The 60,948-nt window shown below is 39.8% G+C and overlaps 2 protein-coding genes across 2 annotated transcripts in view; both read right to left on the bottom strand.

Moving 5' to 3' along the window:
* Positions 1–386: 386 nt before the first annotated feature.
* Positions 387–45,087, bottom strand: STPG4 (sperm-tail PG-rich repeat containing 4). Its single transcript, XM_036750023.1, has 7 exons — positions 44,998–45,087; positions 37,723–37,782; positions 34,637–34,897; positions 27,879–27,943; positions 27,580–27,634; positions 3,146–3,250; positions 387–503 (listed from the first exon to the last, which is right to left on the bottom strand). Exons 1-7 carry the CDS (start codon positions 45,085–45,087, stop codon positions 387–389), a joined length of 753 nt encoding a protein of 250 aa, XP_036605918.1.
* Positions 45,088–53,909: 8,822 nt separating this feature from the next.
* CALM2 (calmodulin 2) overlaps positions 53,910–60,948 on the bottom strand; it is a 16,709-nt gene continuing 9,670 nt past the window's right edge. The window contains exons 3-6 of the mRNA XM_036750288.1: positions 58,335–58,478; positions 58,119–58,225; positions 57,795–57,930; positions 53,910–54,568 (exon numbers count right to left, since the gene is read on the bottom strand). Coding sequence (XP_036606183.1) covers positions 54,540–54,568; positions 57,795–57,930; positions 58,119–58,225; positions 58,335–58,478 — 416 coding nt within the window. The 3' untranslated portion in view covers positions 53,910–54,539. The remainder of the gene's footprint in view (positions 54,569–57,794; positions 57,931–58,118; positions 58,226–58,334; positions 58,479–60,948) is intronic.

Here is a 60,948-nt window from a genome sequence, read left to right as displayed (position 1 = left end):
TCCTGAATTGGATTGGTGTTGTTTGGTAGGATCCTTGCCTTTCTGGATCCAAGCTTAGCATGGCTTAAGTTTATCTTCAAATCAGGGCAGACTCCCCAATGACAGCTCTGTATAGCACACAGCAAATAATATAACAAAGTCTGGATGCTAAGTGGGTCCCTTTACAATTTATTTCTCACTGCTCTTAAGTATTGTAACACCAGCACACCTCTGTAAAAAGGCATTGGATAATGTTATACGGCAAAAAAAAAGTCATCACCATCATCCTAATAGTTTCTCCCTATCCCAACACCTACGCTGACCCCAAAAGGATGAACAAGATCTTTCTTTTTCATGTAAGGCTTTACTTAAACTCAACAAGTTGTCACAGACCAAAACCACTTTACTCAAAACCCAACTGTATTGTTGAACAAAAGGTTATGTTCTCGGCCTATCTTGTCAACACTCCGTGGGTGCTTAGGTAACTGTGGGGGACCTGCGTATGCTCCAGGGCCTGGTGTTTTCTGAAAAAATAAAAATAAAAATAAAAACCACAGCTGATTGTCTATACAATTATAATGAAAGCTAACCTACCTTGAAGTGACGCAGTAGCAGTTGAGTTATTAACTTTTAAAGTCTACACATGAGATCATCTTCAACCACCCCAACCCCCTTGACAAAATGTGTCAGCAAATGCCCTGGAGCAACAAAGCATAGTTTAACAAACACGATGTGTGCTATTTCTGACCCCTAATCTAGTAATGTATTTTAGTTTGGGAACAGAGCCATATGTTCTGAGATGAGGAAATCACCCTTCCATCCCTAACCTATCTTATACCTCCCCAGCCTTGGAGAGAGAGGGAAAGAGAGAGAGAGCTCAATTTGTTGTTATCTAAAAAAAATTAGCTTCAGGTAATCAAAATTGTCTTTTATCAATAAAAAAAATTACATTTATAAATACCATAGCCACTGGAGTTCTTTGTGTTTTCCTCTAGGCTCTGATACTTAACGACCTTCCATTTACGCTGTATATATCATGCACGGGTAATGTTTTGCATGTTTTCTCCCCAGTTAAAATTTGAGGACTGTCTTTGCTTTTCTTTATATCCCCAGTACTTAGCATTGTGCCTGGCACATTTTAAGTTCCTAATAAATACTTCTCAACAGACTGACATTCATCTGAATATTTTAGCTTCTAGTTTCTTGACCTCTCACCCTAGGCTACTAGCCCTATCCCTATCTCTCTCTTTTATTCTTTTGTAGTAAATTTGAACTCAGGTCTTCCTGACTAGAGGCAGCGAGGTGGCACAGTGGATAGAGTGCTGAGTCAGACTCATCTTCCTTTGTTCAAATCTGGCCTCAGACACTTGACTATCCGTGTGACCCTGGGCAAGTCACTTAGCCCTGTGTTTGCCTCTGTTTCCCCTTCTGTAAAATGAGCTGGAGAAGGAAATGGAAAATCACTCCAGTATCTTTGCCACATGGGGTCACAGAGAGTCAGAGGTGACTGAAAAATGACCAAACAGCTTCCTGACTCCAGGCCCAAAGCTCCATCCACAGTGTGTCACTTTGCTCCCTTGAAAGAAAGACTGAAACTCAATTGAGTGCTTATGAAACATGCAAGACAGTATCTTATCTTATGGAAAAAAAAAAAAAACAATGTAGGTGGTTGATCCCACCAACCTGCAAAGTGGAATCCATTCCCCAAGCCCACCAAAAAGTGTGAGCCTCAAGTCTTCTGATACATGTATGTATATTTGTATAATATTTGTGACTTAGTACAGTGCCAGGCACACAGGAAATGCTTAATAAATGCTTGCTCCCTCCTCCCCATCCACTTTCCCCTTATTTTCTTGCGAATGAACCACAACTGCAGATTCTCAGTAGGACACAAAGCAGCAAGTGGAAGATTCATTGGAATTTGAATAGGCAGAGGGTAGGAGAAAAGCTGAATAAAGCCTATTATTTTTCTCCTGAAATACCAAGTTGAGGTCTAAGTGGAGAAAGAGAAGAATTCAGGTCTCCTGACCCACATCCTAGAACCAGCTCTGCCATAACTATGGGCCTCTCTGGGCCTTTGTACCTAACTCTTGAAAGGGGTTTGTACTAGACGGTCTGAGGCTCTAAGGTCCATTCCCACTCTAAGGTTCTGTGTTTTAAAGGTATATTAAAAAAAAACCAGCCTATTTTCAAATCCATAAAGTGATATCACAGATTTCAAAGCATTTAGAAAGTTTAAAGAGCTGACTGACACATATATCAGCTGATCAATTGTAAGGTAATAAATGTTTGTCGAACTAAATCAAATCCAAGGTGGAATTCAGATTGGCATTGCTAAGAAATGTGAAACATTACCTTTTTTTTCTTTTTTGGGAGGCAATCAGGGGTAAGTGACTTGCCCAGGGTTACACAGTTATTCGAGGTAGTATTTGAACTCAGGTCCTCCTGACTCCAGGGCCCGTGCTCTACCCTCTGTACCACCTAGCTGCCCTGAAACATTACCTTTTGAACGCTCTGGCTGGGAATATTTTGGGGAAATGGAAACATAGCATGTCTGGATTCAGGGCCATTCCTGAGTCTATGTAGGGTTGACATACCTAACCCTGATAACCAACTTTGCTTCCTCTCTGTTCCTCCTCTCTCAACCTTTGCACTGACTGTCCCCTATCCCTGGAAGGCACTTCCTCTTCACGTCTACCTCAAAGAGTCCCCCTTTTCCTTTAAGGTGCATCTCCTGTCTTCTACCTGAAGCCTTTCCTGATTCCCCCAGGTCCTGGTGTCCTCCCTCCCAAACTGCCTTGTATTTAACTACTTTGTGTATATTTATATTTATTAACTCCATATTTATGCTGTACATACTTTTATATGGACTTGTCATGTGCCCTGTTAAACTGCAAGCTCGTTAAAAGTAGATATTATTTCATTCTTTGTACTTCCACCCCCCAGTACCTGGCACGGTGCCTGGCATATAGGAGGGATGTAAGAAATTCTTCCTGGTTAATTGATTATTTGATTGGAAGTCATCTAGTCCTATATCCTCATCAAACCACTCAGGGCAGGGTGAATCGCTGTTCTTTGAACTTCTCACACTACGTTGGTCACTAAAGCTGCCTCTTTGGGAGTGACCTGTCTTTTCTAACTGGTCTTTATTTTCTAGAATACTCACTGAACGAATTGGCAAGAATCTAGGCACTTTTGACTGGAAACAGGATGTAATAGGATTTATCTTTGATCCCTTCACATCATAATAAGCCGGTCCTGGGCCTTCTTTCTAAAGAAAAAATGAGTTTTTCATTATTGTGAATATTGAGAATTTTTCAATCTTCTTGTAGATAATTAGGTTATATGTAACACATTCAATTAACGTAGACATGTCTCTTTCTAAAATGTTTTATTGATACTTTTTACACATGGCACACTAATCACAACTCAAGGCAGAACCCTTGAGAACTGTAAGAAGAAAGTCTTTGCCATGTCACCGATTGGGAGTTGGTTTGGCTTTGAGCATGCATATCTGGACACTTGAGATGATAAAACCGGGTCATGTGTACATACCACCACTGGGTGTACACAACCAACACACAAGCCAACTGCAAATCTATGTCCTCAGATAATCATGCACCCCCACCCACAGAAGAGTGAACGATGCATCACTCTCATAAGCTCCCTCAGAAGTTCAAAGGACTATAGATTGAAAGCTGAAAGAGACCTTAGAGGCCATCAAGGCCAACCCTCCCCGCTTTTTATGAATGAGGAAACTGAGGCTGAAAGAAATTAAGTGATTGTTCTAGGGTCACATAGCTAGGTAGGGTGTCAACTCCTACATCCTCTTAAATTTTGTCTCCCAAACAAACCAACCACAGGGACCAGTCGTCTCCTTTCAAGTTATTTAAGAACAAAGCAGGAAAACAAAACAATGAGAATTAACCTTAAGGACAAAGAAAAGGAAGTTCTCTACCCATCCTTCAAGGCTTGTCTCACCTTATTGATGGATCTTTCGTTCTGTCCATTCATACTGATCAAGTCATCTTTCCCTTTTCTGGACTTGTTGTACACTCACTACCCAGGCTTATGTTTCTTACTTTCTATGTGGGAATACTCTCTTCGGTATTGTGAATTCACACTATGCCTGAATGCTCTCTTCAGTCTCTTTCCCCTCCTTGGGGATGACAGCTGTTGTTTTATACCATTTTTGTATCCCTCCAAAGGTCTCATACATAGTGGGGGCTCAGTAAGTATGGATTGATTGAGGATAAAAATCAACTTTCAATCCATCCAGCAGTTGGCCCACACTGGCCACACACCTGAATCTGGAGCTGGAAGGTACTCCTTGAGGTCCTCCAGTTCAACTCACCACACTGTTCAGGAATAAACAACAGAATATATCTGAAAGTAACTGTCAACCTCTCCTTGATATCCACTGTGATTACCAAGTAATCAGACCAGAAAAACAAGTCACAATGCAGTTGACTGGCCCCAGTCAGGGACCAAAAATCATATAATGGAGACTAGTTCTAACAGTAAGATGTTCCCTTACTTTCACAGAACACTCATCAGTGGGGCCATCTCCAATGGTCCTTACCTATATCTGGCCACTGGACCCCGATGGCTCCAGATGATAGTGAGGTTTGTGACTTTGCACAGCCCTCCCAATTCACTTGGAAGTCATGGCATCATCTTCTTGATGTCATGGTCCTCTTCGAGAATGAAGGACAAACAACAACAATATAGATGTGGCCATAGGTTGAAAGCTTTAGGTCTTGCTACACTCCGTGGGAAAATGATGGACATTAATTATGCTATGGCCCAGATCCTGTGCTTTGACATCTAGGGATTTTTGTGTTTTGTTTGTTCTGGTCATGGCTTTCAGGAAGGTCAATGATTGTTAACTGATCTGTTTTCCAGGCCAGTTTTTATATGAGACACTTTATACTTTCTTCTATTTTTCTATCTTTTGATTTCGTTTTACTATTTGTTGTCTCATAGTTATTAACTTCTGTTTAGTCCATTTTAATTTTTAATTTTCAGGGATTTTGTTACTTGGGCAAGGTTTTATACCTCTGGTTCTCAGCTGTTGATTCGCCTTCCAAGTCTCTCCTCCAATTCTTCCTTTCATCATTCTCATTTCATTTATATAATTTAAAACATCATTTCAAAACTCTTACATCATTTTTTCTAAGAATACTAGTTGATCTTGACAGCAAGCTGTGTTTTTTCTTTGAGGCTTTCCTTGTAGGTGTTTTGGTCTTCTCTTCCTTTTCTGGGTTTGTGTTTTGGGCCTCTCTGGCCTCACGAGAGCTCTTTACCTTTTTTTTTTGTTTAGTTTTTCTTTCAAACATCTGCTCTGGGCAGCCATGATGTTGCTGATCTAGTTGAGAGCTCTGGGGTGGGGATAGGGGGGCGGGGCTGAGTCTGTGAGCTTTCCTTTCTGGAAAGACTACCCCTCTGCATTGTCCTGGCAACTTGAGGCTCTGGGTACTAAGTCTGAGTTCTTGGGTCCCTGGGGAGACCCTGCGCTACTGGTCGCGGTAGAGTACTAATTTTATAATATGCTCAGGGTGTCCCCACCTGATGAACTAATTCAGAGTTCTTAGCTGAGTCCATGTCCCTGGGCCTCTCCAGTGCTACCTGTTTTAACAATCCAGCTAGCAGCTTCTGTGGGGGTGTAAGATCCACCCACAGCCAGCACCCAGAAAGCTGCCGGCACACTGGGAAAGCATAGGTTCTTTTGATCTGCTTAACCAAGGAAAGCAAGGTGAAGGGGTTGACAAGCTTACTTTAATCCAGCATACAGCCAGCATTCAGTTAATTCAGGGGAGCATACAGACAGCATTCGGTTAGTTCAAGGGAGCATACAGACAGCATTCAGTTAGTTCAGGGGAAAAAACCAGCACCCTGAACTTCAGAACAAATACAAACAAATTACAAGCATCAACAGACAGACCAAATACAGATTCATTCACTTACTTCAGGGGAAAAGACCAGCACCCTGAACTTCAGAACATTCATTTAGTTCAGGGGAAAAAACCAGCATCCTGAACTTCAGAACAAAATACAAATAAATTACAAACATCAACAGACAGACCCAATACAATTCATAGTTACCAACATCTAGGTTCAGCCCGAGCGCTCGGAACAAGGGCTGGCCCAGAGTCACACTCGCCACCACTGCTGCTCCAACAGAAAAGGGATCTTCAAGCTGTCTTCTCTCCTCTTATAGGGTTTTTGACATCATCAAGCGTCGTCTGAATGACCAGAGCCAATTGGTTCTTGAGTTGGCCCCTCCCTTTAGGACTCTGGGAGGTTCACATTCACTTAGATTAGGTTAACACCCAATAGGGCATGGCTCTGGAGTTAACACCTCCCCTCAGCCAGCCCCATGAATCGTCACAAAGAGGCGGACTTAAACCCACGTGGTCTAAAAGCCTCTGCTGTCCTAGACATGTAAACTAGGCCCTCCCTGGAGTTAGCCCTACCTCGGGCCCCAAGGGCCCAGCACCTAGTAAGGCTTAATGAAATAAACTGAGTTACTCAAAGAAAACAAAGGCCATTTTGCTTACCGGACACGCTCCACCCATTGTGTTCTAGGATACATGACTGATTAGATTATATATCCTAGAACACACATTATGATCCAATTACGAAGGAAACTAAAACATATCATTCACAATAAAGTAAAATATATCATTCAGTGACATTCCCAAATGTTGGTTTACAATTCAAATGTGACCCACCCCTAGGTCCCAGCAAGATAATCTCTTCAATCAATCATTCCCAAGATACTTGTTAATAATTCCAATGTCCACCCCTAGATCTTTGTATCCATTACATAGGATCAATAATATCATAACAATAAAACAATACCGCAAGGATAATACAAAATAAGTACACAGAACAGTATCATCATTCACCGCCCCCCCACCTCGAACAATTGGGGCTCAAAATCTTGGGGTAAGGGGTGAAGGTCTCATTTTCCATAGCTTCTTCTTGCTGAAATTGGACGTAGAGCTGTCCCTGCCCCAAGAGTCCCATTCCAGAGGTCAGTTCTTTAGCGAGCTGGCAGGAATTCCAAGAATGCTACGTGCTTAGGCAGTCACCTGAAAGTGCAGGGTGCTTAAGCCTAAAGGAGACAGAACTAACAACAAGGTTAACCAAAACAAAGAACAAATAGAGTAGGCAAGTATGGGCTATTATCCTTCAAATAAAATCATCTCCAGTTTGGTTGAAAGCCATTTTGCTTACCGACACACTACCCTTGTCCCCTACCCCATGCTGCTGTTCCCCATTTCCTGCCCTGGTCATTTGCCTATACGTTGAATTTATGATCTTCATCAGGAAAAATGATCCACTGTAGTTTCTCCCTCAATTTCCCAATCACTTCTCAGTTCAGCATTCGTATTAGATCATTATTGGAGTAGCTGTCAGAGGAGCTAGGCTGTATTCCTTCCTCAAACTCCACCATCCCACCATATGACCACAATAATTTAATACTCTTTGGCTAGATTAATCAATATGTCAAATGAATCATGCTAGGTATTTTTAGCATTGCTTAGGATAACACATTCCACATGCTTATTTCTTACTGTGTTGTAACCAGAATGGCCTTTGTTTTCTTTGAATGACTCAGCTTACCTCATTGAGCCTCTGGACACTGTGGCTTGCTCTTCCGGGGCAGGAGGCCCGGGGAGCATGCCGGGAAGCAGACAACTTCCTGTGTGATGAGTCATGGGGCTGGCTGAGGGGAGGTGTTAACCTCTACCCTAGGGGGAGGGGCCAACTCAGGAACCAATCGGCCCTGGTCATTCGGGCGGTGCTTGATGATGTCAAAAACTCTATAAGAGGGGAGAGGACAGCTTGAAGATCTTCTCTCTTCCTTTTCCGGTTGGAGCCAGCGACAGTTACAACGACAGTTACGTCAGTTACAGCCACAGCTATAGCTGAAGCAGGAGCTGCCAGTAGCAGAGCTAACCTACGGGAGAAAGCTGAACAAAGACTTCAGGCCATTACAACGGCAGTTACAGAGGCAGTTACGACAGTTACGTCAGTTACAGTTACAGCCACAGACACAGCTGAAGCAGGAGCTGCCAGTAGCAGAGCTGATCTACGGGAGGAAGCTGAACAAAGACTTCAGTCCAGTGGGTAATCTTATTACCATAAAAGGGGGAAACATGATTTTGCTTTACGCAATCATGTTTCTCTGTAGCCTCCTGGTTACTCTTGCAAGGCGTACTTATTGGGCCTGGAAGATTTGGATCAACATATCAAAATGGGGCTTCTGGTTCATGGGTTGGTTACTGTGGAGCCTAAATAAATGTTTTGATTCTTCTGCCTTCTACTTTGAGAGTTTCTTATATCCGGCGGTTCCGAACCTTTCAGACATGTTTATGATCCTCTTTGAGATTATAAACTCTGCCCTCCTGATACATTTGGCGTCACGAACAGGATCGCTAGGTATAAGATCTCTATTTAGAAGCAGAACAATTTCAGAGGAAGAGATGAATATCCCAGGATGGGAGGATCCATTTATTCCTCCCTAGCAAAAGAATTGGCTAAAAAAGCTGGACCCTGTGAAAACTGGGAACCAAGGCTACGGAGAGGAGATCCTAGGGATTTGGAAAAGTGTTTACGAGAAGTTGGGATTCAGTCAGGGGCATCACTATCTAGGCAAAGCTGGATAGTGTTATCAGCCTACCGGCTAGTATACGAAAGATTGAGATTAAGTGAAAGACATGGGGGCACTCCTACCCCACAGGAAGAAGAGGAATCTCAGATAGCAGGAGACCAAACTGACTCAAATGAGAACTTTTCTATTAATGTGGCTAAGAGCAACAGGAGACCAAAAAGCCCAGAGTGCATTTCAACCCAGCCCAGAAAGAGCCTGACTGCCTGCTTCGTCCTAGCCATGGTGGCAGAGGAAGTGAGTGGGGAGAGAATGAGACAATGTTAGGGGTTGAGGCACAAAACACTACTGGGGTTCAGGATGTGCCTCACACAGAGAATAGGAGATGGTTAAATGATCAGACAAGGGCTCGACCCATACAAAGGAGGAAGACAGAAACCCGAGGTGAAGATTCAGTTACAAGGGAAATTCAGGAAGATTTCTCACCGCAAGAGGTCACAGATATTTTGAGTAGATTCAGCCAAAGAATAGGAGAACCATTGATATCTTGGATGGTAAGACTCAGTGATCAAGGGGCCAGTGGAATATCAGTAGATGGGACAGACTGCATGAGATTCATAGGTATCAGCCATGATCCTCTAGTTCAACAAGCTTTTAGGGAACATCATCAGCAAGGAGATGGTGATAGCAGGACTACTCTGTTGGCATTAGCCGCTGTGGGATGCAATAAGAGATATGATACTGATTCTATGTGGCCCACTGAGCACAGACCCTGGTATTCACTTAGAGATTGTATCATGAGACTAAAGGAGGAGGTAATGAAGACTGCCATTATGACAGGAACTGCAGACAAATATTACAATGATTCAATGGAACTGCCTCATAGGAATTTAATAATTAGGACAGCTCCCCCTGCTTATAAACAACTAATTTTGAATTTATTACTTGGAGAAGTAGGGAGCCGTCTTACAACAGTGATAAATAAGATTTTACAGTTACATGACTTAGGTGACTGGGGAGGGGATAGATCTCCTCGAGAGAGAAGGGTGAATAACCAGCAAACTTGGCGCCAAAGGAGAGTAACAAGGAAAGAAATGTTTACTGCTTTATTGAGAGCAGGAGTAGGTTTTGAAATGATAGATGGAATTCCAACCAATGAATTATACAGAATGTATAGAGGACTTGATAACACGAGAAATAGGGAAATAAGAACTGCTCCTGCAAGCCTACAAGCCACTCAGACTGAAGGTGACCTTGTGTGATTAACGGATGAAAACTTGTACATTTGGGGAAAGGCTGGGAGGACAATCTTAGTCTATATCTAGGGTGGGATCCTCTTGGCTTCCTCATTATGTTCCTTTTGAAAAGAAACATTTCCCACCTGAGTTTGGCTCTGATGTTGGATCTTTGCATAACTGAAATCTCAACCAAACTTGAGATGATTTTATTTGAAGAATTATAGTCCATACTTGTCTATTCTTTTTGTCCTTTGTTTTGGCTAACCTTGTTGCTAGTTTTGTTTCCTTCAGGCTTAAGCACCCTGCACTTTCCGGTGACTGCCTAAGCATGTAGCATTCTTGGAATTCCTGCCAGCTCGTTAAAGAAATGACCTCTGGAATGGGACTTTTTGGGGGCAGGGCCATCTCTACATCCAATTTCAGCATGAAGAAGCTATGGAAAATGAGACCTTCACCCCTCACCCAAGATTTTGAGCCCCAATCGTTCAAGGGGGGTGGAAATGATGATAGTGTTCTGTTTACTTATTTTGTGTTATCCTTGCTGTGTTGTTTTATTGTTATGATATTATTGATCCTATGTAATGGATACAAGGATTTAGGGGTGGACATTTGAATTATTAATAATTATTTTGGGGATGATTGATTGAAGAGATTATTTTGCTGGGATCTAGGGGTGGATCGCATTTGAATCGTTAACCAATGTTTGGGAATGTCACTGAATGATATGTTTTGCTTTATAATGAATGATATGTTTTAGTTTCCTTTGTAATTGGATCACAATGTATGTTCTAGGATACATGGCTGATTAGATTATGTATCCTATAACAAGGGGTGGAGTGTAACCAGAATGGCCTTTGTTTTCTTTGAATGACTCAGCTTACCTCATTGAGCCTCTGGACACTGTGGCTTGCTCTTCCGGGGCAGGAGGCCCGGGGAGCATGCCGGGAAGCAGACAACTTCCTGTGTGATGAGTCATGGGGCTGGCTGAGGGGAGGTGTTAACCTCTACCCTAGGGGGAGGGGCCAACTCAGGAACCAATCGGCCCTGGTCATTCGGGCGGTGCTTGATGATGTCAAAAACTCTATAAGAGGGGAGAGGACAGCTTGAAGATCTTCTCTCTTCCTTTTCCGGTTGGAGCCAGCGACAGTTACAACGACAGTTACGTCAGTTACAGCCACAGCTATAGCTGAAGCAGGAGCTGCCAGTAGCAGAGCTAACCTACGGGAGAAAGCTGAACAAAGACTTCAGGCCATTACAACGGCAGTTACAGAGGCAGTTACGACAGTTACGTCAGTTACAGTTACAGCCACAGACACAGCTGAAGCAGGAGCTGCCAGTAGCAGAGCTGATCTACGGGAGGAAGCTGAACAAAGACTTCAGTCCAGTGGGTAATCTTATTACCATAAAAGGGGGAAACATGATTTTGCTTTACGCAATCATGTTTCTCTGTAGCCTCCTGGTTACTCTTGCAAGGCGTACTTATTGGGCCTGGAAGATTTGGATCAACATATCAAAATGGGGCTTCTGGTTCATGGGTTGGTTACTGTGGAGCCTAAATAAATGTTTTGATTCTTCTGCCTTCTACTTTGAGAGTTTCTTATATCCGGCGGTTCCGAACCTTTCAGACATGTTTATGATCCTCTTTGAGATTATAAACTCGGCCCTCCTGTTACATGTGTAAAGTAGATCATCTTTTTATGGGTCCTAAATCTACTCCTTTCAAACTTTAAAATGTGATTCCTGGTGTTATGGGATTGGTCAGAGTTGTCTATGGTTGTCTCCTTTTTACGTACAGACTTCAGTCACACTCACTTTTGGCTCTTGTCCTTCCAAATGGAAAAGTCCTCATTCTCTTCCCATAAGAAGCCTTCCCACATCCTTGAGAATTCCAGTTCCCTTTCGAGAGCGTCTCCATGTTCCATTAGGTCTTTCGTGCACCCTGGCATCTAGAACTTCAGTGATTTATAAATCACACCGCAGAAGTCAAAAGGATTCATGGCACTTCCTAAGACGCCTCACATCTATCCAGAGCACAGCTAGCTTCTGAGGGATAGATATTTTAAGCAATTTGCCTAAGGTCATAGTTCAATTCAGTCGCTGAGCTAGGGAGGGAGTCTGGATTGTGACTATGACGCTGGTGGTGGATTACCTGCTGCAACATTCCTATCCTCTGTGAGAACTACAGTGATGTATTGCCAATGCAAACTGTGCCCATCAACAGCTGGATGATGCTAAGTCATGATGCTTCTCTTGTTTACTGTTCCATGGCACAGTGGTATAATTAGGGCTGCCATTCTCAATTATACCACCATGAATAGAGCTGGTTATTAGCAGCAGAGCACAAGTCTAATAATCAAGGGATGGGAAGGGCCTCATCATTTGACAACCTGCGGCAGAAAGAAAGGGACAGCAATATTTTCAAACTGATGGATGCGTGGAACAGAGATCATCAACAAGGCAAAGCTGTTGGCACTCCCTTAGCTCATTGCTCATCTCAGAGAAATGTGAACTCCTGTAATAGCTCAAACTGGGTAGGGAGAAGCTCTGTTGGGTGCCACCAGAAAATGGAATACTACTGGGAGAGATTAATAGATGTGTCAAAGTAGCTCCTGCTAAGTGTTTTTTACCATTGATTCAGCTCCAACGACAATATACAGATCAATCGGTAGGGTGGCAAAGAAATACTGGAGCCCGTACCCTTTCACATCCAGCACAAATGAAGCATTTATCAAACATATACTTTCAGGCATCAGGATCCTTGGGAGACCCATTCACATAGGAATAGAATATTCAGGTTTTTGAGTCTTCCATTTAATGGAGCCATTTTCATTTAGTAATGGTACACCATTACTTCATCAGGATGGGCTCACTTATTTCATTCAAATTAACTAACACATGAAACAAAGGTTACTTTAAAGTAGCCATTGGTCCCATGTATGTCTCTTTGCTTTTGAAGAGGACCAATGACATTGTAAGGTGATGTCTTGACTCAGTGAATTGGATTTAAGCGAGGCAGAGTTGCACAAAGTCCTCAGCTTCACTCTCTCCTCCAGAGTCTTCGAACTCCAGGGGCAAGACAAAAGTCAGGATGACTGGCGATGGCCTGGGCTGCAGTGAATGACCTTGGTGTCTTCAATGTCTGACCACAGCATCTGCTTCAGCCACCTCCATGGTCTTTGGAACAAATTGTTCTCATCTACTCATTCCGCTGGAGGAAAGCCTTCTCATATTTGGAGCAGACACCTCCCTACCCTCACTGACAGGTTTGAGGCCTATTGGTTACTCTCAACCTGGTTTAGTTCATCTGTAAGACAATTTACCAGTGTGTGGCTGCTGTGCATTTTACAGTTTCTTGGAGCTGTAGGTGAGAGTTGAGTGCAAGGTGGACACCAAAGGTGCATGAGCAGCCTTGAAAATAGCTTGTCAAGCCCTCCTTGACACCCCAAACACCTCTATACATCCCTTACAGTTATTAGGAAGGACCATTTATGAAACTGGATAGACCCAAGATAATATGTAGTCTTATGCAGCCAAAGGAAAGGTAAGGTAAAACACCTTGACCTGTAAATGCACAAATAGTCACAGCAAAGCTTTTTTGTTAATAGAAAACCAGTAAAAAAAATGGGTACCCATTCATTGGGGAATAGATGAATAAATCGGCAAAAGAATGCAATACACTGCAAGAAACAATCACCGTGAGGAATTCAAAGATGTAGAGGGAGATTTATATGAATCAGTGCAGAGTTAAACAGACCCAACAAAACAATATACACAATTACTATAATAATCGGAGGCAGGGTGGCATATGGGAACAGGACCAGATTGGAAACCAAAGGACCTGAGTTCAAACCTCAACTCTGCCACTTACTACCTGTGTGATGCTGGGTAAATTTTCTAACCTCTCTGGCCTTTTGCTTCCTATGTGGAAATGAGAGAGTTGGCTTAGATCACCTCTGTGGTCCCTTTTAGCTCTGAATCTATAATAAAAAGAGCACAAAACCAAAACAAAACTGTTGAGTTATAGTGAAAAGAGACAATGAAACACACCTCTCTCCTTTGTATAGAGAAGTAGGTGGCTACAGATGTGAATGCAGCCTGTGCTAGCACAGGTAGTTGCCATTTGGGCTGGATTCGCTTATATCTTTGGAAGGCTCATTGTGGTGAGGATGGTGGGCTCGAGAGGCAGAGTATTTCCAGAAATAACTATGATATAAACACAAAAGGCTTGAAAGACCACTGAAGGCCCTAGAGAAGAGGTAATTAAATATACTTCCCTATAGAAGAGAGGTAGGGAGATTACCAGGTCAGATAAAGTTTGAGTATCAGGTGTTTCTTCTTGTTTTTCTTTGTCATAGGGGAGGGTTTAGTATGGAATGGAGTAAAAAATGACTGTGATCTAAAGAAAAAGACATCTGTGGAGTTCTGATTGGGAAAAAGCCATAAAATACAGAAATACGTGAAAAGTCATAAAGGCTTAAATTCTATGAAAGGTAGAAAAGCCCAAACATGGTGACCTGTTTACAACTGTAAATTAAATACTGAATTATATTTTAGACACTGAGTCATAACTTAAGATACTATGACCTATAAAAGCCAAAATAAGAATATTGTGACCTGTATGTGACTGGGACATGATCAATACACAAACCTATGTTTGGGCATAACATTGTCTTAACTTTCAAGCTCATTACTAAGCAGAAAAGCAAACATATCCACCAATCAGAAATTATGCACTCTCTAGCTCCTCCTGCTTTTGTCTGATTTCTATAATTACCACCAGGATTTTTGGTGTTATTTAGTGGGGGATCCACAGAACTGTCTGGCTGCTGCTCCAGACCAAAGATTGCCTGTTTGTAGATATTCATAGTGATTGATTCAACTACTACCTATAATCAATCTGGAGATACTTGGCTTCTTCCTTTGGTATAAAAAGAACACCCCACGGTTATGGGGGAGGTACAAGGTTCCCCAGCCAGGAGAATTCTAGACCTTACGACATGCATTTTTTTTTATTATTTTACTTATTATTATTTTAAAAAATAAAGTAAGTTATACCTATTAAAACAAAGGAAAAAAGGAAACAATAAAACTTTTAAAAAACCAGGCAAACGTTTTTTGTTAAAAGTGAAGACCAGTGATTCTGCAATCACGGATGAGCACCTGCAGAAGAATCCCAACATTCAGATGGATGTTTAGGGACAGGAGGGCAGACCGTTACCCTTTTCTTGGTCATTATCCTTCTTAACCTCTCTGTTGACTGCCCTCTCCTCTCTGAGTTTTCATCATGCTCCTCACTCTCCTCTTGCGGCACCTTTGTTGGTTTGTCATCCATATCCTGCCCTATAATTATGGGTAATTTATTAATCCTCTTCTTAGCCCCTTGGATTTTTGTACCCCAAGGATTCCTGGTTGTGGCCCTGCCTAGTTGCTTGTATTCCAATTCAGATCTCGTTCTTTCTCTACATCCTCCCTCTTGGTGATTTCACCTGCTCATGGGTTCAATGACCATCTCTAAAAACATGACTTACCAAATCCACGTATCCAGTCCCAAGCTATCTCCTGTGCTCTGCTGTTGCCGTTCAGTCATTTTGGTCATGTCTGACTCTTTGTGACCCCATTTGGGGTTTTCTTGGCAAAGATACTGGAGTGGTTTGCCATTTCCTTTTCCAGTTCCTTTTACAGATGAGGAAACTGAGGTAAACAAGGTTAAGTGACTCGCTTGGGATCACACAGCTAGTTTTGATTTGAACTCAGGAAGATGAGTCTTCCTGACTTCAGGCTTGGCACTCTCTCCACTGCACCACCTAGCTGCCCTGAGCTCTATTCATCACCAACTGCCTACTGGACATTTTGAAATGGATGTCCTGTGGCCACCTCAAACTCAACATGTCCTAAACAGAGCTCATTATCTTTTGTAGCACAGTGCCCACACATAGGAAAACACCTAATAAACATTTGTTTACTGATTTCTTCCCAAGACCACCCCTCTTTTCCTAGTTTCCCAATCTCTATGCCCATATGCTATTCTTCCAGTTACTCAAGTTGATAACCTAGGGGGCATCCTCAAGTGATTCTCCTTCATCCTCCATAACCAATCAGTTTTCAGAAGGCTTTCTTGATTTTACCTCCAGCAAAATCTCTTATGTTTGTCTCCTCTTCACTCACACAACCACCACCTAATCACCTAATCTTTCACCTAGGCTATTTCAAATCTCCTTCTAATTAAGTCCCTCCCTCACCCCTTTCATGTCCCTATAATTCTCCCCTAGCCGCCAGATGGATATTCCTAAAGAACAAGTCTGACCTTGTCTCTCCTCTACTCAACAAACTCTCATGGCTCCCTCCTATTTCTAAGACAAAAAAACCAAATGCCCCTGTTTGGCATTTAAAGCCCTTCACAAAGACAGGTTCTAGGTTACCTTTTCAGGCTCATTAAGCATTGCTTGCCCCTTCACTTAGTCTATATTTTAGACAAACTGATCTACTCGCTGTTTCTTACACACGACATTCTGTCTCCTATCGCTTCTGTGTCCCCATACCATGCCTGGAATGCATTTCCCTCCTCACTGACACTTCTTAGAATCCCTATTGCCCTTCAGATCTCAGCTCAAATGCTACCTGCTATGTGATACTTTTCTTGATCCCTCCCCTGAAATTACCTTGCATTTAAAATGTATATATTTTATATTTATTTATGTGTGCATATGGCATTACCCTTCTCTCCCCCTAGATTATAAGTTTGCTTGAGGGCAGGGCCTGCTTCATTTTTATCCCCCAGTACTTATCGTAGTACCTGGAACATAAGGGGTGTTTAATAAATGCTTGTTGAGTGATTGATTGGTTAGCAGAAACTGCAATTCAGGATGGCTCAAAAAAATGTTGCTTAGAAGAGGTTGCTGACATTTCATGTGTTTCTTGAAAGGCTAGCTTCTGATAAACCAGTCATAAGACACAAATGCCACTGCTTGTGAAGACTCACAGAATCCTAGAGATAAGTGAATTCTTCAAAGGATCATTTATTGCACCCTCTGCCATCAGGCAAGGTCACACCAAAACTGAACTACCTAGATAAGGATGTTCTCAAATTTCAAGATTTAAAATGTTGAATCAGTATCTATTGGGGATAATATTAATTCACTACATTATTTCATGGGTAAAGAGATAGACGTGGAAGAGGCTGGAGAAAAAAAGAAGCAGAGGTTAAGAAGAAAAGGCTCACTGGGAAGAGTGGAATAGTGTGCGTGAATGGAGTTTGTTGCAGGCATTTAACCTTGAATACCGGTGACTAATTTTTCTACAAACAAATTCTATTCTCAGCCTCTGAGGAACGTAGAAGGAATGAAGATGATGTGACGATTCCTGTAAAGGCACCTTTGAAGTGAGTGGGAATAGGGGGGAGGGGGTCAGATCCAATGCCTTTCCTCTACATCGACCACAAAGATGTTCCAAAGCAGAATCTCTGAGATTCCACTCTGAATCAGACAGTAGTTTAAGGCACATTTAATAAGGCTCCAATGAAACAGAACAGCTTCTCTACCTCGACTCTGGCTTACAAATGCAGGGATAGGGTCTATTTCTCTCATACCAACAGGAGGCTTAATCATTTTAGCACAATCTCTAATGAACTTTTGCCTAGCATCATTATTAACATTGGATACCAAGTGACATGCCAGCCCTCAGTTACCTATTTATCCTCAAAGATTTACATAATAGACTCCAATATCCAATCTATAAAGTTCATCTCAGAATTTAAAAGGAAATCTGGGAGGCAGCTGCATTCTGATTGCTTAAGGGGGGCCTGTGTGTTTTATTCATTAAACTAATTGACCTATGCTGATGCCATTTGGTACAGAAACAAAGAAACAAATTATCATTGAGTTCTGAGGTGCTCTTTGTTGTGACCAAGTCTGAGAATAGAAATTCTCTTCCATGTTATGCTCCTTTTGACATGAAAAGTCCTAGGGTGGGGCCAGTAAAATCCTATTTTAACAAAATACATTCAATCAAATACAACAGACATATATTTTACTGCATTTGTATTCCCACAAGGCTATGTATGCTAGGCTTCTGGAAAAATAAATAGTCCTTCATTACCCTCAAAGAGCTTAGGATCACTTTGGGAAGGCAAGGCAAGGCTGAATAACAAAACCAAATTAGCAGCAATTCAAGATGTCGTTTCCTGTTTTTGTCTTCGAGTCAGTGCCTGGCATAGAGTAGGTATATATTTGTTGGCTGAAATGAATTTCTTTAGCCAATAATCATGGAGGTTCACTACTGTGGATCTGAACTTGAGATTACTTTGAAAGATGTGCAGGTACTTACTTCCATGGGAAGGTATTCTAGGTAAGGGGACCATGGGCAGCGATCACAAGATTGGTTTGGAAGCCAGTGAGCAGATCAAGTCTGAATGGGGTAGGAAGTGGGGCAAGGCAGGAGTGGTAAATATAGTGGAAAGGGAGCCTGCAGAAGACCCTAAGTGCGGGACTAAGAAAACTCAGCCTTATTTAAGACCATCCTGTTAGAAAAACAAAAACCACTTACGCTACCAAAACCAAGACAAAACCAAAAAACCTCATCTTTCATAAGTTCCCTTAATTTGGAGGAGGGGTGGGTAGTCAATAGTTCAAGTGAAAAAGACCTTGGGGGGGTGGGAGTGGGGATGGGAGGGTGGCGATTAATGGACTGCAAATTTAAAATGAGGCTACAGTGTGAAGTAATGTAGAATTCCTCCCCATCACCCCCACCCCAGGGAATATTCATCACCAAAATTGCCCCATTGGGCTTAGGGCAAAGAAAGTAAAAATAAAAGAACAGGATCTGAATTAGAATACAACTGAAAAGATAGGACCAGAACCAGGAATCCTTAGGGTACAAAAATCCCAGGGGCTAAGAGGGGAGAGTCCAGTCAGGAAGATCAGTATCAGATTAGGAGATACAAGGTTTGCTAAGGAACTGTCTAACTCAATCTTCTTGAATTTCCAGCCTTTTTCTTCATGGTATTTTTAGACATTTTGAGTCCTCCTTGATAACATGGAGGCCTGAGCTCAGTAGACTGAGGTCCCTCCTTCTCCCCTCTTGTGTTGGAGGAGTTATGGATAAATGGACACTATTTTACAAGTATCATGTCTACCTGGAGTATGGAAAGCTGGGCCTGACTATAGGTTACCTGTGCCCACTGCTGGCAGATTAGGTCTAATCTGTTGGAAAAAATTATCTGGAAGGTCCCCAAACTTGACTTTTCTTGACTGTACAGCTGCCCACACATTACTTCTAGGAGCACAGGTGAGAGTGAAGTTAAAGCTGTTGAAAATAATGCCCAGAGGAATTGGCATTGACTGAGGTGCCAGGTGAATTAAAAGCATTCTAAGTTCTTAAGGTCAGAGTGGATGATGCTAGTGGCACTCCCTCCAGATGGTGCCTCCACACCTCAAATGCAGATTTGACTGCGAGTGGATCCTACTATATATCATTCTTTTTTGTATGTGTCCATTTTTCGGAAAAGTATGTGCAGGACCAGGCACCCAAAGATGGTAAAGCCTGTGGCAGGATAGATGCATTAGTCTCCATAATGAATCTCTTAGGAAAATCCAGGTGTATCAAGAAAACAAAGTTCTCCATATTATTAAATGAATTTCACCTTCAATGTCCACTGGTGCATCTTTTTTGACAGACCATTAAGAAGTGCCTGTCAGGATGAAGAACCTGATAATGACAAGTTGGAAAAATGCCCCCAAGGAGCAAAGAAACTATTACAGGTCTTCCTCGGTAGGGTGAATCTTCCATTGCAATATGGTTTCCATCTTGCATGGATCCACACAGATCCCCTTTCAGTCTATTATGTATCTGTAGGAGCTCCTAGTCCTTATCACATGTGCATTTCTATCTATTAAATAACCAGGGCTAGTTTAGGCAGAAGATGGTGACCAGTTTTGGAATGGGATGCTTGAGCTAGGTGGTCTAGTGGCTAAAGGGATGGACCTAGAATTAGAAAGATCTGAGCTCATAACCAGCTTCAGACACTTGCAGTCAATCCTTATTATCTGTGTTTTTTGGAGATTCCTGCTCTAAGTTATCCATGGACATTAAATCTGGGTGGCCTGACACGAACATTCCCAGTCAGAGTCAAACTACAGGTGCTGCCCTGGCCAAGGGGATCTGCAGCAAGCAGGTGATTTTGTAGCAGTTGGTAAGAACTCTTTGTATAGAACTAGAGACTGATTTTGCCTGAGTTCACAGGACACTTCAGGTAACAAAACACATTTCAAACTTAAAAAACAGATCTCATATGATAAGCAAGTATTCTTTTTGCAGTCTGTTTAGCGCCATGGTTTTTGCTTTTTTGTGCTTTTTGTTGGTGTCGGATTGAAGGGCTGTCTAGCATTCCCAGGCACAAGGAATACAGTGAGAATACACTTAGATAAGTTTCATTCAGCCGTGAGTTATAATGCTGTTGGCTGTTGAATTCTATGTTAATGAATCAACAATATGCTAGATTTGGAAAAAAGGAAATTCATCAGTCTATGCATGAGGCTGCTCCAGAAAGCACTAATGTAAATGCTGTGACCAGAGGCTCTTAGGAACCTGCAGGAGCAATGGTTCCGTATTCCGCAAATTCAGTGTTTGTGGAGATTTTCTAGAACATAACACCTGCCAATGATGAGAATCAACTGCATTAGTTGTGTGGCCCTGGGAAAGTCACTTAATGCCTTAATCCGCTGGAGAAAGAAATGGCAAGTCATATCTTTGCCAAGAAAACCCAGTATTGGCACAGTATTGACAGCATTGGTATACTATGGTCCATTTTTACACATTTTTAAAATGTCACTAGTATATTTCCGACCTCCCCAAGACCTTCGGTATTTTTAAGCATTTCTAATTGCCTACAACTGGACTTTAAAGGATCATCTATTGGCAAAGAGTTAGGAGATCCTCTACCGCTCTTCTGCAGGGTCTGAGATCGTAGGTTTTTTATGGGACATACCAACCTTAACAATAAGATTGGGTCCATTTTTAAAAAAAATTAATATGTATGCACACATATTATAATATACACACATATGTACATGTGTATATGTACATACACAGCTACATGAGTATAGACCTATATTCTCATATTTATATGAGAATTTTACAATGATCCACTTTTACATCCATAAATAGTTGCATTTATAAGTGTATGTATATACAAACATATAAATGCAACTCAGATCTACCCGCTGGGTGATCATTCTAAAATCCTCCTTCTTCCTGCTGAATTATTCATACTGGATCCTCAGGTGTTTTCATTTAGAATAATCAAGCTGGAATGAACCTTGAAAGGTCAAATAATCCAACTCCACTCACTCCAAATATCGCCAGCTTTCAATTATCCACTTTAGTGGAGGAGAGCCTTAACATGGCTCATTCTGAATGGCAGATAATCCAGAAATTGTTTCATTTGGCTTTGTAATACATTATAGGATATTTTGGGCCTGAGATTTGCCTTCCTAATTATGTTTTGCTTTCGCTGATATTAAAATTAATTTGCATTCCCTGAGCATACTTTTTTTTTTTGGTAATATAAGATGAAGGTGGCTGTGCTGGTCTGACTGGGAAGGGAAAAACCCTTAGTCTAGGGGGTGAGGATGGGGAGGTAGGAAAGCCACATAATTCTCTACTGCCACCTTCTCCTGCAAAGGAGTTCCTGTATCACTTCCCCTGAGCTAGGTATTTCATCCTCAAAATGTATTGTTGTCTTGTCATTGTACCAGTCAATGGTATTAATAGTCTTCATTAGCAACACCCCATTGCTGTACAATGGTTAGGTTAAGGAAGAAACAGAAAAATGAATGGGAGTCAGAGACCAGGATTTGAAACCCATTTTTGCTACTCCCTATCTCTGTGACCTTGGGTAAGTCACTTAACCTCAAATGGCCCTTGGTTTCCTGAATCTGTGATACAGGGAGTTGGATGAGATGATCTCTTAAAGTTTCTTCCACATCTGAGTCCATGATCCTATAAGAAAACATGGCTAGTTACTTCTGCAAGATCTAAATGGACTGCCTCTTTTTCAGAAGGTGATAGGCTCCCCAAAGCTCTCTCTGACCTGCCATGATTTAAGGGATCTTTCACCAAGAGTATTGCCAAGTTCCGACACACAGGGAAAGGAAATATCTATGTTTCTATTTAGTTTTAAACTGATCAAGTGAATCCATTTTGACAGCTTTTTCTTCTCATGGAACTTCGCTGCCATTTTGTTAATGAATAAGTAAAATGAGTTATTTAATTCAACAAATATTTGCTTAGTGACTACTATGTGTTAGTCATTGTACTAGGTGCTGGATATGCAAACACACATGCGCACACACACACACACACAAATGAAACTGTTCCTTTCCTTAAATAGTTTACATTCTGCTGAACTTACATTATCTATCTTTCACATTATTAGAGTTTAACTCAGTTTAAATTCACAGTGGACATCGCAGGCCTCCTATCCAGTTTCTAAACAATTACTTTATAAATGTTATCAAATAATAAATCAAATAAAACCCATTTATAGATATACACAAACCTTTTTCTGTTTAGCTAATTCTATCCTCCTTATTACTAGTTTTTCACATATTTTTTAAAAACACATTATTGTGAAACATTATTGAATATGATTAAAGTAGTTTTTAATCCTAAGGTTTTGCTCCCTTTCCCACCAAGAACGTCACACATTTACTATTTTGCTTTTAATAAGTAGCTGAAAAAGTAACAGTCATGACAACTAGGCTCAGCAAAAATGATGAATAAAATCTCTGAAGCACCTTCATGCACAGCTAAGGTCTAATCACAGAGTGAACAAGAGCAACCTACACAAGATGGGAGAACTATTTTTCATCCGTCACATTCACAGGTTGAGCCTCACAAGGTGTACAAAGGCTGAATATCCCTGAATCCCACAAAGAAAGGAACATAATTTAATGGAGCAGAGAAGAAAATTTCCTGCTGATCTACTTGTTCATTTAAGAACTATGAAGAGTTTCTATGGGAAAAAATGATTCAAAAATGACATAAAAATGTGTTCTCTCCATTAACTTCAAGATATATTTATTAGACGTTTAATATGAATGCATATATAGAGCCTATATTAGATATTGCATGACATCTTGGGGGGGAGGGGAAGGAGGAAGAGAAAATTTAGAACTCAAAATCTTATGGAAGTGAATGCTGAAATAAGGAAAGAGAGAGAGAGAGAGAGAGAGAGAGAGAGGGAGAGAAGAGAGGAGAGCAGAGGAGAAGAGAAGAGAAGAGAAGAGAAGAGAAGAGAAGAGAAGAGAAGAGAAGAGAAGAGAAGAGAAGAGAAGAGAAGAGAAGAGAAGAAAGGAAGGAAGGAAGGAAGGGGAAGGAAAGAAAGAAAAGAAAGGAAGGAAGGAAGAAAAGAATTAAAGAAAAAGAAAGGAAGAAAGAAAGGAAAGAAGGAAGGAGAAAGAAAGACAAAGAAAGTATTATGTTTGGAGCTTTGTAAGCTTGAGTCCTTCTTTGGGAAATAAAAGATTATGCCTTAGGGAAAAAAAACCCATATATTTATTAGATTCCTACAACGTGTAAGATAACATGTTAGTCACTGAGGGGGATATAAGTAATGGGTTACATTAATATAGTGCTTTCCAGTTTCAGAATACTTTATACGTATTTTCTTATTTGGTCTTCATAAGAATCTCATTAGATAAAGTGTCCATGTTTCTCTGTTTTTTGTCAAGTTAATAATTGGAAAAGTTAAGCGGCTTGTCTAAGGTCATTCAGCTATTGTCAGAGCCAAGATCTGAACTCAGATCTTTTGATAAGTCCATACTACCATCCTCACAAGAAGAATAAGAAATAGGTCCTATGCCCAAAGGGCTCATTATTTTGTAGAAGAGATAAGGCATAAGAAAGGTGCAGAGTGCTGTAAGGGCTCCTGCCTTATTGGCTCACACAGCCTAAGTCAGGTACCATGGTTCCTCTAGTACAGTCATGATGCTTATGAGGAGAAAAACCAAGCTCTGAAGGGCTGACTCTACAAACCCCAAAATGATAACAAACGTCATTTCCAGCTTATTGGCTTGTTTTCTCAAACTTTGGCTTCATAATTACCTACATTGGATATCTGTGACAGTGATAAACTGCAAATTAAGGATAGGGATAGGGATAGGGACTAGATAGGAAATTTATTTATTTTATAGGGAACTCCTAGATGGGCAGCTTGGTGGCACAGTGAATAGGGCCTGGGCCTGAGACCTGAGTTCAAATGTGACCTCAGATACTTACTAACTGTGTGACCCTGGGCAAGTCACTTAACCCTGTGCACCTTAGTTTCTTCATCTGTAAAATGAGCTGGAGAAGAAAGTGGCAAACCACTCCAGTATCTTTGCCAAGAAAACCCCAAATGGGGTCATGAAGAGTCAGACACAACCGAACAAGAATTCTAAATGAGGAAACTCCTTCTAACAAAGCAGTTTGGCACTTAAAAAAATCTTAGAGAGCTGCCCAGAGCATTGAGAAGATAAATGACTTGTCCAGGGTCACCTGGACAGTATGCATCAAAGGCAGGGCTTCAACCCAAGGAATGAGAGACTATCTTCCAACCAGCAACCAACAAGTAAAGCACCAACTGTACCTAATAAAATCTTGTTGCACATTTGTAAACTAAATAGCTTAGCAACTGTATTATAAAGAAGCTACTTACAAGCTAATAAAAAAAAATGGATTTTCCACCCCTAAGGGTCCTGGTCCCAGAGGCACAAAGGAGAGCCTAGAGGATTTTCAAATTCAAGGTCAACATCTATTTCACACTATAGGAATCCCCTTCAAGAATGAACCCAAAATTCAAACGAGCAATTATGGATATTTTTTCCCCACACACATGAATGACAGAGTGAGAAGTGACTGGAAACAGGGTTTTGAGTACCTTTTCCCCAAGTCTATAAGGAAGGATATAAAAGTAACGTTTAGGCTTCAGCAAATCCTACAGGGCAGCTGATGGGTACATCGAGGTCTCTTTGTGGAGACAAACAAAATAGCAAGGGTGTCTCTATTCAGATGTCAGCCTGACCATGTCCACATAAGGTTATAAATCGTGCAGTTTAAATGACCAGGTAGGGGGTGGGAATGCAACATAATAAAAGCCAATTGGGTAGCATTCTCTCATTATACTACTTTATATTTAGGACAAATTGGATCAAAAGAATTGGAATAGTTGGAGAAAAGTCTGTCCCATTTAAAAAAGAAAAACAACTTTGTGCTTATGGATTTTTTTATTTTTTGCCCATGAATACACAAATACAATTGAATTGTGCCTTCAAGTTAACTTTGGGATCCTATTCTATTTCTGAAAGTACATTATAATAAAAACAACAACTTACAATTTATATAGTGTTTTTCAGTTTATAAATTACTTTCAACAAATGAAATCAACTCAAATCCATTTATTAAGCACTTACTACGTGTAATGTACTGTGTCAGGTGGTAGGAATGAGAAATCGAAAAGTAATATAGCCTCCGTCCGTAAGGAGCTTACTATCTAATTGAGGTGGGGTACACCATGTGTGCCACAAGGTAGAATGTAATAAGGACAAAGGAGAGAGTCAGAAAAAGTACCCTAAGGAAATTTGAGAGTGAACTCCCAGCTGTGAAGAGCAAGGGAGGGCATCATGGAGAAGGGGGTGGCATCTGAGCCGAGCCTTGAAGAAAAACAAGGATTTCAACAGGTAGAGATGGGGAGACCTATACAAATGCCCAGAAGCAACAGAAATGCAAAGCCAGGTCATGGAACAGCTAGCAGTCAGACGTGGCTGGAACTCAAGTGTGTTTGAAGGTATTCTGTGGATGAGTACACTGAAAACTATAGCTCGCAAACCACTCTCTGATGTATTCAATTGACTGAAAAGGCATTTACCAAGATAACAACGTAGGGACAGTAGCTACAAAATATTTACCCCACCCACCCCCCATAAGCTTGAGATGCACACAGAGTGAGCAAACACATGGGGAACACCAGCGGAGAGATACACAATTAGGGAACACAAGGCAACTTGTGCCTCTGATGTTACAAGGCCCCAGGGTCCCTTCTCATGACTTCCTCTGGGAGCAGCATCTCTGATGGCTCTGTTCCTCTCCTGGGCTCCCTGATGGTGCAAGATGTCATGACTGATGGGCGGGGGGAGCAGAGGGGAAGATAGAGAAGTCTCTTCCTTTCCCAGAAGTAAGAGATGATTGATTCCCCTTCTCAAGGGCTAGATTTTTCAATAGCTGGCTGTCTTCACTCCCAGAGCTTATACTCTTAGAGATATCTCCTGCCTCAACTGCGTATCTCGCTTTTTTAAAAAAGGTCAACAGGGGTGTAGGTAGTCAGTGGCCATTGCTGTTTTTGTGCAGTCTTTTTGGTCATGTTCACCTCTCTGTGACCCCATTTGGAGTTTTCTTGGCAAAGGTATTGGAGTGGTTTGCCATTTTCTTCTCCAACTCATTTTACAGATGAGGAACTGAGACAAACAGGGTTAAGTGACTTGTCCAGGGTCACAGAGCTAATAAGTGTCTGGGGCCAGATTTGAACTCAGGAAGATGAGTCCTTCTCACCTCAGGCCTGGCACTTTATCTACTGTGCTACCCAGCTGCCCCAGCTAATCAGTGGCTAGCAGCGGTGTCATTGGTCCCCACTACCATCACCACCAACGACAAGAAGCACCCTATAATTCCATCAAGTCTGATTGAACTTCTTTATCTCTGTGACCTGCCCCTTACAACAGTCTTTCATTTCATCAAACCTCATTGTGTCTCCTTTACCTGTCCCTTACATTCTATCATTTCACTAAGTATGTGTGTGTATGGGGGGGGGGGGGTGGGGGGAGATCAAGGGATCATAGATTTAACTGCTCAGTCCCTCCTCCCTATATTCATCATTTCTCAAATATTCCCAGGAGCGGTTCTGTGATGACTTATGCAATTTCTTCCAGTGCCCTGTGATAAAGCTCATCCTAGGAGATCTGGTACTATTTAAAGCAACCATGTTCTTTCTCTTTACCTGACTTGGAATTGAAATCCTCTTTATCACATCATCTGGATGTTCTAATAGATCATACATATTCAGATAAATATAGTACTCCCCCCCCAAAATAAGAAAAACTACAGCATTATTAACTTTATAATCGCCTCTTCTCGTTCCTCTATTTGTGCTACCTGTATGAATATTAACTTTTTACATGTCCTTATTTATCTTCCGGAGAACCTGTCTATTTTAGCCACAATTCACTAACATAAGTGGAAATTTTAAGAGACAGAAAAAGCACTTTTAAACTCCTGAAAGGGAAGAAACCAGGCATTCTTGCTTATTTCCTGAATTATCTTTTCTGCTTAACCTCTTAATTTGCTACAAATGACTACAAATGATTTAGAAAATCTTCAATTTATTTTCAGCATTAAATCAAAGAGTAGCAACCATTTGCTATTTGTTTCATTGGCAAAGTATTTTTCTTTAAATAGTCCTGAACTGGAACTAAGGAAACCAGTCTCTACTGTGCAGCTTTGCCACTTATGGCTCGGTGTGCCTTTGGGCAGGTCGCTTACCCTCAAAGGGACTCAAATTTCCTCAAATTAAAATGAAGGTGTTGGACTAGATTTAAGGTCCCTTTCAGTTCTAGCATCCTTTGACAAAGTCTCAAAAGGATTAGCTAGCATGTTGGAAACCAAGTATCCCTCTTTTTAAAATCAAGAATTAATAGTTATCAACAATGTACTTACTGGAATAAAATAATATGTTGGAAACCTTTGAACTGTAGAACGGAACACATAGTGCCTGTATTTTAAAAAAAAATGCAACATGTCATTTTTAAAATCTACTTTTCTTTTAGCCAATATTTTATTAATTTCTGTCTCTTGAGAAATATTAGAATTCCTTCATATTATTATAGTAAAGTTTGAAGAAATATTATGCTTGGCAGAAATGAAATTTTAAAGCCATTATAATTGTTTGTAAGAAGTTTTTGGAGGGGAATTATGTAAATTAAATAATTAATTTAATGAGAATAAATAATGATTACCTGGCAAGGAACTTGGGAACTGGTGCTGGAAGAGTATCATATTGCCCTGGTGAAACATCAATTTTCTACAAGACATGGACATAGGTTAACAATAATAATGAGTTATAATAGATGAAATATTATAATATAATAATAATAGATTCACACAGGTCTTAAAATCATTTTGTCATCATTTGTAATCTTTTATCTCAAGATCATAATTCTTATATAATTATTTTTCTATTTCAGCAGTTTAAGAAAACTGTGTTTAACTTTTTCAAACCACATTTTCAAAGATAGATGTCTAAAATACTGTTTCATGTGATTAATAATCTATATTTTTATCGGTATGGGAACTCCCTTCACCAATTCACACCACAGAATCTCTACAGAACAGCAGAGAAGCCTCCAAATCTGAGGCCGAGCAAAGTTAAATGACTTGATCATTGCCATTAGCTAGAGCTAGAAGATGAATGGGGTTCTTCCTGGTTCAAAGCCGACAAGTCTAAACACTAGACTATGTTTCCTCTTTGTGGTTGTTCAATTGAAGTCTGCCACATTTTATAAAATCGTGTTCTTGAGAATCATAAAAGGTACGCATATATAAAGTTACTGGAAAATAAGTCATACTTTAAGCATACTAAAGGAGCTATTATTAAAAAGATTCTATGGTCAATTATCTTCTAAAGTTAAAAATTATCCCCTAAGGTGTTTTTTTTCTTCTTCTAAATCAGGTTTTCAAATATGTGCTAGCATTGTCCATATACAATTGGCACTACCCTACTCATCACATAGCTGCTCTTTATAAAGATGTATGCATTTCTGGCCCCAGATGCAGATCTTGCAGTGACAATGATGATCAACATAAATATGAATTAATTTAAAGTTTTATTTTTTAAATTTAATTTTAAAAGGTACAGCTGCACCATTGTTCTGGCTCAGTGTTTTCTTGATATTACAAACTCTGGAGAAACATTAGTTGTGGTTATAATTTAGAGCTGAAATATTGAGCCCTAAAGATAAAACAACTGTTTATTCACGTATAGTGAGCAACCTAGATTAGACGTTTGTAATGAAGCACCATGGAAATGCCCTGAAATATGGGCAGTTGCTTTAGGCAACTTGGCTAAAACTGCTCAAGAAGACTGGGGCTCCTTAGAACAGCTGACAACTCTGCTCTTTTATTTGGCATTGGCTGCAAAAAATGGTTTTGTTTCCTTCTTTTTTCATGGTGCATTGAGTAGTCCAAAATCTTACTACAGAGGCCATCTCCCTATGCATCATGGTTGCATTTTCAATATGTGTGACTGTTAACTGTATGTATTAACTTCCTGCTTTAAAGCATGGGATTTTCCATGGCAAGGCTTCTCCTGTAGAATTCTTTCTATCACTACTGTGCTTCCAGAGTCTAATGATGATGAGGAATTGGGTGGTATAGACCATAGAAACACTCCATCTCAACTAATTAATGTTTCTAATCAGGTTTTACAGGCAGATACCCAGAGGTCTTGCCATTACCGAGTATCATAAATAAAGCATAGCAGAATCGCTTATTAACCTAGATAATTAACGAAGTAATGTTAATTGTGTTCACAGACCTCAGGGTCAATCATTACTCCTAAAATCACCTTGAGTTTATCTGAATATAGGAGAGGCCTAGCTGTAGATATGCTTTAGAATAATGTCTATCCATAAAAAATTTATCTATTCATCACCTACTTATTATAGGAAATATACTATGCTAGATGCTGATAGAGATAAGACCTGATCCCAGTCCTCAAGGAGCTAACAATTTAGTAATCAAATAATTAATATCAATCAACAAGTATTTAATAAAGTGCCTACTAGGTGCCAGGCACTGTGCTGGGGATACAAATATAAAGAATCCTCTAGCTTCTGTCTTCCCAGAAGCAAGGGTTATAGTAGTGTAGTAGCAATTTTGATTTAAAGATCTTTCCCACCCATTGATGGGCCGTGTGACCTGCTTACATCACAGAAAGCCTAAGTTACATGGTGGGAGGAGCTTTCTGACAGGAGAAGGAAGTTATGTCACACAGAAAATGCTGAGAGGTAGAGAGAGAAAGATGTTATGGCTGCTAATGGCTGCCCTTGTGATTGTTAGAACTGAACAGGCTGACTTAGCTATACTGTGAGTTTGTGTTTGGGAAGAGCCCAGCAGGGGGTCAGAGAGGTTTTGGGATGACGAGTTTCCAGGCTGTAATATGGTGTTTTAAGTTCCTTGCTATTATGATAAAGTGGGCTGACTGGCTGTGGGAGCTGAGCATTTGGTTATGGGATATGGTTCTCTGGTGTCTGAATAAATGTTATACTTCTTTTACCTTCTTTATGGAAGATACAGAACTACATAGGCATATTCACGATTATCATTGATGTGTTTATTGCCTTACTGTTTCAAACAGGCATGTGCCACATTGGGTTTTACATTATGACATGTCAGATATTTTGTGTTTGTCTTTTGTGGTAAGGGAAATAAGATAGGAGCAAAAAAAAAAAAAAAACCTACCAAACAGAACGGCTGTGGCTCGGGGAGGAGATGTGAAGACTGTTTCCTGTTCCACAGTGGGCCTGAAAGAAGTGACAACTGGGTGGAAGACAGGATGGTGTTTCATGAAACCAGGGGATCCACAGAAAGTTAAGAGGCTGTTCCAGAACTCAGCCCTGGCTGGAGCAGGAAGGATCACTCAAGCCGTCCCTAATCTAGAAAGCCATTCCATGGGATTCAAAATGCTGAGTCCAGATCATTGAGGCATAAAATTAAATAAGAAATAGCTCATTAAATACTAAATTCCATTTGGCAAATGGAAGAAGAGTCTTAATGACCCAGTGACAATACCAAGAAATTTGATACAAAAAGCTAGTTAACATTAAGTGGAAAGATGTGGAGAAGTTTAAGCCGTGGCCCAATAGTTCAACCTTAAATACAAGTGCCACTGAAATGGGCCATTAGTTGAGTGACTACAAACAACCAAGAAAAAGTATGTCCCCAGACTAAGCTTTAGAAAGATCTCAAAGATAACCACCACGGTGAAAACACACTAAACTTAGAGAAGGAGAGGAGAGTAGGAAGGAATGTGGGGTCAAATATTGGAAGGGGAATGAGTTGCTGAATGTTGCCTGCTCTGCATCAGATGAACCTGCAATGCAAAGAGGAGTCGCTTTTCCACAACCCTGAATTTCAATTAGTGTACTCAATATGACATTATGATATAACATCTTCTCTTTTTTTTTTTTGAGACTGGATCTCCCTAAGTCACCCATGCTGGAAGTGTTGCACCCCCTCCCATTTTCCATCTCACTGCTGATGAGCATGGAAGCTTTGACTTGCTGTGTTTCCAACCTGACCTGGTTTGTTGCTCCCAGGTCCTGGAGACTCACCATATTGGTGTTGGATAGACTTAGTGTGGACACCCAGATGGCTTTAGCCCTACTGTAGCTCAGAAATCCAAATCAAGTGATCTGCCAGCCCAGGTTTATCCAGGTATTATCAGGTATTACAGGTGTGTACCACTGTGCTTTGCCTGAAATTATGATATTTCAAATATTTTGTTTGTCATTTGCTTTTCTCCAATTTGTATGAATAAAATATGTATGTTATATAATAAAAAATTGATGTATAAAATAATAGAATAAATATACAATTATATATGATAAAAGATAACATTAAATAAAAATAGATTCTCTGATCTAGATTTTCCAGTAATTACATAGGAAGAGCATTTGATTAGATTGCAGCTCCTTGAGGGCAGGGATTGTCTTTTGCCTCGCTTTGTATCCCACCATTTAATATAGTTCCTGGCACATAGTAGGTGCTTAATAAATGTTTATTGACTGACTGATCTGAGATTTGACTGGTAATGCTTATGAAAACTTCTTTAGTTACTATGAACTCTGGCTTTTTCAATTATAACTATTCACCTTAAGTCATTATTTCCTTTGAGTTCTGCTAACAAAGCCAAAATATTCAGTTGTTTATGTATGGGGGAAAAAGGTTATGAGCTGAATATCTATAAAGCTCCATCCCAATGATATAATACTTCAATATTTTAAGGCTCTGTGATTTCATCAGTATGGATATTCTCCTACCTAACACATATCTAATACATAGCACCTAATATAAACCCCTTTAGGGTTTTTACTAAGAAGTAACGATGCCATGATTAAAAAAAATGAGTCATGTGGTAGCTGACACTCTGGTAAGGAGCCTCTCTAGGTTTAGATAAGAGGGTTCTCAGATCGTAGAACTTGGACCTGCCAAAGCCTCCAGAGCAGAAGTGTCAAATACAAGGCCCTCGGGGGTAACTCTTGTTACCGTTACGGTGCTGCTGAACGAAAACACAGAAGAACATAGATCATGTTCCTCTGTGGTTTTCTAAGCAAGTCTGCAGCCCTCAGGGATTTATGTACGCTTTAGTGGCCTCAATTTTTATCTGAGTTTGACAGCACTGTTCTAGAGAACCCGAGGTCACCTTTGAAGGCAAAATGAAACATCAAACCAGGGCTTGGGGCAGCTAGGTGGTGCAGTGAGTAGAGCACTGGCCCTGGAGTCAGGAGAACCTGAGGTCAAATCCGGCCTCAGACATTTGACACACTTACTAGTTGTGTGACCTTGGGCAAGTCACTTAACCCCAATTGCCCTGCATTCCCCCTCCAAAAAAACAAAACAACAACAACAAAAAAAAACTAAGGCTTTGGTGAAGACCACTAATGGATCTATTGAGGAGGAGGCAGTGTGGGGTAGTGGCTTGAGTGTTAGGCTTGGAACTTAGGAAAACCCAAGTTCAAATCCTATCTTAGATACTATCTTGTGGGACCTTGGGCAGATCAACTTCATCCCCTTTTAGCCTTAGTTTCATCTTCTATAAAAATGAGGATAATAAGAGCGCCTACCTCATTGGGTTGTATGAAATGAGATAATGTATAAGATAATGTAAGAAAAATGATTTGTGAAGCTTTAAGCACTATGAAAACTCTGTGTGTGTGTGGTGTGTGTGTGTGTGTGTGTATTTGTCAGTGTGTTTTTCCGATTTTTTTAAAAGCTGTACCATTCAAGGTACTATCATATCATTCAAGTACAGCTTTTAAAAAAATCAGAAAAACACATATAAATGTTTTACCTGACACATTTTGACAAATCTTTTCTGAAAAATAAATTGAAAAGATGACTGGATCCATCCATTCGGAGACCACTGGTTATCTAGTCAGGATGTGCATCTAGCTGGTGTCCAAAATTATGAATGAAGTCATTTGGGATGAGACTCTGACCTTCCTGAGATAATATTTGTGAAACGCTTAGCATAGTGCTTAATACAGGTCTGTTCCTTTCCCTGCTGGCTGTCAGGCCAGGCCTCACTTTTGCCAGATTATACAACTCAAGACAATTCTATAAAAACAAAGGAATAACAAGGCATTGCTATGATCAGGTTGATTGATGCAGGTACTTAACAATAGAAATAATTTTTTTATATAAAAGTAATTGTTTAAAATAAGAGGGTAAGTGTCTAAGTTGGCTTTAAAAGAACTGGAAACTTTATTCAGTGAACCTGGCCCTTCTGAAGTGAAGCTGTTAAGGGGCTGGAAAGAAGCTCTCTTTATTTATATAGAAATAAGAGAGCCCAGAGTCTCCTATGACCAAAGTGGTTAATGGAAAGTTTTCTTTCAGCAGGTTTCACAGGGGAGCACCCAAAGGGAAGATTCATGCTGATTATCCTGTATTTGCAAACAGATACTAATTGCTTGACTTCTTTTGAAAAATCTCTTAATCATATTTTTATTCATACCTTTTGTTATTAATAATTAATTAATTAATGTTAATACCTTTGTTAATGTCTCTTTTACTTCTGAATATAGACCTCTCCACTTCCCTCCTCAGAGAGCCACCCCTGGTAATGAAGTTTAAAAAGTTTTTAAAAGTTTGCCAACAAGTTGTAAGAGCAAGCAAAGTGGGACTTTTTGCTGTTTTTTCTTTTGGAGTTCTAGTTCTTCTCAGCACTAAGACTATCAAGTGACTTTGATTGAGTCTTGCCTTTGATTGAATCAAGTTTTTGATGACCCGCTTAAGTCACAAGAAAGCCTAAGTCACATGAGTTTGAGTCACATGAGCTTGGGTCACAAGGGTTGTGCTGCCCTCTGATCCTGAAGAAGTGTATATATACTCTGAGGTTAGCATTTTGCTTTGGGGCTCACTCATTGGAAGAGTGATTGTGTGATGTGGCCAGATGAGACTCTGGGTAGCCATTAAGGAGCTCCTCACCTTTGAAAACTCAGATGTTGGTGCTTCTATCTCTGGTAACTATGTATATATTGTCTTGGTCAGACAGCTAGAAGCCTTATCTGTTGATTTGTGTTATTTTCTCTGCTTGTAATTCCTGCTTGTAATTTGTTTGTGTTTTCCCTGAAGTTCTGAGTGCTGACTTTTTCCCCTGAACTAAGTGAAATGATGTAAATGTTTGATTAAAGTGAGATGGTTAACCCCTTTAAAGTTGCTTTCCTTTAGAAAAGCAGATCAAAGAACCTGTGCTAGCAGCCCTCCTGTGTGCTGGTGTTATTGGCCTTATACCTCCACAGCAGCTACAAGCAATATTGTTGTTACATAAGTATATCAGAAATAAAGTAATCAGGCAAAAAAAAAAGATTAAAGAAGAAAACAAATCAAAAGCTTGATTTCTAAAGAATATGATTACCATGGAGATTTGTTGATGGCTCTCCTGGGATCACCTCAAGTCTCACAAACAAGAGATAATGCATTGATGGAGCTTTACCTGATCTTTGAGACACAGTGTGTTGGGGCTTTGCCTTGGGGTGTCTTTGAATGAGTAAGAAGCCATCTGCTTATTGATCAGGTCAATGAAGTTAGGAGGCAGGTACTTAGGTATATCAGGCAGTGTTGTATCCCTCCTCCATTCCACTAAAGAGATTTTTTTTCTACCTTCATTTTTAAAATTGTACGTAATGTTCACCGGGTTTAAGCGGGATTCTTCAAGAAAGTCTCGCAATGTGTAGGTACCTGGTATTGGAGTTTCCTGTTGAAAAGCAACATTGATTCTGAGATCATTTTGTAGTTGGGCTGCAACTCTCTTCATTTCTAATGAGTGCTTTGATGAAACACTGTGATATGACCCAAATGCTCTTGCTACAATTAGACTTTGAGGGTGGCTGGACCCTCATTATTTTATTTCTGGTATACTTGTTGGCAAAAAAAAAAAAGTTTTAGCATTGCTGGAGTCCAATGTTCCACCTAACCCCAGTGTGACCATCAGGCACGGGGAGGGACTGGCCATCTGCCATGGCACTCCTTCCCCTCCACCCTTGCCACCAGTCCAGGGCTAACGACCTTCTTGAACTCCCTCCCTCTCACTCAGAGAATCCGTCTACTTAACATGGGAGTGGGTCCTGAGGCAGAGCTAACTGTGGCTGGAGAGCAAATAAAAATGCCCCACCCCTCTACAATCATTGGGGGCTTCCTCCCTGGCTTCCTTCAAGACTCAGTTCCAAATCCATCTTCTGTAGGAGACCCTACCTGGTTCCTCTAGCTGTGAATGCTTTCCCCTCCCAGACCGCCTTCCATTTACTTTTTACACATCTTGTATGGACCTCACTATTTATATTTTGTTTTCTCCTCCTTGAGGACACACTAGAACTGTGTTTTTGCCTTCATTTGTATTCTAGGCATTTTGTACAGGCCCTGCACTAAATAAATGTTTATTGACTAATTCCACTTACCCCTGTCTTGACCTTAAGACAAGCCCAGCAGATACTCCATCTGCCCTGGACCACCCCTTTCTCCCCCTTTCCACCTTGTGCTCAGGAATTATTAAAGTGAATGTTATCATTGCTACTGTGAAGAACATGACAATCTATTTTCCTACTGTTTCACTAAGCATCCCTTAGATTCTGATGGGTAGGTTGCCTAAGCCCAAATTCCTTTCCCTCATAACCTCATAACTCATATGAGTTCCCTCACAACCATCCATGTCAGCTCCATCTCTCCCGTGTCTCTCATTGTTGTTCAGCCATCCAGCCCTGTTCAACTCTTTGTGACTCCACACACAAGTCTATGGGGTTTTCTTGCCATTTCCCTCTCCAGTAGGTCCCCATTTTACAGATGAACAACTGAGGCAAATAGGGATAAGTAATTGTCCCAGGGTCACCCAGTTAGTGTCTGAGGCTGGGTTTCAACTTATGTCTTCCTGATCCAGTTCTCTATCCATTGTGCCACCCAGCTGCCCCCTCCCAAGGCCCTATCCTACCCTAGACTGTGCCCTCTGATACCCCATTCTATGGCTAACAAACTGTTCTCCACAGTACACTTGTGCCCTCCTCCAGGGGAATGAGCACAGGAGACCTGTAAGGGTCTTCCGTGTATTTGTTTTGGTTTGTATTTGTCTTCACACGAGCGGCAGATGATGAATCTGATGGAGAGATATGGCAACTCTACCTCCATGTTTGTAGGTCTATCATATCTATCCCATCGGGCCCTCTTTGTTCAAAGTCAGGTAGGTGAAGGGAAGGAGAGGTGAGGATTGTTTCTACAATCCAGGGGTCTTGGCTCTCTATAGGGAACTCTTCTGTTTACCCAAACTGACCCTTAAGGACACTATCTAGTGGTAGAAGATCAGGACTGGTTTTGGAATAGGGGAACCCTTCATTCAAACTTCACCTCTAACCCTTCTTGGCTGTGATTGTGGGTGACGCAGGTAAATTCACTAAGCCCCAGGTGGTGACCTAGAGCTAACAAAATGACAGGTCTTTGATGTACTGGGAACTGTTCCTGCTAACAGTGGCTAAAACAATATGAAAAATCTGTGAAGACCATGCAACAAGATACGAACAAAACCAAGGGCAAAATATTCTCTAATTAAATGCTACTTCCTTCCATTTTGAGTTATATTATGGTCTGGAAGCATTGTCATCTTAATATGTTGTAAAGCCAGGCTTCTGAAATTTGTTTTGCACCTAGAAGTCAGTCCTAAAATTAAGGAATCAAAATTCTCTTTCATGAAGTAAAGAAATTCATTAGCAGCCAATTCCTTGTATTTTCTTCCATTGTATTATTTTTTCTTTAGAGATAATCTAATCCAGCTGTTGTCAAAAACTTCTCTTTAAAATATATATATGTGTGTATATGTGTGTGTATATATATATATATATATATATATATATATGTATATACACGTACTAGTACAAATTAATGTCACAATGCATGATCCTGATCTCCCCAATTTCTTCAGGCTTTGACTTGTAAAGTTCTGTTCCCGTCTCCCAAGGTCTTTCCCCATTTCCCTCCCTTCATAACCCCCATCTCATACTTATATCTGGCAGTTTCACTGTACCCCATCCCATCACCCTAGGCCGCCACCAAGCCAGTCTGCTTTATAAATACAGCTTCCTAGGGGACACTACCACCAAGCTTTGTAACTTTCAGGGTCTCCTCTGAATGTTGGGGAAGGAGCAGACTAAATGGTGTCCTCAAGGGATTTGTAGGGAGGACATGACATTGAAGCCAGTGTGGAAGAGAAGCCAGGTGTTCTGAAAGAGTGAAACGAGCAGGCTTTTCTACTACTTTTTCTGGGGTCCTTGGGTTTTCCTCCTCCCTAAGTCACCTGCTACCCCCAAATACCAAGCACCAGGATAAAATTTTTCTATGTCATGGTGATTTCTCTAATCCTGCTGACTTGTTTTACTTTTCAGAGTTTTATATGAAAAATTAAAATTATATTTCAAATTCCTATGGCTTTACTGAAATGATGAGTCTACAATATGACTGATAGCTATGAATAGTTCCTCCTTTCATGCAGTTTCATATAAAAAGAAAGAATTATGAGGAAAAAAATTGAAATATACATACTTTTAGTGTTGTCCGCCACCATGATTCTCTTTCATTTGGTGGTTCTTTAAATCTTACTTTCTAGTAATAAAAACAGATTAGTTATATATATGTACATATAAATGTAGAAATATATTTGGGAGATTATCTCTCAAGTTATATGTAGTTATTCAAACAAGTTAATATCTTCACCTAAACAATAATCTCCTCAAAGGTACTTTTAATATTTATATGAAAATCAAGACTACACAAAAAATTTTTCCTTGAAAGAAATATTTGCTTACACTTTGCTTTTTATCTTAAATTATTTTTTGTCTTAAAATTTTCATGGGTAAAATTTGGATGATTTACCTCGCCACTGTTTCTATGGCAAGGAGGATGCTTTGGGTTCTTAGGAAGAAAGCAGCTGTATAAACACAAGGTGGTATTATAATTATTATATTTATAGCTAAGATGATTATGGTTTGAATTAATAACAGGATATCAACAACCATTTACTAAGTGCCAGGCATTGCTAGAGGATATAAAGACAGAAGTGAAACAGTCCCTACTCTCAAAGAACTTACTACCTAGCTGAGGTAGACACCACATACACATATGGGCATGGGCAAAAGAGACAGAAAGCAATTTGGGGGAAATCAGGAAAAGTTTCATGTAGAAGGTGCCATTTGAGCTGAGCCTTGAAGGGAGCTAGGGGTTCTTAGAAATGAAAGTTAGGGGGGCGGAGCCACGATGGCAGCTGGAAAGCAGGGACTACCGTGAGCTCCCCACCGAGCCCCTCCAAAAACCTATAAAAAAATGGCTCTGAACCAATTCTAGAACTGCAGAATCCACAAAATAGCAGAGGGAAGCAGGGCTCCAGTCCAGGACAGCCTGGATGGTCGCTGGATGAGGTCTATCCTGCACAGAGAAGGGAGCAGAGCTGAGCGGAGTGGAGCAGAGCCCAGACTGGACGGCATGGAGCAACCAGACCAGGAGCTGGGCGGAGCGGGCCCTGGTGCCCTGAATCAGTGAGCTGCAGCAGTTACCAGACTTCTCAACTCACAAACACCAAAGGCAACAGAGAAAGTTAGTGGGAAAAGCTGCTGGGGACAGAGTTTATAAAGGAGTTTGCGGTTGGGCCACTGCCCCGGGGGCAGAGGAGGTGGGGCAGCTACAGAGCTACAACTGCAGTTGCTTCCAGCCCCAGGCCCACCTGGTGGGAGGAATTAACTGGCGGATCAGAGCAGGAGTGCACAGCCTGCTGAAGATCTAAGTCCAGTCCAGGTTTGGGGTTCTTGGGGAAGGAGGAGTGCTGGTGTGGCAGAGCTGGCGCATCCCCCCAAGCTTGGAATGTAGTTCTCTTAACTCTACAAGCCGTCATACCCCGCTGAAAAACCCAAGGGTCAAGTTAGTTGGCTGGGAATATGGCCAGGCAGCTAAAATGCACCCAGATTCAGTCTCAGACTTTGGAACCTTTCTTTGGTGACAAAGAAGACCAAAACATACAGACAGAAGAAGTCAACAAAGTCAAAAAGCCTACATCAAAAGCCTCCAAGAAAAACATGAACTGGTCTCAGGCCATGGAAGAGCTCAAAAAGGATTTGGAAAAGCAAGTTAGAGAAGTAGAGGAAAAATTGGGAAGAGAAATGAGAAGGATGCAAGAAAACCATGAAAAACAAGTCAATGACTTGCTAAAGGAGACCCCAAAAAATACTGAAAAATATACTGAAGAAAACAACACCTTAAAAAATAGACTAACTCAAATGGCAAAAGAGCTCCAAAAAGCCAATGAGGAGAAGAATGCCTTGAAAGGCAGAATTAGCCAAATGGAAAAGGAGGTCCAAAAGACCACTGAAGAAAATACTACCTTAAAAATTAGATTGGAGCAAGTGGAAGCTAGTGACTTTATGAGAAATCAAGATATTATAAAACAGAACCAAAGGAATGAAAAAATGGAAGACAATGTGAAATATCTCATTGGAAAAACCACTGACCTGGAAAATAGATCTAGGAGAGATAATTTAAAAATTGTTGGACTTCCTGAAAGCCATGATCAAAAAAACAGCCTAGATATCATCTTTCAAGAAATTATCAAGGAGAACTGCCCTGATATTCTAGAGCCACAAGGCAATAGAAATTGAAAGAATCCACCGATCACCAGCTCAAATAGATCCCAAAAAGAAATCTCCTAGGAATATTGTCACAAAATTCCAGACCTCCCAGATCAAGGAGAAAATACTGCAAGCAGCCAGAAAGAAACAATTTGAGTATTGTGGAAACACAATCAGAATAACCCAAGATCTGGCAGCTTCTACATTAAGAGATTGAAGGGCCTGGAATATGATATTCCGGAGGTCAATGGAGCTAGGATTAAAACCAAGAATCACCTACCCAGCAAAACTGAGTATCACGCTCCAAGGCAAAATATGGATTTTTAATAAAATAGAGGACTTTCAAGCTTTCTCAGTGAAAAGACCAGAACTGAATAGAAAATTTGACTTTCAAACACAAGAATCAAGAGAAGCATGAAAAAGTAATCAAGAAAAAGAACAAGAAAAAGAAACTGCAAGAGACTTACTAAAGTTGAACTGTTTTGTTTACATTCCTACATGGAAAGATGACGTGTATGATTCATGAGACCTCAGTATTAGGGTAGCTGAAGGGAATATGTGTGTATATATATATATCTTTATGCTATATATATGTATATGTGAGTGTGTATGTATATATGTATGTGTGTGTGTATATATATATATATATATATATATGTATAGAGAGAGAGAGAGAGAGAGAGAGAGAGAGCAGGCACAGAGTGAGTTGAAGATGAATGGAAGATATCTAACAGAAATAAAATCAAGTTAAGGGATGAGAGAGAAATATATTGAGGTATTGAGGAAGGGAGATAGGGAAAGATAGAATGGGGCAAATTATCTCGCATAAAAGTGGCAAGATAAAGCAGTTCTGTAGGAAGGGTAGAGGGGGCAGGTGAGGAGGAATGAGTAAATCTTGCTCTCATCAGATTTGACCTGAGGAGGGAATACCGTACATACTCATTCGGGAATCTTACCCCACAGGAAAAAAGGCGGAAGAAGATAAAAAAAAGGGGGGGGGGATGATAGAAGGGAGGGCAGATGGGGGTGGAGGTAATCAAAAACAAACACTCTCGAAAAGGGACAGGGTCAAGGGAGAAAATTCAATAAAGAGGGATAGGTTAGGAAGGAGCAAAATATAGTTAGTCTTTCACAACATGAATATTGTGGAAGGGTTATACATGATGATATGCATGTGGCCTTGCTTGACTTCTTAAGGAGGGTGAGGATGAGGGGAGGGGGGGGAGAGAATTTGGAACTCAAAGTTTTAAAAACAGATGTTCAAAAACAAAAAAAAGTTTTTTGCATGCAACTAGAAAATAACATACACAGGCCATGTGGTGTAGAAATTTATCTTGCCCTACAAGAAAGGAAGGGAAAAGGGGATGGGAGGGGAGTGGGGTGACAGAAGGGAGGGCTGACTGGGGAACAGGGCAACCAGAATATACACCATCTTGGAATGGGGGGGAGGGTAGAAATGGGGAGAAAATTTGTAATTCAAACTGTTGTGAAAATAAATGCTGAAAACTAAAAAATAAAAAAATATATAAAGAAAAAAAAAGAAATGAAAGTTAGGAAAAAGTGAATTTCAGGCACAAGGAAAAAAAGTCCCAGAGAAAGGACGTGGGATGGCATGTGTGATGAATACTAAGAAAACCAGTTTGGATTGACTCTAGGGTATTATAAAGGAGAATAATATGAAATGAAATGTGAAATGCAAAAGGTGGAGGCCAAACATTTATATTTGGTCTTATATTTTATCTTATTTGGTCTTATATTTTGGTGTCATATTTGATCCTTGATGTAACAGGGAGCCACTGAAGTTTATTGAGTAGGGAATGACATGGACAGACCTGGACCTTAGGAAAATGTCTTTGGCAGCTTTGTGGAAGATGGCTCGGTGTGGGGACAGAGAGATTAATTAACAAGTTACTGCAAAAGTCTATCAAGAGGTGACAAGGGCCAGAACTCAAGTCGCAGCCATGTTAGCGGAGAGAAGGGGACTGAAGTAAAGGTATGGAGGCGTAAGTGATGAGATCTCACAACTGATTAGATGTGAGGGGTGAGTGAGAATGAGTAATCAAGGATGACCAAGTTTCATAGACTGCATGGGCAGGGAGTATGATGGTGTTTCAACAATCCGGCTAGCAGCTGCTGTGGGGGGTGTAAAACCATCAACAGCCAGTTCACAGAACGCTGCAAAAGCCCAGGTTCTTTTGATCTGCTTTACTAAGGAAAGCAACGTTAAGAGGTTAACAAGCTTACTTTAATTCAGCATGCAAATACCATTCACTTAGATCAGGGGGAAAAGCCAGCACCCTGAACTTCAGAGCAAATACGAACAAATTACAAACATTGACAGACAGACCAAATACAATTCCTAGTTACCAACATCTAAGTTCAGCCCGGGAGCTCACAAAAAGGGCTGGCCCAGAGTCACACATGCCACCACAGCTGTGGGTCAGAGCTCCGAAAAAGAGAAAGCCAACCCCTGGTTTTATATCTTTTTCAGGGTCAAGGGTGAGTCACACATGCAACTCACCCACGTGACCTAAAATCGTCACAAAGAGGCAACTTAAACCCATGTGGTCTAAAAGCCTCTCATGTCCCAAACATGTCACTCAAACCCATGTAAAATAGGCTTTTCTTTAAGGCACGGAGATCGTCAAGGACTCCTAATTTAATCAAGGAAATAAAGGCCAAACTCTTCAAGGGCACTTGGTTGAACTAAGTGCTGAGAGCCCATTTTGATTGCCAACACAGATGGTGCCCTTGATAGACATAGGGGCGGTCGGTAGGAGGATGGGGTTTTTGGGGAAAGATAATGAGTTCTGTTTTGTGCATGCTGAGTCTGAGATGCCTATGGAATGTGTGTGAAATGTCTAATCAGCATTTGGAGACATAGGACTGGAGCTCAGGGGACTAGTTAGGGTTGGATATATAGATCTAAGAGTCATCAGCATAGAGATTACAATCAAACTCATAGGACTTGATGAGTTCACTAGGAGAGAGCATAGAGAGTATGAAGAGAAGGGGTCCAGAATGGAACCTTGAGATCAGGGGGTTGTTATGAATGATGAGCTAACAAAGGAGACTGAGGAACGATCAGATAGGTAGGAGGAAGGCCAAAAAACAGAAGTATGAAAACCTAGAGAAGAGAGTGTTCAGGAAGAGAGGGTCATCAACAGTGTCAAATACTGCAGAGAGGTCATGAAGAACTAGGATGGAGAAAAGATTATCAGGTTTACAATTAAGAGATCATTGGCAGAGAGAGCCAAGGTGGTAGAAAAGCAGGAAACAATATAGTGAGTTCCCCACCAAAACTCCTCCAAACTAGAAAAGACTCTATACCAAATCCCGGTGAAGAAATGTAAGAAAAAGTCACAATTAAGTCACTTTTCAAGCCCAGGTCATCCACACTGGGGACATTTCTGGCCAAGTGCACTTGCACCCAAGATAAAAAGAGGCCCTGCACCCATACAGGGGCACATACAGGGAATGGGAACAGATGCCAACTGACAGCTTTGTTGTTTGCTACCCAGTTCTAGGTCACAGATCTAGGCGTATGGTGGAAGGGAACCTGCACCCACAAGTGGTGTTCTGGGTATAGAATGGCTATAGGCTGTAGACTAAGAGAAACAAATTGTGAACTTGCAAACAGCGTCAGTGTGACTCCTACTTTAGAAGCAGAGCAGGGTCTTAGTTCCAACTTCTAGTTGAACCCGAAGCCTGAGGAGGAATAACCAGGGCCAGAATCCCTGATTAAAGGGAAGGGAAGCCACGTAGAACCAACAAGGCTTCCCAGGTAACTGACAGTGGATAAGTAAAGCAGCAGTCTTCTGTAGTCTTTTTGTCATCATTTAGTAGGTTAGTCATGTCTGATTCTTCATGACCCTATTTGGGGTTTTCTTGGCAAGATACTGGAGTGGTTTGTCATTTCCTTCTCCAACTCACTTTACAGATGAGGAAACTGAGGTTAACAGGGCTAAGTGACTTGGCCAGGGTCATACAACTAGTATGTCTGAGGCTGGGTTTGAACTCAGGTCTTCCTGGCCTCTATCCACTGCACCACCCTCACTGCCCAGACCCAAATCCAGATCAGGAAATGGCAGAGTTCAGGCCCCGGGAGCAGGGATCTAGATGTTGCCCTGGATCAGACCACTTTGGTAGCACTAAGTTTGCAGGTTTGAAGTCAGATGGTAAGCTAGGAGTCTTCATGGTTAAACTCCTTGAAAAGGCTAACCTCTTTTCTCTCCTCTCACTCCTTCTTAACCCCTTGCAATCTGGCTTCTGACCTCATTGTTCCACTGAAACAGCTCTCCCCGAAGTTACCAATGATCTCTTAATTGACAAACCCAAAGGCCTTTTTCAGTCGTCATTTTCTTCTATCTCTCTGAAGCCTCTGACACTGTTGATCACCCTCCTGAGCCTAATATTTTTGGTTTTGGGGACACTGCTCCCTCCTGGCTCTTCTCCTACCTATGTGTCCTTCTCTCAGTTGTCTTTGCTGAATCCTCATCCAGATCTCATTTTCTAACCATAGGTGTCCCATGGGGTTTTGACCTGGGCTTTCTTCTCTTCATCCCTCTATGTTACATCACTTGGGGATCTCATCAGCTCCTATGCATTTAATTAATTACTATCTCTATGCTGATGATTCTCAAATCTACCCATTCTGCCCCAACTCCCAATATTGCATCTCTGAATGCTTTCGGACATCACATACTGGATGTCTGATAGACATCTTAAACTCAACAAATACAAAACAAAACTCATTATCTTTCCCTCTATACTCTCACCACCACCACCACCTTTCCTATTACTGTAGAAGGTAATACCATCCCCCTAGTCCCTCAGGCTCACAACCCAGGTATCAACCTCAATTCTTCACTCTCTCTCACTCCCCCACATATACAATCTGTTCCCAAGGCCTCTCAATTTCACCTTTGCAACATCTCTCAGATATACCCCGTTCTCTTCTCTGACACTACCACCACCCTGATCCAGGCCTTTACCACCTCACACCTGAATTATTGCAATAGCCTGCTGGTGGGTCAATTTGCCTCAAGTCTGTTCCCACTTATTTAGCTGCTTTTCCTAAAATGCAGGTCTGACCACGTCACCCTTCTACTCAGTAAAGTCCATGAGCTCTCCATCAACTCCATGATCAAATATAAAATCCTTTTTGGCATTTGAAATCCTTCACAATCTAGCGCCTTCCCACCTTTCCAATCTTTAGACCTTGCTCCCCGACACTTGCTTTTCGATCCAGTGAAGCTGGCCCCTTGGCTGTTGCACAAACAAGATGCTTCATCTCTTGGTTCTAGGCATTTTCTCTGGCTATTCCTGCATGAATGAAATGCTCTTCCCTCCTCATCTCTGTCTGCTGGCTTCCCTGATTTCCTTCAAGTATTAACTAAAATGCTGCCTTCTAAAGGAAGTCTTTCCTAACTTCTGTTCTTCTAGTGCCTTACTTCTCTTAATTATTTACTATATATCCTGAATATATGAATATAGCTTATTTGTATGCTTGTTTTCTCCCCCATTAGATTGTGAACTCCTTGAGGGCGGAGACTGTCTTTTGTCTCTTTCTGTATCCCCACTTCTTAGTACAGTGCCTGACACAGTAGAGTAGGCACTTAATATTTATTGACTGACAATAAACAAACAAAAAAATGGAATCCCATTGTAAAAAAAAAACTTTTATGGTGACAAGGATGTTCAGGATACAAACACAAAAGACCAAAACATCTAAAAGCAAAACTAAACAGAAAAAAACCTGGACAAAAACTTAATTAGAATTACAAGAAGAGATGAAATGAGAGTTTGCTTAAAAAAATCTTAAATATGTTTTTATCAATAAATGAATGCAAAAGGAAAAAATTGGAAAATAAATGAGATCTATGGAAGAAAAAATTGGAAAGTGAATTAATAGTGTGGCACAAGAGGTACAAAACATTGCCAAAGCAACAACTATCTGAAAATTAGAATAAATGAAATAAAAGTTAATTAATCCATGAGATATAAGACATATTAAAACAAAAGTCAAAAGGCTAAAAAATAGAAGAAAATATATGGTGTTTGATATTAAAAAGAACTGATCTGTACAATCGATTTGAGAAGAAAAAATTTAAGAATCATTGGACTACCTGAAAACCACAACCAAAAAAAAGTGCTAAAACATCATATTTCAATAAATCTTAAAAGAGAACTGCCAAAATCTCTTAGAAACAGAGAACAAAGAAGAAAGATAAAGAATCCATTGGTCACCTCCTGAAAGAAACCCCAAAATAAAAACTTCCAAGAACTGTGTACCCAAAATCCAAAGCTTTGTGGTCAAAGAAAAAATACTTCAAGCAGCCAGAAAGACAGAATTCAAGTACCAAGGTACCACAGTCAAGATCACACATGATTTATTAATCACTACTATTAAAGGAGCAGAGAGCTCAGAATACAATATTCCAGAAGGCAAAAGACATGGGCTTACATCCAAGAATAACTTACCTCACAAAATGAAATATAATGTTACCTGGGGAAGAATGGATCTTTAATGAAATAGAGGACTTCCAAGCATTCCTGAAAAAAAGGCCAGAGCTATATAGAAACTTTGAAGTTTAAACATAGGAGTTAAGAGAAACCTAAAAAGTAAACACTAGTGAATGATAAAGGATTAAAGAAAAGTATAAATAGTTTGAATTCTAATGTAGGGAAATGATGCCTATCGCCCCTCTGAAACTCCATCACTATCAGAGAACATAGAAGGAGCCTAATTAGACAACCTAAGAGTGGTTCTGTTATGTCTTGATGATCTTAAAGAGAATAAAAAGAGAGGGGAAGAGGAATATACTGGGGGGAAGGGAAAGGAAGGATAGGGAAAATTATCGCGTATAATCAGGGTGCTCAAGTAAGACTTCTACACAAACAGGGAGGCAGGCCTGGAAGGGAGCAGCTAATGTATGAACCTCACTTTCATCTGAACTGGGCAAAGGGAGAAGAATACACACAGAGCTGGGTATAGAAAGACATTTCACTTAATAGAGAAATAGAAAGTAAAGGGAAGAAGGGACTATTAGAGGGGAGAGTAGATTAAGAGAGGGATTAGTCCACAACATAACAAATTCTACCTAAGGATGTACGAAAAATATTTATAGCTTATTCTGAGGTGGCAAAGGATGGAAATCTGAGTGCCCACCAATTCTTACATGTAAGAGGACTTTTAGGATACCTTCATATTTATTATTATTTTTTATATGTTTACTATTATCAAATAATTTATCAAATTATTATCCATTGTAATTTTTCACTAACACCTCATCTTACTATCAGGTTAGGTTTTTTTTAATCAATGCCTTTAAAAAAATATCTAACCTAAAATATTCTAGTAAGAATACTTCTTCCAAAAAATAAAACTACATAAAGACAGAAGTCAAACTCCCTAGTCCACAGGTCCTTTATCTAAAATCCACATGATTAGATTTCAGCTGGTGATCAGAAGGTCTTTGAACTTGGGATAGGGAAAGACCTATAACATAAATTTAGCATTTCTTTCAGTTATGAATGGAGGGAGCAAACCATTATCCTGAGAAAGAGTCCATTGGTTTCACCAAACTGCCAATGTGGTCCATGACATACAAAAAGCTAAGTCCATGACATTTGAGCTTTAAGGTATAGTCATATAACCATTTAAAAAACTTTTATAGGTCACAATAAACTTTATCTTCTACCTCCCTTCCTTCTTTCCTTCCTTCCTTTCTTCCTCTTCTTCCTTTCTTCCTTCTTTTCCTTCCTTTCCTTCTTCCCTTCCCTCCTCCCTCCCTTCCTCCCTTCTTCCCTTCCTTCCTTCCTTCTTTCCTTCCTTTCTCTCTCTTTCTTTGTCTCATGACTTTCAGGGTCAATTTGTAACTATAGAAGAACAAATTAACTATGAGATCATTGAGATTAATTATGACAAATCAACTATGAGATCTAGCCATCTTCTCTCCATGATAACCAAAATAATATATTTCAGGGCTAAGGATGAATGAACCACTCAAGAAATACATATTTGCTGAGGAGGTTTTAAAGAAAGCAATACCCTTGCAGAAGGCATTTTAGCACTTGAGATTCTAATTCAACAGCGGCAGCTTCTTTTGAAGTTGGTGACAGAGTCTTTTCTTCTTTTAGACTAATTTACTTTAAATTGAATATCATTTGGAAATTGGGGGAGGGAAAACCGGGAAAGCTCATCTTTCTTTTCCAATCTATGAATAAACAAGAAGATGAAGGTTAAGGCAAATTAGTAACATAACTGTATGTCAAATTTCTCATGCTATATTGGTTATAAAATTTTTTTATGTTTAAAAAAGATTAAAAAATATTTATATAAATATCTTAAACTATTAACATTTTAAAGTGGCTTTTTTAGGCTTTTTTCCTATATAATTTTTTTTACCCTTAAAAAAAACTGCAATCAAATGCTTTAAAGCAAGCAAAATATTTTTGCAATATCTGGTTATAGTTCTCTTTGTAAATTGTAATGTTATATATACATCCTGGCAAAAATATCTCTCAGATATTTATAAGGTTAAACTATTGAAGTGGAAATAATTCTACCTCTCAATCACTTCTCAAATAACTGTTTGAATTAGCTTCAGGAAATAGAGCTAAGTCATCATTTGATTTCCTAATATAGTAGCAAAAGTAGTATGAAAAAATGCAAAATAAATTGTTGCTTTAAGATGCTTAATGTGCATTGGCTACAAAGGAAACCTACATTTAATCTCGAGTTGTACTGAGGTTCCATTAAAAAAGCACAAGCATGGGAAAAACTCCTTTTAGTTGTGTCTTCCTGGCTCATACTCCCAAGTCCCTTCTCCCATCTTTGGAATGGTGGCATTTTCCTTAACATCTACTGATACAAAATCGTTCCTCCCTCCCTGACCTCCTTGCAAAACCCTCGAAGTGTTGCACAAATATACCCACAAAAATGAACATTTTTACTTTACACCTGGTTCCAACCTTTGGGATACCTCCCACATGCAAAACCAAATTTCCCCGACAAAGGCATACTGTCTGTTTGGCTTTTCAAGATTTTGCATTCAGTGGTCCATTTACATTCACTTCAGGGGAAGAATTTTTTTTTTTCCTTAAAATCTGGTTAAATTTCTGTTCCCCATGCCTGGAATGCACTCCTTTCTCACTTCTGCCTCTCAGCATCATCCTTAACTTCCCTCAAGTTTTTCTTCACGTGCCATGTCCTACAAGAGGAAGCCTTTCCCAGTCCCTAGTTGTCACAGCTCTCCTCCCGCCCCTCCCCCCAATTATTAGGTGGTTATGTAACCCTTTATAGTTGTTTCCACCCACCCCAGTAAAATGGAAACTCCCTGAGGGCCGGTGCACTTTTTTCATTTTCTTTGTATCCCCAATACCTCAAGTACAGTATCTGCTTAATTTTGGATTGCACTATATGAGATTTACACAGGAAAGAAAAACCCCATCTTCTCACGGGATGTTTAGGGATTTTAAGAGGGCAGTGTGCAACAACGGCTTTGGTCCCGGGTCAGAATCCTGCCTCTGCCGCTAATTAGCTGCGTGACCTTGAGGAAATCTCTTGGCGTCCCCGGGCTTCACTTTCCTTGTTAGAATGGAGAAGGGTGAGGGAGGGAGAAGGAACGTTCTAAACAATATCTGAGGTTCTTCCTGGCTCCATATCTGTGCCCCTATGACCCATTCTAGTGGAACGAAAGGGGGGAGGGGGAGGAACTAATCGCTTTTTGAAAATAGCCACGCAGGTGAGCATGAACCGGGAGAGATGGATGTGGCAAAGGAGCGAGAAGCAACGGGGGGAACCGGTTGCCCTAGGGGAGGAGGGAGGGTGGATCCCCCCTGAGCGAAGGGACCCCGGTTCTGGCCAAAGTGCTCCACTGGCCGCATCACTCAGTTGCTGGTGGATATCCCGGAGAACAGAGACCTTCCTTCACGATGGAGTCTCGACCTAGGCTTATGGCTTCCCGTTGCTAGGAAACAGATATCCGCCCCCGCTCGCCGGCTAGTGCGGTCCACCCCCAAGGGCTGCGCCTGGGGTACACGGGGGCGGGGAGGAGGAGGGAGTTTTCTCTGTGCCAAGAGTCCTTATAAACACAACAAAGGCAAATGGCTAAAAGGGGTCAGCTGTAAAACGTAGGCAGATTCGCACAGAGGATGCGTCCAAGGTGTGAAAACAGAAGAAATCCCTGAGAAGGGAAGAACGTTTGGGTACGAAAAATAACCTTCCCAAGCCAGTAGAACCTTCTAGTGATAGTCCCACTAGAGGCAACGAAGGGAAAGGGGTGAGGGGGTGGACGGACTAGTGAAGGCCCGAGTTCTAGTCCCAGCAGTAGGTCAGCGGCTAATGAATTATCAAGTCACGCACTTTGGGCTTGTTCTGTTAGTGATTTACTTATCCGAAATCAGTAAAACATTCCCTTTTAGAAGGATGAAGAAAAGCCATTCACCCCATATTGCACCTTCTATTTCTTTTCCAATTCTTTCAACTTTGATCTTAGGAAAGTGACTGACAGGACAAGGTCACATGCGCGTGCACAGAGTTGAGAGCAGGCACTGGGTCTCAGCCAAGCCGTCTCTCTGGGCGTGCTTCCTAATCTGGATCCAAGCGGATGGGATGGGACTTTTCCAGAGGAAATGGTAAGGTAAGGTTCTTTTCAGCAGTTTCTCTGCTAGTCAAGAAAATCCCAGAGAAATCTCATTTACATAATGCTCATAACAAATCTACGGAAGTGGATAACTTCAAATATTATTGTCCCTATTTTATGAGAAGGTATCAGATCCTGGAAGCAAACTCCCGGACTAGTGCTAACAGTTTTTTAAAATAGGTTTTTCTTTAAATGGGCACAAAAAAAGTTTCAGTGAAATAAAGTATGTTAAATAGGAAAGGGGGCAGCTAGGTGGCGCAGTAAGTAGAGCACTGGCCCTAGAGTCAGGAAGACCTGAGTTCAAATCCGGCCTCAGACACTTGACACATGTACTAGCTGTGTGACCTTGGGTAAGTCACTTAACCCCAAGTGCCCTGCCCCCCCCCCCAAAAAAAATAGAAGAGGCAGGGTTTAAGGCTGGGCCGAATACATTTCTATGAAGGCAGGCAGAATACAAGTTATATTTCTCCGACAGAAGGGACTAACATTTCCTACGTGGGAAACATTTTAGATAATTTAGGCACATTAAAGACAGCAATGTTATGAACCTTTGCTTTCAGGGTGCTTATCACAAACAATTGCAGCAAAGGGAAGAATAAAAGTCCTTTTAACAAAAAAAGAAACCACAAAACCCTAATGAAACGTTTTCTGCATGGAAGGGCACTAAAATGAAGAAAAATACAAGGCTGGAGAAGGCAAACTTCCTTGAAAAGCTCGAACACTGGCTTGTGTGACCTTAGGCAAGTCACTTAACTGGAGTAAAGGGGGGGGGTTGGGGGGGTGGCACAGCAAGGAACAAGATACTCTTAGTTTCTTTTAACTTGTACAAAACCAAACTTTTCAGTATCCTTAAATGTTTTCTAGTAAAATGCATCCTTCATGGTTTCTACTACACCTTCTTGATGGCAATACCTTTGCCATACCTTAATGGATTCCAAATCCAGCTCTAGTCTTTTAAGATATAGCAGGTGTGACGGCCACACCTGAGTCAACTGTTGCTATTTTTTCCATCTCCTTCCCCCACCCCTCTCTCCCCTCTTCCCATACCCTTGATAGCCTTGCTTAATTCTACTTAACACTTGTACCTAGAGAAAGTTTCTATGCAGTATCTGTCTTTTCTCTATTCAAAAACATGTGTTGGCCTTAATGACATGGGGTCCCCCGGAACTGTGCTGTGGGTCTAATCGCTAATTCCATTCCACTGTGGTTACCACTTCTAGAGAACTTATGGGGCCGCATAAAACTGTACCTGAAACATTGAAGGGATGTTGCCTCTCATCTCCTGTGTTAATCTGTAAGTCATTTCTACTTGTGTTCATAGAAATCAGTCTTAGGTGGTGCTCTGAATCCTACACCATGACTCTTCAACAAAATCCTTCTATGTTCTGGCAGTCAGTAATTTCAGATTTAGAACAGGGACTGTCTTTTGTTTCTTCCTACCTCTTTGTGATTTGTTGCACCTAAGTCAAAGATCTTTGATTTTGTTGGTGTTAATACTCACTCAACCAATGCAAACCCAACCCCATTATGACTTAATGGTTTTTGAGAATTATGAAAGAAAAATCCATTGCTATGAGGCCAAGCCCATGTTTAAGCCTTTACCAAGCCTTCAAGCTTGGTAAAACCTATGAAAGCTTGTTTTGTTGGCATAACCTTCAAGAATCCAGTCACCACACCATGAGGTACCAGAGGACTTTAATGGAGGCATTACCCATACCAGGTACTTATTTTTTAACATAGGTATAGGGATTGGACCTATAATAATTTCATGCTTCCTTTTAGCTGGAACAAGTTACACAGTTGTAATCGGCACATACCAAAGTCAATAGTAAAAAGAATGGCTTGGGAGAAGGGCTATTCCAAAATTTAAATAAATATTTGTTGAATACAAACATAAGGAATAAATGGCACACAAAACAGTGGGAGTTGTTCAATACTGACAGTAAAGAAAGTTCCAAATTACTAATAAGCAGAAATTGGGGCTATAAGTACATTGTCATGAACAATCAATTATACACTTTCAATCTTCTGGAAGATCAGGGAAAGGAAGAGAAGACAGGCTACTGGACAGTTTAGATAAAACTAAAAAAATCCAAACCCTCATTTTATCCAATGAGTTTTCCTATCACAGACGAGGACAGCTTCAAAAAATTAACATGTATTTTATAGACTAAAAATAAAAAAAGCTTAACATATTTCAGTTTCTTTTCCTGCTCTAGCTTTGTATATAGCAACTCATTTTCATTATATGCAGTATTAAAAAAAATCAGATATAGTTAACAAATAGCTGGCTCCCCCGTTTCCTCTCATCATCTACACTTTATTATACTCGTCTAGAACCCCAACTAAGTTTAGAAATATAGCTAAAGCACAATTAGTTTCATAAAATAGGAGATACTAAGCCCATGTTACAATAAATTCCCATAACTTCGTAATTCTTATTCTAAACTAATACCATGCTAATAACAGAATTAAAGTGCTTTAATTAGGCTGTTTTGTATTAATATTGCATTTTGATGTTTTAGAATATTTCCTTTTAGAAACAGATTTTTATTCAAGATTTTATTCCATTTTACTTTAGTACTGTGAAATGGGGGTGGGAGAGAGGATATGTGACAGAGGTGGTACAAATGCCTCACTCTAGGAAGTTTCTATTTAAAAATTCTTTGAGGCATATCAACCAATGATCCTTTGGCACAAAAATGGACCTATTATTATTAGATTGCGAGCTCCCTTAGGGCAGGGTCTACATCTTCCATCTCCCCCACCCCACACCTTTCAGCCTTTATTAGCACAGTGCCTAGAGTAGGCACTTAAATGCTTATTGGACCAACTGAATTTGAACATAGAATCAATTTCTATCACCTACCTTTATAAAATACTGTTTTGTATTCATCCACTACTCTAAGACAAGTTCTCTTATGGTTAAGACAATATGATTTTCCTTGCTTTTGCCCATGATAAGCACTTAATACTGTGTAAAACTTTAGATAACAGTAAAGCATCAATTCTGAGGCCAGAAGATGCCACTGACTTTGAAGTCTCTTGACCTGAAATCACAGGGGATAGATACATACTTTAAATTCTTTCCCCTGAAAGGGCTCAGGTCACACTGAAGTATCATTCCTATAACTAAAGGGCTAAGTTTTCCAAAGATAAAATCTTGCAAATGATTAGAGCTACCTCAACAAGAAAATTGTTTGTACTGTCAGATTTGAAGACTGTTTTCTACTACATACTATCCATGACATATACACCTTATTCAATATAAAACTTAATTTCTATTGGATATGAGTCAAAATAGTATTTTTAAAAGGGATTAAAATGGCATGAATTCAACAAAGTACTCTCCAAATTTTTTTTACATTTGTAAATTAACCCTGACTTGCCTTATTCCCCAACAGATTCTTAATTCTGAAGATAAAAAGTATTTACATAATTTAAATAACTCGAAAGATACAATGGATAAATTGTAATTTTTTTTATTGGAAAACAAATATACAACTTGGAATGGATTTGAGGCAAATTGTGCCATAAGCAGATTTTTTTTTTAAATAAGTGGCTAAACAAAGTTTAAAAAGCAAGTAACAATAGAAGAAAATGTTTTCTGGTACAGGACCAGCAGTACAAAAAAATAGTGTACGAGTACCTGGATAATACACCCGTTTTGCAATAGTGCAACTTTAAGTACATATTGTTGACTGTCCATAGTCCACGCAGAGTTACAACTCCACACTTCAACAACAACATGCTGACAGCTCCTAAAGAAAACTACTTCTTTAAAAAAAAGAAAGGCATAACCCAGATGTTCCCTCATTTGACCAACTCCATCTAAGTTCAGATGTGCAGAAGGGCTTAGATATATCCAGAGTAAGCCACATGCAACATATTTTACTTGATCAATTTTCCAAAATAAAGTTTCAGGACAATGACAGTAGATAAGGGGAAGAAAAACATGGAGGAATGAAGTCCTAATTACTACACATGCATATCCTTTTGACAGTTGGGGGAAAACCTTTTACAGATAAGTTACAAACAAAGAAAAGGCAAATAAACAATTTTGTACAAGAAATTTAACACATTCTGTACAATGTCTTCACTTTGCTGTCATCATTTGTACAAACTCTGTAAAGAAAAAATACATGTAAGTTGCATACTTGACATTAGCTAAAAAAAATTGCTATTTCCTTTTATCATGAATAATTTAAATTTCCTATACGTTTTCTCCACAAATAAACATATTAGAGCTATGCAACCACTCCTCTCCCATCAAAACTTTTTAGACTTGTGAGTGAAATAAAAGAAAATAGCTATTTTCTTCATAGAACCAGCTTTAATGCAACCAATTTTAGCTAGATAAAAGGCTATCAGCTATCAGATTTAGGTTCTTAATAGTTATTTATACCACTTGGGGATAAAGCAGTTATGATTTGGAGGCTTAACTAGTTCCTACATATACTTTAAGACATATTTAAAGAGCACCCCTTTCTTCCAAGTTCCAGACAGGCTTGAATTTCAAGCTGCTATTTTCAAAGGCCATGGGACACTCTCATGAACAAAGACAAACAAATCCAGTGAAGAATCATAGTAGAAACTGTTTAAAGTTGGCTGTGGCTACATACCAAACTCAGTTCTAAGCATAGCAGTACCGTTAACAAGATAAAACCCAAAATGAATCAAGATGGGACTATAGTAAAGATGACCCAAAAAAAAAAGAAAATAAAAAAATCTTCATTTTTTTGCATGGGGTGGGGGGTGGGCGGAAGAGAAGGAAAGAGGTTCAAGAAGGGATAGGACAACAAATCCAAGAATAAGAAAGAACTATTCAGCACAATTTTGTGTCTACTTTTCCTAGGGAAAATTATTTTCAGTTCTGGAAATATTTTACATGAGTAGTTAACACAGAATTGAAGCCCCCAAAATTGACATCTTAAGAGTAGTATTTGCTTCCAATAAAAAGATAGCATTGTAGTTTCAGGAAGCCTTGATTTGGAATAAAAAAAATATGGGTTTGAATCCTGGCTCTGTGACCTTGAGGTTGTGAACCAGTTTCCTCATTTGTAAACTGAGGGAGTTTGGCTAAAAATGATCTAAGGTTCCTTTTCTAGTTCTACATATTTCCCATAATCTTAACTTGAACTCTTATATCCTAGGGCACTGAGAACTTGTGGGCATGATGGCTGAACCACTATACTGGTGAGATTATTTTCCAAAAATGGAAAAAGAAAAGGTAGTATTAAAAGACTAGTTTATGACTATTTAGGAAAGGAGCTGATGGTTTACCAGAAACAGGCCATGCCATTCATTGTCCACTTATTCTCATCTCATCTTACAATGCAGTTACTAGATATTCCATTCTTCTCTTCCTTCTTGGGTGTGGGCTACGCAGAGTTTCATCAAGGTCTTTCTAGATTTCATTGTATTCCTTGCATATGTGATATTGTAATATTCTATTAACATTAATGTATTACAATCTGATTATCCTCTATTGCTGAGAAAATCTTAATATAAATAGCCATCAAGCAAGTTTGGTTGCTCATATCAATGTACCTTGTTAGGACGCTAATAAAACAACAAAAAAATGGGTTACAAAAACTAACCCCATTCGCTGCCTTTTCTGACAAGATTACTAAGACTGGCATGTTAGGGGAATGGATATTAAATACTGTCTAATATCTTGCTGATATTCAAGTTTAGTAAAATCTCCTATTTTTTCTAGTTATAGATTTAATTGAATGACTGAGAACTAAGTAGAAATTGGTGGATAGAAAATATATCTTAATGACAAGCTTTGGTTAGTATCCTGCAGATCTTCCATGTCCTGCTCCAGTCCAGCATTTTTCAAGTTAGGACTTGAAGGCATGGGTGATATCAAAACTACAAAGATGGTCTGAACTGATTAAGATGAAAGTTAGTAACAGAGTGCTGAACTTGGTGTAAAGACACTCAAAAACACTTTCTGAAGCTCACTTTGTAAAGCTCAAATGAAATAAGGAATATAAAACATTTTGCAAATCTTAAAGTGCTCAATAAATGCCAGCTATGACTGGAGATAAAAGCAAAGTCCTATCCTATCCTACCCTCCTATCTAAGAACTCAACTGTACAAGAATGGCAGAAGAATGGCTAGTGAGACAGTAAGTGAATCCCACCTTCGGAGGCCACCTGGGGCTGCATGAATAGAAGCCAAACTAACAATTAACAACCCATTACATTTCAAGGTGGTCTGACCAGAATATCCTGGAAGGCTCTCTTTAAGGGACATTAACTGGAAGGCTAGGAATACCACTTGGAAGTGTGTAACTAGAGGGCTGAAAGGACTTGAAACTCATCACAGAGGACTGGGGATGTGAGCCTACAACTGTGGAAGGGATGAAGGGCTGGTCTGTGAACAAATGATTTTGTTGTTCTGCCTCTGGGACTAAGAAAATTATGGAAAGAAATTATGCAAAGAATCTACACTTTAAAAAAAAGACTTCAGAAGTAGAATGGGCATAAGGAAGTGAGTTTCCCTATCAATTTGGGAAGGAGGGTGTCCTCAAACTGAGTTAACTGAACTTTATGAGAATTTGAGAGAACTTCTGATTCAAGTAAAGGATTTGATGACTAATCACATTCAATGATATTAATTTACCGTAAAGCTACACTCAAAACAACTCAGCTTTTCTTTAATTGGAAAAATCCCCAAGAGTGAAAGCAAATATTCAATTTAATATCTAACAACAGTATAACCTAACTACAGAGTTATTAAGCAGATAGTGGGAAATGTTACAAAATGGGAAGAAACTTACAAACTGGAATGAGATCTAGGAAGGCAATTAAAGTAGGTAAGAAGGACTCAAGAAACCAGTTGATGGAATTAGGGGAGAATGACCATTTTTTACATGATATTTAAATAGGGATAAAAATTGTTTCGTACAGCTCTAAAAGGAAACATGCTAGCTTGGCACAAGATGACTTACAACTGGAGCTGCTACAAAGTAGAATGGGGCTATCTCAAAAGATAAGCTTACTCAACAGTTAAGGTCCAACCACTTTTACACCACTGGTTTAAACTCACTTACTTCTTCACTAAATATATGGAACACTTAGCCAGTATCTTCATTGATTCATTCACTTCCTTCTTAATCTGTCTTGAAAAGTCTATTTTTTTAAAAAGGTTTCTCCTATTAAGTAGGTAGCTTACCAAGCAGGTAGTACTTCACCCTCCTTCTGTCTTCTTTCCCCACATTGACACCTTAATTTCCAACTGTTCAATTCACTTTCTTTTTTTTCCATAGCCAATAATACAGATAATACTTCTGTTCTGGCTTAAGATAAAGGCAATTAAAATGACAGAAGCAAAAGATTACCTTCATAGTTTACTTGACCATCACCATCAATATCTGCTTCCCTGATCATTTCATCAACCTCTTCATCTGTTAACTTCTCTCCAAGGTTTGTCATCACATGGCGAAGTTCTGCTGCACTAATATAACCATTGCCATCCTAAGAGAAAAATTTAGTCGAGCCTTTAAATAATGACAATACAAATGCCAAGGAATCATCTTTAGAAATTTGTTCTTGCCACATTCTCTCCTCCCCTTGCCAAAAAAAAAAAAAAAAAGTTTCTAAAAGTATAAAAAAGGTGTTGCTGTTCATACTGGAGGTACTAGAATGAAAGGGTATTTGTATACCTTGTCAAACACACGGAATGCTTCTCTAATTTCTTCCTCACTGTCTGTGTCTTTCATTTTTCTTGCCATCATAGTCAGAAATTCTGGAAAGTCAATTGTGCCATTACCTGAAAGAGTTACATGGGAACAGATTAAAAATCTTTGAGCTCAAAAGTTCCATGACTAGGAAAGTAACTTGTTCCCCCTTCCCCTGGCAGTAAAAATATTAAGTCTTACCATCAGCATCTACTTCATTAATCATATCCTGTAATTCAGCTTCTGTGGGGTTCTGCCCAAGTGACCTCATTACAGTTCCCAATTCCTTTGTTGTTATAGTACCATCTCCATCCTTGTCAAATAGTGAAAAGGCTTCTTTGAATTCTGTTTAAAAAAGATTATAATTCAAGTTTTGGTTATCCCAATAGTCATTGGATTCTACTTTGGCTTTCAACTAGCATCAGTAAATGTGTGTGTGTATACATATATATAAAAAATTCCAAAGCTCTAAAGACAACAGTAAAACTAGAGAGCTATTCATTTAGCTTTTGATTACTAAAGTCTATACTACAGAATTTCAAAGTATTAAAAATCAACTGATTAGACTATACATGTGCTCTCTTTCCTCATCCCAACCCTTAGATTTGCTAATTTCATTCAAAGCTCAACTTAAAACTACTCCATGTCCACCCAAAAGCTTTCTTTAACCTTCCCTCTCTACCCAATTACTGTATATCCATTTTGGGTATGTGTATACATGTCTCCCAAAATAGAATGTAAGCTCCTTGAGGGAAGGGTGGACTCAATTTTTGTCTCTATTTCTAACATCTGGAATTTAATAAATGCTTACTTAACTGGCTAGCTGCCAGTTTTAAGACACTTATTAAAAATTAGCAGATTGCTTTAAGGAACTTGTTCTTAAGGGCATGTTAATTTACAATGTTTAATTCTGTTTTGGGAGTTAAGCAAAAATTACAACACAAAAAAAAAACAAACAAACAAACAAAAAAAAAAAAAAAAAAAAAAAAAAAACAAAAACCCACAAAAGAAATCCACATTTTTCTACTCTAACTTAGTAAAGTCAGAATGAAATCTCATCTTTTGTCAACTTTTCATAATCTTTAATGTTGCCCCCTCCTGGCTTTAAATCTTCAAATTAGTAAAATTAGTAAAGTAGACTCATTTTCTATTGGGGGTAAAAGAAACTATAAAAAAGTAGTCACTCGGCTGGTTCAGTCCCACAAATTAAGAGACTGAAAACTTCAGACAATTTTTGGCTATTTTTAATAGGCTAACAGCAAAGACCCTAAGACATATTCATTGATATATAGTATCTTGATAATAGGATTTAGTAATCTGAAGATTAATGATTTGGGGCATTATACCTGCCAATTTAAGGTTCCAGAATTATTTTTACTTAGAACCAAAGGAAATCAATTTGTAGTTCTGACCAAAGTCTAAAAGACATAATAATTCAAATCCAAGGATTAAAATACTGAGCCAGAGAATAATTTTAGCTATGCTTAGCATGAGAAATCAGCCTCAATCTTTACCTGCTTCTGTACAGATCTGTAAAGAGCTCTTTGCAAATAACTTTCCTGTTTCCATCCTTACTTTACTTTCTTAATGGACTTATTTATCACCCAAAGCACCAAGGATTACTAATTTTGGGCCCAAGTGGTACGACAAAAAAGTGAAATAAACATTGCTTGCAGGTTTTATCAGCAGGCTTCAGGTATGGGAAAAGAGGAAAGAAAATTAGCAGAAGGGGGAGGGTAACATCTTTTGACAATTGCCTCTGTGATACTTGTGGTAAAAGGTTTGCCTACCTCTGGTAGCACAGCATTGCAGAAATGTTTATGTGAGGAACACCACAGAACTATCTCTAGTTATTTATCATGATACAATATTGCACTGTACAGATTCTGTGTGTATATATCTTGTCAGACAAATCAATAAAACAAATAGTCATTGCTTCCAACAGACTATGTATTTCTAGAAGGCTATACTTACAATACGTGAGTGGCCACATATTAAGCTACAGGTAGTATTAATTTCATCGGACACTGGCCAGTTTTAGTTTAAAAATCCTCCTGATTAGCAAAGTAACACAAAACCCATTAAACTCTTGGAGCTATTTCAGAAATACAATTTTTTTTTCTATCTATATGGGTGTGAAAAGATAATAGTTTAATATTTTCCCAAATTATTTAAGGCAGGTAACATTATTTCGAGTTTCCCTCTGATTTTAAGACAAAATGTTAAGAGAAATGTTTTAATATAATCTATATGCTCCTTGGGAGTAAAGAGTATGACCTGGTGTTATTTGTACATCAGTTTTGAGAACAATTACCACCAGGACTCTGCTACAGGTATTTGAAAATAAGCTCTACTTTCCTGTGTGGCATGGGAATATGGACTCCAGGAATACAAAAAATTAGTGGACAACAAAAAGCTAAACAGCAACAATACAATAAGCAATAAACCGTGGAAGTAAACTATTCATATTTGGAGATAGCTAACAAAGAACCCGAAGGAGATAAAGTAGATAGTTGCATGTCACATCATTATACAACATTATGGCTTACTTAATGCCAAACTTAGAGGGGAAAAAAGGAGAGGGAGGAGAGAATATGTACAAGTCACTAAATTTAGTATAGGATGACTTCAGGAATCATCTCTACTTAAAAAGACTCTGAATAAGATAAAGACACTTTATTTAATTCAAATGCCTACAGCTCATCTATATACCTGAACTGGTAACTACAGTTAAATAGTATACAAGAAGGTAATCCTAGCTGCAACTCCCAGGAAAGGTCTGGAACATGAAACCAAGAGTCAATTTTCATTCACG

The sequence above is a fragment of the Trichosurus vulpecula genome, chromosome 3, assembly GCF_011100635.1.
Source record: "Trichosurus vulpecula isolate mTriVul1 chromosome 3, mTriVul1.pri, whole genome shotgun sequence".
Lineage (NCBI taxonomy): Eukaryota > Metazoa > Chordata > Mammalia > Diprotodontia > Phalangeridae > Trichosurus > Trichosurus vulpecula.
The sequence above is the reverse complement of the archived record's forward strand: the minus strand, read 5'-3'. Positions and strand labels throughout refer to the sequence as shown.

Bases quoted from the DNA above. Each gene is read 5' to 3' on its own strand.
- STPG4 (XM_036750023.1), bottom strand. From the start codon at position 45,087: ATGAAGCATCTTGTTTGTGCAACAGCCAAGGGGCCAGCTTCACTGGAT. The intron at 37,783-44,997 runs GTGGGAAGGCGC...TTTTATTACTAG, and splicing joins AAGGTCTAAAGATTGGAAAG to AAAGTAAGATTTAAAGAACC. The intron at 27,944-34,636 runs GTAAAGCTCCAT...CATGTCTTGTAG, and splicing joins CACTGTGTCTCAAAGATCAG to AAAATTGATGTTTCACCAGG.